Source organism: Macaca thibetana, chromosome 10 (assembly GCF_024542745.1).
Source record: "Macaca thibetana thibetana isolate TM-01 chromosome 10, ASM2454274v1, whole genome shotgun sequence".
Lineage (NCBI taxonomy): Eukaryota > Metazoa > Chordata > Mammalia > Primates > Cercopithecidae > Macaca > Macaca thibetana.
In genome coordinates, this window is record NC_065587.1 from 29,956,742 (window position 1) to 30,028,830 (window position 72,089).

General features: G+C 44.6%; 2 gene segments (V, D, J or C); both read right to left on the reverse strand.

Annotated features, from left to right (window-relative positions):
- Positions 1-29,777: 29,777 nt before the first annotated feature.
- LOC126929770 (immunoglobulin lambda variable 6-57-like) lies at positions 29,778-30,419 on the reverse strand. The segment is given in 2 exon segments: positions 29,778-30,156; positions 30,281-30,419. Coding segments are annotated over 2 exon segments (324 nt in total).
- Positions 30,420-49,497: 19,078 nt separating this feature from the next.
- LOC126964073 (immunoglobulin lambda variable 10-54-like) lies at positions 49,498-50,675 on the reverse strand. The segment is given in 3 exon segments: positions 49,498-49,647; positions 50,124-50,455; positions 50,577-50,675. Coding segments are annotated over 3 exon segments (528 nt in total).
- Between the last annotated feature and the right edge of the window lie 21,414 nt (positions 50,676-72,089).

Below are 72,089 nucleotides of genomic sequence, written 5' to 3' on the forward strand. Positions count from 1 at the left end.
TTGCATCATGGCAAGAAACAGAAATTGACACACTTTTGATGTAACCGCCTTTGTCTGTTTGACGTTTTAGAACTGAGTAACTTTATCCCGCCATGATGTTTTCCATAAGTTTTATGAGTTCTGATTAATTTAGAGATTGAGTATATTTCTTTTTGTCAAATTTGGGAAAGTTTTGGTTACCATTTTTCAATTACATTATTCTGTTTCTTTTCCTCACTCTTGCCCTTCTGGGTCTTTCATTATGTGTTTATTGGTACACTTGATGGTGTCAAGGGGGTCTTTAGGTTCTGTGTATTTTTTCCACCCTTATTTCATTCTATTCCTAGAATAGGATAATATCAATCTATGTTTATTTCAATGACTCTTTTATATCTTTTTATTAATATTCTTTATTTGGAGATACATTCTTTTCATGCTTTTTTGAACATTTTTACATTTTTTAAATTTCTTTGAGCAAACAGAGAACTAATGGAGTTGAAGTATTGGTCTAATAAGACCCGTGTTTCTACCTCTTTGAAAATAGTTTTTGTCAACTTTTAATTTTTTTTCTTTTTTAAATTTTTTTCTTTGTTATTTTCCCTTATATATGGCAATGTGTTCCTGTGTCTTGGACCTATCTCATTCTTTTACTTTAACAAATGGAAATTTTAAATAATATAATGTGACAGTTCTGGAAATCAGAACTTTTTGTAAAGAATTTTGGTTGCTGTTGTTGCTGTTTTTGCTATAGTTGTTATTGTTGATGATGTGTTGTTTCATGGTTTTCGGGAGGGTTCTGCAAGTCTGCATTCTTCGCATGTGAAGTTAATGAAGTCTCTGCTCAATTACATTAGTTGTTACCTAATTACTGGACAGATATTTCCTGAAGCAATACATCCTTCAGCTTTTGCCAAGGTCTCCACGGGATGTACTTATTTTGAAATAATAAATAAATAATAAATAAAATCCTCTCATTCCAGATCAAGGATACCAGGATGATATTCGTGGCTATTTCTATTCCTCCTTCTTTGGTAGCTTTCTGCTTATCTGTTATCATCTTCAGTGCACTGGAAATAAGTTCTCCTCCTTATCCCTTATTCCCAAAACCCAGGCACTGAACACCTGAGAATACCTTCAGAAACTCCCACAGGGTTTAAAACTTTTCATCTCAATCTCTATAAATCTTCATTCTCTCTATTTTTATTTATCTGGAGTATGCTTTCTAGCATGTTGATGGAAATCTTAAATTTATTTAAGTCAGAAGTTATCTTCTAAGAGTGATCATTTAAATGATCTCAATAAGGCAGGACTGAGGTATGCAGCTGAGTCCCAGCGTCTGAATATGAAAAGGAGAAATTCCTTGCATCCCCCTATAGAGCCACAATACACCGGACCAGTAGGGGGAGACAGGCTCTATTGTAATATTTGCACAATAATTACAGATCAGTGTGCACTCCCTAGAGGCCTGGCCTGGAAAGCTGTCTCCAAGGGAACGTGAAGTAGGAATCAGAAAATATCTGACTCTCTACTTGTAAAATTAAAGCACACACACACACTCTCACACACACACACACACACACACACCATATTTGAGTATGCAGGTCAGCAGACACTATTTCTGAGAGCCATTTTTCAACCTTGGTAGCAGAGTAGTAAAACAGTTTTTGCCTCACTTCCCCATTCATCTGTGCTTTACCCAAATGGCACACCGATGCTACAATCTGTACCACAGATATAGCCAGCTCCATCCTCAGACGGGATTGTAGAAATGACACTATAGTGGTCAGCTCCAGTCCTGGAGACTGAGAAGTGACTGGGAATCCCAGCCCCCTTGGTGTGGCTTCCATCACTCTTAAGCTGCATCAGGAACTGAGGGCCCTTTCCTGGCTGCTGCCGAAAGCATTCAACGGCATAGCTGCTATGCTGACTGCTGAGTGTGGGTGAGCTTGGCCAGGGCTCCCAGGGAGCAGATGCAGAGGTCGACTGAGTCGGCACAGGCTGCCAGAGGGATCCTGAAAACCCAGACAGCCATTATACACTGAAAACAGGAGAACAGGAAAGGACAGCTCTGGCAGGAGTTGGGACGTGGCGTCAGTGAGCTAGGGGATCAAGATGCTTTGTGCTGTCCTGGCCTGCGCAGGAGGAGAATGAGGAGGAGGAGTGGGGTCAAGGCCATGGTACAGACTCCCCGGATCTCTGCAGAGGAAGCCACGCTGCAGGTCTGTCGTGTTCACCCTCTAGCCTCAGAGGAGAGAGACGGGCCATTCATGCAAATGTGTTCCTCTTCCCCTGCCCAACCGTGCCCCTCCCTGGGCCCGTGTGCAGTCCCAGTGGCTGGGTCATTTCTGGGAAGAGTAGGCCTGGGATGTACCTGGACTGAGGCTCCCAAAGGACTCAGAGAGGACCCAGCTGCTGGCTCCAGTGAGCCCTAGGCAGAGGCCAGGGCCAGGTATCTGATTTCCCAGCTGAGAGCCCCACAGACTCTAAGTGCCAGACCCACAGCGCCCCCTGCTGCCCAGGCCCAGGTCCATCATGCCGGTGACCAGCGGCCAGGTGGACCAGACAGAGGTGCCATCCTCCATTGGGGCCTTGACCAGTGCTGGCTCCCTAAGGGCAGAGTGAGGTTCCTTCTCAGGGCAGTTTTCTACATCATCTCAGTCTTTAGCTTTCCATATTGGCCTCCTCAGCGGGAAAAAAGATACACAATTCACCGCACTTTATAAGAAGTCCCCAGGGGAAGCGTGTCTCATGTACACATTCTACGTGGCAACTGTAATGGGATAATTTCATTGACTAGAACAAAATGTTTTAATTCTGCAGTAATAAACATGTTGTGAGTATGCATTGGACACATGAGCATATGTGTTCATAAAAAGCACACTGAACTTTACAACTAAGATCTGCAAATTTCACTTTACATATTATGCTTCAAGATAAGTTTTAAAAATAAAAAAAGAGAAGAATGCCATTTTTCCAGACAAAAAAACAATAGAATTTGCCACAAGAAGACCTAATCTAAATGAACTTCTGAAGCTCTTTTTTAGTAAAATCTCAGTAAGCAGGCACCAAAAATTGCAAGAAATAAGTGTTAAAGAAAGGGGGGAAATGTGGATAAACACAAAGGAAAATTGAGTATGTAAAACTACGATTACAATAACTTCAGATGATGTATAAATGCGTATATGTATAACATAATGCATATATGTGAACTTACAAACATGTTTCAATAGATTTGTGTGCACATGTGTAAATACATGACATAGCTATGTTTGGATATTATATAAATTTATAGAGAGTAAATGGAATTGAAGGGTTTACACTCAGACTCTACTCTCTGAAGTTTTATTTTAAACACAGAGCACCCATAATCTCTTCATATTTCCCAAACAATCAAGGGGACAGCCTCCAGGAGATGTTCCAGTTTGCATTTAGTCTCCAGAGAATCCCCTTCTTGTGATGATATGTAAGAGTAACACCCCACACAAATCCCGTGAGCAGGACAGTGTATGATAACAGCTTCAGATCAAAGGGGAAGGCTGCCGCAGTCAGAGGTTTAGCATCCTGCAGGGGGCTCAACAGGGCATCCAGCATAGTGAATATGAAAAAAGGGATCAATTCTATTCTTTAACCAGAGTTCCCCAGCACACTTGAGGGTCCAGGGCATCTGTGATATGCAACATAATCCCATTGTCACATGGTCGGTGACAATCCCAATCAAGCAAGCTGGCCACTATCACAAGGGGTTGCCTGCCCTCCCCAGATTGGCTCAGCTGTTTCATGCTCCAAAATACGCATATTCATGAGGAAGAACTTTCCTCACTGGCACCATCTACAAAGGAAACAGAACAATGTCCTGTGGCGTTGGCACTAATCAGGCTTTATTGGGGGGCATTTTCAAGAATGGACTCAGCAAGGGTCACAGCCCTTGTACCTCTCATCAGCCTCATGAGAAGCAGATCTGGGATGAGCTAGGGAAGCTGGGAGGATTTGGGGTTAAAGTCCAGCATAAGTACCTTGCAAAATGCTCTGTCTTTTAATACATTGAGTGGGTGACAGGTCATAAATGGAGATGTAATGAGAGAAGAGTCAGAAGCTGCTCAGGGAAAGTGCAAGGCCAAGACTGAAATCAGTGCTTGTGGCACCTGGAGAATTCAAGAGAAGCTGAGATCTCTGGGGAGGAGCGAAGAGTAGTCCAAGCTAGCGAACATGAGGAAACCCTGAGTTGGACTTTGGAGTCAACCACAGACTGTCTTGTTTGACTCTCACTATTAATGGAGGTCAGTAGAAAGGCTCCACCCTGTGCTGAAGAACGAAAAACACAAACAACAAAGTTGCTACTGATGAGCCACACTTGGTACCAGACAGTGTATTGTTGCCTGCACAAGGCAGAGAGAATGCAGGGGAGGTTCTAATCTCATTTCCTCATAAGTCTGGAGCACTGTGAAAGTGCCACTGTTGCTGTGATATGTAAAATAGTAATAGTCGGACTTGTTCTCAGGCTGGAGCTCAGAAATGTGCAGAATCCCTGCACATTGCCCAAGGGATCTTTCACAAAAGTGACTGGGGACCCCAGATTCCTGCCGTTTACTTGAGTCTGAGTAGTATCTCAGGAGATACTGGGGAAGGCTCTGTGACTTCTGCTGGTACAAGAATATGTGACAGCCACCAACAATGCAGCCACTGCTCGGGGTACAGGGAAGTCTTATAACATTTCTCAGATGTGCATAGAGGGAGGGCAGCTGAGTAAGCAAAGGCTGAGAGAGGGAACCTGCAAGCAAAGACGATCGTGGGTGAGGAATCAGGACAAAGGGTGAGAGTGAAACACAGGGCAAGAACTCAGGCTAGGGGGCTTCCCCAGGACACGAGACCTGTCCCTACCTGAGAAACGATAGAATATCAGCAGGAGAACAGGTGCCCAGGCCATGGTAGAAGCAACCCTCCTGATGTCCAGAGCTGGAGTGGCTTCTCCAGGCCTCTCTTATCCCCTTCAGTGACCTCACACAGGAGGGGTTATGGATGCAAATATGTTGCTCCCACTGCCTGCCCCCAACTCTCCCCATGGATTTATCAGTATCTGGCAGCTGTTGGTACCTGGGAGCTGTTGGAGGGGGAGGCTGGCAGGCAGGACATGGAAGAAGGCAGGGGTGCTGGGACCATATCCAGTTGCTAAATCTGTGTCAGTGAGTGCAGACTCCATCTTCCCAGCCCTGGGGAGTTTGGAGGGTTGCAAGTTTTGGGTTTCCACCATGCGGACACTGAGTCTGACCCACAGTGCCCTTGCTGCTCACTGGCCAAACAGCAGTCTTTCTTTGAAAATCACATGAGTGGAGTCACCTGAGAACCTGGTCGTGGCCAATCCACAGCATCCATGGACCACATCTTTGCCCTGTCTGGAGATAACTCATATTAATAAACAGCCTTTCCACTGAGGATTTCTGAATTTCTAGAAAAGCAAAAATATGAAGTCCATCCAATATGAGGAGGCTGCATTGATGGGAGAATTCAGAAGGCTTGGAATACATAGGGAAGGTCTCTTCCAGGATGGCCAAATAGGAAAAGCTCTGGTCTGCAGCTCCCAGCAAGATCGATGCAGAAGACGGGTGATTTCTGCATTTCCAACTGAGGTACCTGGTTCATCTCATTGGGACTTATTGGACAGTGGGTGCAGCCCAAAGAGCTAGCAGGGAGGGGCATTGCCTCACCGGGTAATGCAAGGAGTCGGGGGATTTCCCCTTCCTAGCCAAGGGAAGCCTGACAGACTGTACCTGGAGAAATGGTACACTACTGACCAAATACTGTGCTTTTCTCACAGTCTTAGCAACTGGCAGACCAGGAGATACCCTCCTGTTGCCTGGCTCAGCAGGTCCCACACCCTTAGAGCCTTGCTCACTGCCAGCGCAGCAGTCTGAGATCCACATGTGACACTGCAGCTTGATGGGGGGAGGGGCATCTGCCATTGCTGAGGCTTGAGTGGCTCACAGTGTAAACAAAGAGGCTGAGAAGGCATGAACTGGGCACAGCCCACCACAGCTCAGCAAGGCCTATTGCCTCTATAGATTCCACCTCTTGGGGCAGGGCATAGTAGAACAAAAGGCAGCAGACAGCTTCTGCAGACTTAAACGTCCCTGTCTGACAGCTATGAAAAGAGCAGTGGTTCTCTCAGCACAGTGTTCGAGCTCCGAGAATGGACAGATTGCCTCCTCAAGTGGGTCCCTGACCCCCATGTAGCCTGACTGGGAAACATCTCACAGTAGGGGCCAACAGACCCCTCAAACAGACGAGTGCCCCTCTGGGATGAAGCTTCCAGAGGAAGGATCAGGCAGCAATATTTGCTGTTCTGCAGCCTCCTCTAGTGATACCCAGGCAAATAGCATCTGGAGTGGACCTCCAGCAAACTCCAACAGACCTGCAGCTGAGGGGTCTGACTGTCAGAAGGAAAACTAACAAACAGAAAGGAATGGCATCTTTGCAATCTACCCATCTGACAAAGGGCTAATATCCAGAGTCTACAAAGAACTGAAACAAATGTACAAGAAGAAAACGAACAACCCCATCAAAAAGTGGTCAAAGGATATGAACAAACACTTCTCAAAATAAGACATTTATGCAGACATGAAAAAATGCTCATCATCACTGGTCATCCGAGAAATACAAATCAAAACCACAATGAGACACCGTCTCATGCCAGTTAGAATGGTGATCATTAAAAAGTCAGGAAGCAACAGATACTGGAGAGGATGTGGAGAAATAGGAACGCTTTTACACTGTTAGTGGGAGGGTAAATTAGTTCAACCATTGTGGAAGACAGTGTGGCGACTCCTCAAGGATCTAGAACTAGAAATACCATTTGACCCAGTGATCTCATTACTGGGTGTATACCCAAAGGATTATAAATCATGCTACTATAAAGACACATGCATATGTATGTTTATTGAGGCACTATTCACAATAGCAAAGACTTGGAACCAACCCAAAAGTCTATCAATGATAGACTGAATTAAGAAAATGTGGCACATATGCACCATGGAATACTATGCAGACATAAAAAAGGATGAATTCATGTCCTTTGCAGGGACATGGGTGAAGCTGGAAACCATCATTCTAAGCAAACTATCACAAGGACAGAAAACCAAACACTGCATGTTCTCACTCATAGGTGGGAGTTGAACAATGAGGACACATGTACACAGGGCAGGGAACATCACACATCAGGGCCTGTCGGTGGGTGGGGAGCTGGGGGAGGGATAGCATTAGGAGAAATACCTAATATAAATGATGAGTTGATGGGTACACCAAACCAACATGGCACATGTATACCTATGTAACAAACCTGCACGTTGTGCACATGTACCCTAGAACTTAAAATATAATAATAAAAAGAAAAGGTTAAAGAAAAGAATTATTGTCTCAGTGAAGTAAAAAATTACATATTTTTAAGAGGTATGACAATAAAAATCTGTAAATCATGCGTAAAAACATTAACAAAATTTGAACTTTTGAAGTGTAATTTTGAGAAGTTTTAAAGTGAAATAGATGTTAACATTAAAAATCAATGTTTAAACATTTTATTTAGAGTAAATTAATATTAAGAAAACTGTGGACATAGAAAATCAACATATTCAGCTTTGTATTAGTGTATTTTCAATATTAAAGTTTAATACTTAGGAAGATTGTTATAATTTTTAAAATTATAGCATTAATTATACTTAATTTTATTAACTAATTCCCAAATGAATTTTACTATAATTTACATAGACTAAGATATGTTGGGACATTTTGATTTGTCTTTTTAAAATAGTAAATCATCTTATTTTAGGACAAAAATTATTTAAGATGGTTCAATATAAAATTATGTTCTAATGTTTTTTACAAAAATATACCTATATTTATAATATTTGATATCTCTCTAATTTATTTTATATTGCTTTATAAGTAACCACTGTATTACATCTTAACTTAGCAAAATTATTTTTATAAAGCATATATTTTATGACTTTGCTTTTTTAACTTAAAAACATATATTTAGTATTTTTTTGTTTTATTTTATGTATTGAATTATACATTAATTAGAATTTTTAATTCTTTTTAACAATAATTTTTACTCAAAACCTAGGATGTAAGAAACTTTGCATTGTCTCTTATAAATTCATATTTTATAGATGAGAGCTATTTTAATATTTCTATAACTGTATTCAAAATATATACTTTTAATTTTAAAAATAACCTATACTTTTAATGAGTGCCTACTATTTATTTTTTAAGAATCAAAATTATACAAAAAGTTTAGATAGGAGTATTTACTTCATTTATATTGATCTAATTTACTTACTTAAAAGTTTATTTAGATATTTATGAAAACTGAGACACAAGAAAAATAGTTTTATTTCTTTAAATCATTTTTTCTTAGTAATAGTAGTAGTTGGTATATGCAGATGTTTACCTAAGTAAGATCCTTAAAGTGAAAATTATAGGAAATTTGTCTATAACTTAGAAGACACAGCTATTTTATTAAACTAGCAATATTAAATTAATTTTATTTATTGAAAGACTATACAAATAATTTTTTGGTTTTGGCTGGGTTTGTAGTTTACAAATTTTGTGCCAAATCCTTACACATTAGTCTATTTAGCAGAGACAAATATAAAAGCGTCTGTCCAGTAAACTTAGGGGGAAATATATGTTAATAATTTTGAATTTTTTATTTCATTAATAATTAATATTTAGATAAGTGTTGCACAGCACATCTTTATAACATATTCTTGCATAACTAAAACTTTACACTTGTTGACCAGCAACCCCCCGTGTCCTCTTCCCCTCAGCTCCTGGCAGCCACCATTCTGCTCTGTGTCTCTGGAATTTGTATATTTGAGCACATTATGACTTCGGACTGAAAATTCAGCAAGACTCAATACCACGTTAAATATAAAAATTGCCATAAAGCAGAAAGAGTGGCCTTAGACACTCTCATTACTTGCAGCTTCTTGGGAAAGTTTTTGAGACGATGCTCTTCTCTAGGGCTCTGCAGCCTTTAAAGAGTGGAAGAGGAGCTCACCAAGACACATAGGAGAGGCATTTTAGTACAAGAAGCAGGTAACAAGGCTCCCAGCAGGAAAGAGCACAGCAGTTCCCAGGAGGGCAGGAACTGTGAGGGAACATTACAGATGAGGAGAGGGGTGGGGTGGGGGAACCCCGGCAGGACATGGGACATAATGAGGGCTCAAGGGAAGAAACTGCCTGGGAAATCACAAGACTGCGAATGAATTTGAAATATATTTAGGAAACACAATATATAGAATGAGTAAGAAAAGTAATAAGAAAAATACATACCAATATGAACAATGTGTTAAGAAAGTGGACACCAGGGGGATTGATAAATGTACTTTCCTGCCCTGGAGTACTTGGAAAAAAAACGGCATATCTTTTTTTTGGACAGTGAAATGCTTAATTCAAATATTGTACATTTATCTTCAAGAGTTTGTGTTTGAGAATAATTAACTCTTGCCATTCTACTACTCTGTATGTATGTGGGTTATCATTCTTATGTCTTTCTTCTGCTTGAATAAATAAAAGGCAAGAACAAAAACCAATTATTCCTGAAATCATCACTTAAAGTAAATAACTTGTAAAAATGCCACAAATGGCACAGGAGTTAACCTGTGCTTCTAATCAGTTGTCTAACTTGTATGTCTACACCTCAGTAGAATTATTTTGTCAATTCTGTTTTTCTTTAATGTTTATTATGGTGACAGCTTAATTAAATATTTGCCAGTGAATAAAATGAAACCTCATGCAATCTCCATAGTCTACTAAATGTTCACAGTATTGTGTCAATCAAATTATGGATGTATATTTATATTAATATGTTATATATGTAATATATATCATATAATTATTACATATTGTATATGATATACTTATATATGTACTATATATTATATATTTATCATGTATTTATATAATATAATTAGTATATAATTACTGCATATTATATATGTTTATAGATAGATATTATTTTTGTTATTGCAGCTCCCCACATTCACTTAAAATTTCCAGAGCCCTCAGTACTGGCTAGGCTTGGCTGCAGTGAGAAATTGACAGAAATCTTGGCGGCTCACAACAACAAATGTGTATTTCTCACTCTTCTGCCATTCCCATCTCTGACTGAAATGCTTATGGCTTCAGTGCACTTCAACTTCATCCCAGGATGCAGGCTGGCTGAAAGGATTCTATGAGAACACTGTGGGTGTTATGTCAGAGATGGGAGAACTTGACAAAGCACAGGCCAATCTTACATCTACTGCTCAGAAATTACACCTCTCATTTCTGTTCATCTTATTGGCCAATACTAGTTTCAGTATCACTCCTCAGTTCTGTAGGAAGAAGGGACCAAGGTAATACTCTCAGAGAGAAGAGTGTTCCAGGCTGTGAGGAGAACCTGAGTGTTACTATATCCCCATTTTACAGGTAATGAAGAAACTGGCCTAAGGAAACCTTAAATAGATTGTCAAAGGCCGTGCTCTGCAGTAGAACTTTCTGCCATGGTGGAGATGCCGATGTGTGAACTCTCCACCATGAGAGCCATGGCTGGAGAGCATGAGTCCAGGAGGCAGGTGAAATGAAGCTGGTGTGGCTGAGGAATATTTTTTTAAAGTTTATTTAGTTTTAATTAATTAACTTTGAAATATACATATCAACATGCAGTTCATGGGGACTGTACTGGGTGGAGCAAGTGCAAGAATACAAATGGCAGCTGGTAAAATTTGCATCCCATGCTATGGCTGAAAAAAGGACATCACTGACTGCTCAGTTCTGAGGCTGCTCTTGTCTACTGTCTTCTACCCATTCTAAAATGTAAACTCCACACACGCGAAACCGTTGTCATAATTTTGTATGCCATGCTTGAAAAGTAACCCCTAAGAGGATAAGTAGAGAAGAATGTGTTATGTTTTTAGGTGTTTTGTGTAAAACTTTGAATTAGCAATTGTGCAAGCAGTTTGGTCAAATGTTTTACTCCACACGCTGGTCAACAAGAGATGCTGTCTATTGGGTGGCAGGTTTTCTGAACTCATGGTGTTTAGAGTATTATTCATCTATCAGTATAACCTTTGGAGTTGTATGCAACACATTTGTTTAACAGGAAATTTGGAAGTATTGAGATATAATGCATGTGGCCTTATGTTCAGTGGAATGGAATAAGGAAGATTCAACACAAAAGGCTGCCCAATATGTGAGGCCATTTCCTTTCAATACAGTGGTTCTCAGACAAGGGTGATTCTGCGGTGCTATCTCCCTAGGATATTTGGCAATGTCTGTTTTGTTTGTTTGTTTGTTTGTTAGAATTTGGGAATTAGGGTGCTATAGGCATCTGATGTGTGGGTCCTAATAATGCTTATAAATGTCCAACCATGAACAGAGCAGCCCCCATCACACAATGAATGACCCAGCGCACAATGTTAAAATGATAATGTTCAAAAGTCATGTTTTAAACTAAATATTCTTCATAAAGTAATTTCACAGTGATCAGAAATATCATCCATGAAGACAAGAAAGAAAAAGTTGTGTGTTTTGGAAAGAAAATAGAGAGACGCATAAACAGAAAAATTTGAATTCAAACATTCAAACGGGACAGGAAAGAAAAACCTAGGCTGGTGGGGAGAGGCTGAAGGCAGACTCAGAGTGACGATGCTCTGGGGAATTTTCCTCTCACTGCCCCACGGGCCTGCAGCACTGTGAGATTCCAGCTTTTATCATGAGACTGACAGGAGAAGTCAGCCTCATCTCCAATCTGCAGCCCAGAGATGCTCAGGGAGGCAGAGTTGGAGGAGCTGTCCATGGAGCCAGAGAACTGATCAGAACTAAATAAATGACATGAATATTTGACATAAGACGTGAGAATGGAAAGTCAACAGGAGTGTTGAATTTTAAAGCGTTTTGGAGAGAGAATCCACATGGCTAGTGACCAGTTGGATCTCTGGGTAGGGTAGAGAAAAGAGTCCATATAAATTGGAGGTTTCTCATTTTGTGGACCAGTGTGTGTGGGCTGCTCTTAACTTTGGTAAGAGATTTTAAATAGAACCTAATTATGACACATTGGTAAGAGTTTATTTGCCTATTTTAGAAAGGCAGGCACCAGGCAATGAAGCAGGTGGGCCTAGGACAGTGAAGCTTTGCCACCTATTATCACAGACACACAGTCACACACAGTGGACTCTGTCCGTGTGATGAGTTGTCAGACTGAAATGCAGTGAGGGATCCCCGGCTACCTATGGGGGCTACAGAAGAGACATAAAAACCTTTTTAAGTGAGAAAATCCTCATTAAATTATGGAAGATTTTATGCAATTATTTGTGCAACATATATTTATACAGAACATACTAACATCAGCTTGGTGCCAAATAACAATGTAATCTGCAGAGCCAGGAGGGAACCCCACACTCCGGTGTGCTCACCTCAGCGGTTCTGTCAAGGATGAGAATGGTGAACCTGCCTTTAGCTTTCCTGTTTCCCAGGGTGTTTCCCCTGGGAGATGGCGTCTACACCATCTGCTACTACTAACACCAGTCGTCAGCCAGCAGGCTCCTCTCTGCTGGCTACTTCACACTTTCCCTTCTAGCCTCTTAACAACTCCTTCCACAGATTCCTTCTATTGCCCCTGATTTATCTTGTCAATGACATCAGAAGATAACTCAACAAGCTTTTCTACCCACTCTGAGCTTTTCGAGTGTTGAAGGTGAGGGACCACAATTTAATCAACTCCAAGTATTCATATTTCCTTTATTTTATTATTATTATTATTATTACTATCATTATTATTATTTTTGGCTGAGCCTCACTCCGTCACCCAGGCTGAAGTGCAGTGGTGTGATCTTGGCTCACTGCAACCTCTGCCTCCTGGGTTCAAGTGATTCTCCTGCCTTAGCCTCCTGCTTAGCTGGGATTACAGGCATGTGCCACCATGCCTGGCTATTTTTTTTTTATATTTGTTAGAGATGGGGTTTCACCACGTTGGCCAGGCTGGTCTCGAGCTCTTGACCTCAGGTGATTCACCCACCTCGGCCTCCCAAAGTGCTGGGATTACAGGGTTGAACCACCATGCCCGGCCACATTTCCTTTATATCCTATAATCCTGGCATTCACAATGATATCCTATAATCTTTTACTATTAGACTTCTCCCAAATACTTGTCATTTTATTTCATTGATTAATCTTCTCCTTACAGAATAATTTCCCATTTATTATGTTTATAAGATGCATTAGGTATTAACTTCACCATAAGAATCAGAGTTTCTTAGGAAGAGTAAGTTTTCTAATAAAGTATATTTTAATTGTTGGTAAAAGTCTAAAATGTCACATGCCAAGTAAACAAAGAGGGGTCTCCGCAAAGAGAAAAAGTTGGGCTCTTTGATCAATGTGTTTCTATGTTGAGGTTGTATGGGGATCATCTAAATGATGGGTGAAGGTGAGGTTGGGGTTGGCACTCACTCCATTGGAGGAGCGGACAGAAACCTGCCTCTGCATTGCAGTCGCGTAGGACACAGTGCTCTCTCCTGGGTTGTATATTACAAGAGAATATCCCTGGAGCCATGTGGGGGACAAAGATGTGGGGGGCTTTGGTCCACCATTAGAAATGTGGTGCTCTCACACATGCATTTTTATCTCGATGGAAAGCTATCTTTAAACTAGATTTTTTTTCCCCACAATATCAAAAATCATTGTCAACTACAACCTAACGCTCCCACTTCATTTGTTCTTTCCAGATACTGCCTGTGATATGTCAGAGGATAAGGAAAGGGCACAAGAGCACACACATGGGATCATTGTCTTGTGTGGGTGTTGGGGGCAAACAGGGACGTGGGGCCCAGGAAGCCTCAACTAAGTGTGAGGAACAAGTCTGGCTCTGTAGAAGGAATAAAGGGATCTCGTGACAGAGGGAAAGGGGATTCCAGTGAGAGGACAGGCCTGGGCCCAGGCCACAAGAAGGTGGGATAAGGTTGTGGTGACCCTGCTGAACACACACTCAAAGGCAGAGAGCTGGACCCTCTGAGCATGGAGTCCAGCGTCTCCAAATAAAATAGAGAAGGAAAATCTGGGAAAATAACTATTTCCTTAGTTAAACCTTGCATTCGTTTTTAATAATGACTAATGCGTGTTTATGTTCATATAAGTATCTAGCCACAAATGTATTCACAACAATGTTGCCTATAAATATTCATTAATACTGCAGATTTAGTTATTTTAACTCATGATACGATTTTTGATAGTTTTGAATAGTGCACACTTTGTCACATTGAAACCAGCCCTTGTCATTTTTGGTTTAGTTTAAACAGGGCTCTATGAGGTCCCCACATGCTAAGTGAGGCTAGGGGAGCTCATGAGTTTTCATCTCCCTTCCCCTGAGGCACTGTGTGAGCACTGAGGCTGCTTTCCCAGGCTGAGCAGTCACAGGCAGGCCTGTCCTCAATCTGGAAGCCAGAGATGGTCAGAGATGCCATGTTCCTAACCCGGAACCAGGGAATCTCCCTGAGATCCCTGAGAGTTGGCTGTTTTTCCTGTGATCAGGTGTTTGGGGGCATGGCCCTGGTGCTGCAGGAGCCAGACTGCTCCATCTTTGCCAACACGGTTGCTGTCCCCAGTGCAGCTGAGTGTGGTTGTCTGTCGCAAGCCCTTGGATACAGAGAGCTGCTGAGTCTACCTTGTCTGGGCCACAGACACTGCAGGAGGACAGAGAGGGCCATGAGAGCGGGTTTACAGCCCACTGAGCCAGAGAGTGAGGGGTAGGGAGCAGAGGCGGGTGTGGATCCCCCCACACAAGGTTCTTTCTCACCTGAATAGTGAGGGCGGAGGCGGAGGAGAGGAGCCCAGAGTATGGTGCAGATTTCCAGCTTCCTAGAGCTCTGCTTTGGAAACTGAGCTCCACTGAGTACCTTTGTATCCCCCAAAAACGTCATAGGGTAGAGTCACTGTGTTCACATAAGACCTTGCTGTGTCTCTTCCTTGTCCACCCTGCTCTGGGTACTCAGAGGTCAGAAGGAGGAGATGAACTGACCCAGTGAGTGGAGGTGACCTGGATCATGATGACTCCGGGTCCCGGCAGGTCAGCGTTGCAGTCCAAACTAGTCCAGTGAGCTGATGGCTGAACTCCCTTGGGGGACCTGAGTGGTTTTCATTTGGGCAGGATCAACTCAGTGATGATCCTCAGTGTCCTCAGACCCAAAATCTTCCTGCCTCTCTGTCACATCCGGGCATTTCAGTGAGAAGAACACTGGTTGTCCTGATCCTCGTTTCCGAAGCTGCTCATGAGGTTGGAGAGGACCCCAGGGTAGCTGGGAATTGTAAACAAAGCAGGCATCGGGCTTAGCGATGCCCATCTCACTAACAAGACGTTTGTCTTTCAGTTGCATCAGCACCACATACATTGTGATTTCACTTACATCATCTATTAATATTCATTTTCTGTTTCAATTTTTTATGAAAGCAACGCTCACAGAGTTGAATCACATTCATTTAATTGGCACTCACATCTTCAGCTACTGCAATAACTCTCTATTGTTTTAAATTATCTTTTAACCTTCATATGTGTTTCCATCTTTTTCAGAGGCTCTTACATAAGTGTATGTAATGTGCTTCCAGTCTAACTTTCAAATAGCTCATATAAACCTAAAAAAAATCATAATGCATGTTCATATTTCAAAATAATTTATTTCTTTAACTCTTGGCTTTTTAATTTTATTTATTTATTTGTTGCCTTTGGAACTCAAAATAATACTTTTATTTTATTACATCCAACTACTTAGCATTCCATCAACTAAGTGCAGGTTATAAATTCCCCTTGTGTTTGACACCTAGCTTGTTTTTCATACTTTTCTCCTAGTAAGGACCTTGTCGTAAACATTTCCTTGTGTCTCTGTACAGAGTGAACTTCGTGCAAGACAGATGCTCGCCCTCTTCCGGTATCTTCGTGCTGAGAGTCTTTGCTCAAAATAGCTGAATTTGTTTATACAACCTGCTGTGAGTGAGAGTCTGGGATTCCCCACATCCTCGCTGGCATCTTATTTTTTTTATTTTAAATTTGCAATATCATTTAACAGCTTTCCACCCTCAGTGGCTTCATGCCTTACTCACAAGTATGCCCACAGGAATCAAAGGTCACTCAAATCCCACATTATCTACCTCTGCTCTCTCTTTCATCTTTCTGGCTCAGGCTCTGACACTCTAAACTTTCTCTTTTTGGTTTCTTTACAAAAGGGCTTCTCACTCCCTTCTTGCTCCTTTCTTAAGCTGTTTGCTTTTTGCAAGGCCTGGAAGGCTTCCCATGCACCGACATGCTTGGCTCATTCCACAATTTCTACTTGAAGATCTTATTCCCTTCTCTTTGTCGCTGGTGGAATTTAACATATTTTGATGTCACATTTATCTACCCTCATTTTGAGACCTGTGAATGGCTTATTTGTGTTCTTTGAACATTTGTATTGGGTTTCCTTTTTTTCTGTCTTCGCTCCTTGCAAAGTTGTCCTCTGGATGACAAATAGCAATACTTTGTCCTTGCCAATGTCTTTCCACTCCTACATATCGTTCTCTCTTCTTACCAGCTGTGGTCCTCTTTGGCAAAAAAAAAAAGCTTCAAATAATTGCAATCAAATACTTCAAATTTTCTTTTATGAATTGACTTGGAAGGTTTATTTAAGAAGTAGTTTCTCATATGAAGTAAAAATAATATTTTTATTTTTCTAAACTGAAGTTTTTATACTTTTTCTTTCCTAAATTATATTTTAAATCTGTTTGGATTTTTTAATAAAAGTATGAATTAGGTACTCCACTTAATTTTAAGAACAGAGTTAGCCATATTTCCAATATCACATAAAAAAATCATCAGTCCTATCTACTCTAATTTTTAAGAGAATTATGTAAATGTCAAGATCTCAGTCATGCATGATTTTGGCTAATATTGCTTGGTAAAATAACTCAATATCTGGTATCACTTCCTTTACAAAGTTTTGGTAAATTATCTTAGGTAATTTTTATTTCAATTTTCAATTTGAGTTTTGAAATAAGTTAAGCAGTTCCCTAAATTATTGCTGAAATTTTAATTATCTTATATTAATTTGATGGATTCATCCTAGCACACTGCCATCTTTACAATATTGATTTATACAATCCATGATATAGTATAACTTTTTTTTTTTTTTTTTGAAATGGAGTCTCGGGCTGTCACCCAGGCTGGAGTGCAGTGGCGTGATCTAGGTTCACTGCAGCCTCTGCCTCCTGGGTTCATGCCATTCTCCTGCCTCAGCCTCCTGAGTAGCTGAGACTACAGGCGCCCACCACCATGCCCAGCTAATCTTTTATATTTTTTAGTATAGACAGGGTTTCAACGTGTTAGCCAGGATGGTCTTGATCTCCTGACCTCATGATCCGCCTGTCTCAGCCTCCCAAAGTGCTGGGATTACAGGTATGAGCCACTGAGCCCAGCCAACATAGTATAACTCTTACAGTGTATTGGTATTTTGTATTTTTTTAACATTGTTTATTATTTTCTCCTATTAACCCCTTATACATTCATTGTCACATCATTTAAATATATTTTTTTAATTTTTAGTTAATATGCATTATTTGTGTTGTACTTTTTGGAATTAAAAAAAAAAAAAAAGTTTAGCAGCAAGGCCTCCATTCCATGACCATAATCCCACGGTGCTGCTTTTGTTGGGGCTTCAGGAATCAGTAGTAAAGGGAGAGTGACTAATGAGATAACAGAACTGGTTAAATCTGAGTTCCTTTTCCAGTTGCTGGAGATACATGTGAGACCCAGGGATGCTGTGCCAGCTCAAGTGTAGTCTCCATGTCTTTCTTGCTTTCCGATGTGACTAGAATTAGCCTCCCTCCGTCCACACCATTATCTTTCTGAACAGGTTCTGCAACTCCAGGGACAGAACGTGTATTACCCAAACCAATCTGACAGTTCACCCCAGTCACCATGATGGTGTCAGGGGACATGGTGTGAGTGTTCTGGTCAAGTTGTCCTGAAGGTCAGAATTTCTGATCAGTGGGTCAGGGATGGCAGGTCTCGATCATTCTCGGGGGGTTTGTGTCCAAATTGAAATCCTGGGACTGAGGAGGTAATTTGTTCCCATGTGAGTATTCATCCAGGGGCAAGAAACGGTCATGAAGAAAGAATATCTCAAAGAAGTCTAAGAGGGAGATTCCTCTCTTGCCATCTTGAATGAAAAAGTCCCTTTGATACTTTTGACAAAGGCTAACAGGCAGTTTGATCTTTCCATTGGAGTAATGAGCTCAGGGCCTCCCTCAGTCCTCTTGCCCATGAAGGCTCCTTCAGCAGGGTGACTCAATACCATCCTGTCCATGTCCTAAGGCCAGCTTGAGCCCTCTTGCCTCACCCAGGCTTCAGTCCCTCCTCCCCACAATCATATGCTAGGTCTAAACAGTCTCTCCAGTGACCCTAGCTGGACCCACAGCCATCACGCTTCCCACCTCCTTGTTCATCTTCTCTGAGGCATCTGAACTTTTCTTCACAAACTTAGCTCAGATCCTCTGTCTTCCTTGTCCAACCCTCTGATGGCTCCTCTACCACCCTTACTGAGCTCTCCTCTCCGCTCCTCACTAAGTGATGACATCTTATGGTGTTGATATTATTACTCAATTGTCTCATCTCTTCCACCAGATGGTGTCTGGTCCATGAGGACAGGGACATTTTCTGTCTTGTCCACCCTATTTCTTGAGCCCCTAGACCTAAGCCTGGCACATAGTAGGTGCCAATTGAATGTTGTGGATGGACAGACATCTGGCGGTTGAGGCTCTTTGGTCAGATACAGTGGGCGCTGTGTTCCTGGTGCTGTCCTGATCCATGATGGACTTGGTTCCCAGGGAAGCCTGACCCTGGTATTGAGGAATTGATATGGTTTGGCTCTATGTCCCCACCCAAATCTCATGCTGAATTATGATATTAAGTGTTGGAGGAGGGGCCTGTGGGGAGATGTTTAGATCATGGGGGTAGATTTCTCCCTTGCTGTTCTCAAGATTCACTATCATGAGTGAGTTCTCGTGAGTTCCGGTTGTTTAAAAGTGTGTAGTGTTTCCCCTTCTCTCTCTCTTCCGCTCTGCCATATCAAGATGTACTTGCTCCCCTTGTCCTTCCTCCATGATTGTAAGTTTCCTGAGGCCTCCAAGTCATGCTTCCCATACAGCCTGCAGAACTGTGAGTCAATAAAGACAGTGAGCCTTTCTTCATAAATTACCCAGTCTCAGGTAGTTCTTTATAGCAATGTGAGAATGGACTAATACAGATATTTATTTCAATATGTGACAGTATGACAATTTGTTACTGCCAAGGGCTGGATATGAAGGTAGAACTGAGAAAGGACTGGGAAATGTAATTTAGACCATGTTTGCTTCAGTGCATCTGATACTCCACATTTTGTCCACCAAACAAAATCACGGTTAAGCAGCTTATTTGGTGAATGGGTTGGGGGCTACACAGGGAAATACCTTCACTGGAAAAACAGCCTGTTTTTGTCTTCCTTCCCCAGTGGCCTACAGTTCCGTGTGAGCATTAATGCTTGTGTGCCAAGATAAGCAGAAATTGTCAGCCTTATCCCCAGACTAGAGGCCAGAAGTGCTCAGCGAAGCCTGTGAACCAGGACAAGACCCTAAAGGCCAATGACTGTTTTCATAGATGAGGAGTTTTAGAGCCATTCCAGGGAACTGCTGATACTCATTGACATGAAAACCACCCCCAGTGCTGGTGGCACTTCCGGTGCAGGAGATGGTGACCCTGTACCCTGGGGACCCTGCCACTGAAGGAGGCTGAGTCAGCACAGACCTGGCCCAGGACCCTGGAAGTGGAAGAGACACAAAAATGGTGATACTGTTCTAGAGACAAGAGGAGAAAGCGGAGTCCTTTGGGCTTCCCAGGGCTTTTCCCTTGGCCCTGTGTCTAGTCACCTGTACAATGAGTGAGGAGTATGAGGAGGAAAGGGGACCAGCCCATGGTGGAGACTGGCCTGAGTCCTGCCTTCTGTACCTACAGCTACAGCAGAGCTTCTCCCGATCTTTCTCCCTCTCTTTATACTCCTGGAGGAAGAGTCCATCTGTGCAAGTGAGAGCCTCTAAGCTTCTTGATCCCACTCTGTGTTTGGGTCAGGGTCAGGGCCCTCTGCCTTAGGGGATCAGGGGAATGAGCAGGAGTGGAGCCGTGATGTCCCAGGGTTTTGGAAGTTCACAGCTGTGAGGCCTTAGCAGAGGGCAGGAGACAGAATAGGTGGATGATGCCAGCTCTGAGCACACCCAGACCCTTCAGGAACGGACCCCAAGCACTCTCTGTTGTCCAGCCCCAGACACACTACTGGCTGATATGCTGACCATTCAAGTTTCATATCATCTTGGAAGTCAAATAAATTGTAAGATTTATTTTTTGGAAACAAAGTAGTCTAGGTAATTTTGGTAAAGATAATATATATTGCAACAAAATAATTGAAGCTCTCTGAGTCCAATTTCAAATATGATAGAGATCTCAAGTATGACACTGAAGGAGAAAATATAATTGACTAATATCCTATGGCTCTTGGTGTTTGTTTATGTGAAACAGAATGCAGTGGAGAAACCCTGTGAGCAGTCTCTGCAGTGACTCAGTCTGATAAGAGAGCAGAATCCACTGAGTACATGTTGTCCCTCCATTCTGTGCCTCCCATAATGCATTGTGCCATACCAGCCTATTGTGGCTCTCAGCAGACACTCATGAATTCAATACAATGTCTTCTGTCTGCATTGGGTGAAAAACCTGTGCGTTTGTCTGTAGAGTGGGACATTGGATCATTGGATTTCACAGCCAGGCAGGGGAGCTGGACTAAATTCTTCTTACTGTCTCTCAATGAACACACTTCAGTCTCCTCAGATTCTGGTTTCTTGTGTTTGTTGTTTGTTTTGGTATTGAGATGGCATTACTTTTATCTCACACTCATAAGATTGAAAACAATCATAAACATGATTTATTTAAAATGTAAATTATTTTCCCTGTGTCCAGCTAGGGTACTGTCAGGCTGGATAATACACCATTTTTTTGTTGAAAGAAAGTAAGGAAGACCTTCTGTCCTGCATTGTTCCATCACCACTAATATCATTGTGAAGAGGTCACCAGGGGACAATGTGAAACTTCTGAGGTCAGCAAGGCCTGAAGCAAACTCAGATGGTTCCTGTTTCAGCAAAGCTGGGCTCTTGCTTACAGGCCAGTGCACGTGGTAGAGCAGGTGCTTCCTCCCAAGGGGCAAGCTCAGAACTCACAGCCACCCTACACGTCCCCTTTACAGAGGAGCTGTTCTCTGGGATGAAGACTCAGAAATGTGTGCCTATGATGGTGGTAAAAGGAATCAGGTTTAAATAATGGACCAGACAAACACTGACCCTTTACCAAAAAGTTTGAGGGAGATAAAAAGAACATTGCCGTATCCAGCCTCAGCTTGAAGACCCAGGGGTTCCTGCAACATCCACACCATGGCCTGGACGCCTCCTTTCCTCCTACTCTACCCTCCTCTCTCTCACAGCTCAGGTTCATGGAGAGCTGGGTGGGGCTGGGCTGATGAGGGACCAGGAGGCCACTCGGGAGCGGGTGTTCTAGGCTGACCAGTCTCTAAGGGAAGAAGGTGCATCACCAAGTATGTGTGCCCCTTGAGCCTCAGTGGGATCATCTAGAAAAGGGGGTTTTCTCTCAGCGGAGCCCATCTAGATGGGTGGGGGCTCAGTGGAGTGAAACCTCACCCCTGGATGGCACAAAAGGGCAACATGGAGAGAGGCGCCTGAGAGATGGTAGAACCAACTCTGACCATCTGGTCCTCAACTCATCACCTTGCAGATGCTGCCTGTTGGCCAGGCTTGGATTCTCCCTGGTTAATTGTTTTCCTTCTTATCTGCCTTGAATAAACAGGGGTGCCGCAGGCTGAGCAGAGCCTCACAAACAGGATGAGGCTACTAATGTGCCTTCCCTGCCCATGGGTGCTCTCCCTGATGGGTTCCCCTTCAGCTCTCAGGCTGAGGGCAGAGAGAGGAGCAGGTTCACAGATGACTCTTTCAGTTCAGCCCAATCCTGAGTCCAGTACAATGTGGCCAGTGTGGTGAGAGGCAGGTCTTCAATTGTCAAACAGTTATCAAGCACCTACCTTCTGCTGGGCACAGAGTTTAGTGTTGGGAAGGCCATGATGATCTAGACAGCCTCATCTCTGCTTCATGCTGACCCTAATGGGAGCACAAGGATGGAAAGGCACAGGGGGTCTCCCTTCCTCCCTTCTACCATTGGGGGTAAGGAGGCCAGAGAAGCCTCTGCTGCACTCAGGGTTCTGATGCAGGATGACGTGGTGGGATCACAGAGGAAGAGGGAACAGGGTGTGACATGAGAACTGAGGAAGTATCAGCATGTCCTCAAGCTTCCTGGGATTCAGGTGAAGATGTAGAGAAATTCACAAAGTAGATATGGAGGGAGAAACACAGAGCTGAATAACAGAATCCAGGAGAACAGAATTCCCAGGAATAGAGGGATCGTGATTCAGAGAGTCCCTGGCAGGGCAAGCACCTCAGAAATCCAGTAACATGCAATGTGGTTCCTGGGGCCAGGAGCTTACTCACTGGCAGGGCCTGATCTGTTAGGGCTGCTGGAAAGGAAGGCAGGGAGAAGCCATGTGTCAGCAGAGAGAAGCATGCAGAAGGCTGCGACATGGGCAGAAGGAGAGTAGATTCCACCTGAGGACAGCCAGGATGGGAGGTGTGAGACAGGAGTGTCCCAAATCTATAGATACTTTGCTAGATAATGTATATAAAAGGGATCCTGTCACTTTGTAGATTTTGTCTTACAGGAGAAGATAAATTCAGAGCTTAGAGTTCTATTATTATTTTTTAGGACAGTGTTTCTCTAACACAGGAAATTATCCTCACAGGTCCTGCCCTGGTGGAATAGTGTGTTTTAAAGTGTTCTTTAAAATTATTTACCATTTTACTGGTCTTTTCAGAAATATGAATTGATTAAAATTTTTGACATGTTCATCTTACATTTTTGAAAGTAATATATCGTCTCTTTTATAATCATACTCTAATCCTTTTGAGGTTATTCATTGAGAAAACCAAGAAAATGTACTACCTACTGTATTTACACTCTTGTTTCTATGGAGTGAACTCTTGAATCTCTGGAATTTATTTTCTTGGATCATGGAGTAGTTCCTACGAGGAATTAAAACTTTTTCCTTGTTCACCCTGTATTTTTCTAGAAGATATCTGTCGTCTGTTCCTTTCTTTGTGACAATGGGCTGTAGATAAATGCTTTTCTTTTTTATTCGTGAAGGAGGTAAAATAGAAAATGTTTGGCATCATCTGGTTAGTGGAAAATAAGCCATAAGAGGGAAGGAGAACTGAAAAGAAGGTGCAGAATTTGGGGAAAGAAGTGGTCGTAGTCCTGAACATAACTTGACATTACTGGGTAGAGACAAAATATTCTAGAGAGACACTGAGAAGGAGAATCTAAGGTTTGAGGGCAAAAAAAGGAAAATTCAATTAGAGCTTTCATAGCTAGATTGGTGTCCTGAAAGGACAGAGACAAAGCTGAATTAAACAGGCTGACACTGATCCCAGACCACTGGGACAAGGGTGCCGTGAAAAGTAGACTCTCAGCAATGACACAGGTGTCCTGGAAAGCAGTAGCTAAGGGAGGGGAGCAGAAGGAGGCCCCACTTGGAGTGTGCGGACATTGGGAAAGGTGCAGGTGCTGGGCCCTCAGGCTGCTTCTCGCCTGAGGGAGGGACAGGTGGAGGACAGGTGCACAGGTGGTGGTGGGCAGTAGCCACTCCTGGGGCTTCCTGAACTCCTTGCCTTTCTTACTGCCACTGGGACAAGGAGGCCATCATGGGGATGTGTATCTGCTCCCTCCCTCTCCTGAGACTACCTGTATCTCAGGTCAGAGCCTGCATGGTAATAGTGTGTCTGTCTAAAATTGGTCTGGGGGAAGAATATCAGCAACATTAGGGAGCTTGAGCTGCAACTTTATGAGCCAAAAATTGCCTGGCTTGTGATCCTGTTCAGGTCCCAGCATCTATAGGACAAATCCAACATCAACTAAGGATGGGAGTGGATGACAGAGTGATGCACATTGTGGGATCACGTGGGCAAACCTCCTTTTTTTCCTGTTCTCTGGACCCAAAGTCTCCCAGCCATGAGGTGAGCATGTGACTGACCCCAGCTGCAACTACAGGGATCTGCATTGTGCTGTCCAAACCGATCAGACAACCCGCTGGTCAACATGATGCTGTCAGGGAGCATGGTGTGAGTGATCTGGTCTAGTTTTCTCAAAGGCAGAATTCCTGGTGGGTTGGTCAGAGTGCATTCCCTCACTCTGGAGCATCGTGTGTGAATGTGATACCTGAGACTCAACAGTATCTTGTTTTCGCGTGGGAATTTAGCCTCGGGACAGGACAGGGCATGGAGAAGAGACACCTCAAATAAAACTCACAGTGGGGACTCCCCCCCTGCCATTTGGAGAGAAAAGGGTCCTGTGACAACTTTGAAAGAGGCTGGGAGGCTGTTGTCAAAGTTTCCATCATGGTGATGAGCTCAGGACCTCCCCCAGCCTCCTTGCTCATGGAGGCCCCCTCAGCAGGGGGTTCGCATCCACCCCATCCAGTTTTCAAGGCTATTCCTGAGCCGTCTCTCCTCACCCAGGCTTCAGTCCCTCCTCTCACAAACACAGGCTAGGCCTGACCTTTCTCTCCAATGACCCCAGCTGGCCCCATGGCCCTCACGCTTCCTGCTTCCCTGTTCATCTTCTCTGAGGCATCTGGACTTTTCTTCATAAACTTGAGTCAGATCCTGTGTCTTCCTTGCCCAACCTTCCGATGGCTCCTCAACCTCCAACTGAGCTCTCCTCTCCTCACTACGTGGTGACATCATATTGTTGCATTGACATTTTTACTTGATTGCCTTATCTCTTCTACCACCCGGTGTCAGCTCCATGAGGACAGGGTCCCTTCCTCTCTTCTTCATCATGTGCCTTGAACCCCTGGATGTGAGCCTGGCACATAGTAAGTTCTCAGTGAATGGGGTGGATAAACAGACCTTTGGGAGTCGACTGTCCTGAGTCAGACACGATGACCCTGGTCCTGTTTTGACCCATTACGGACTTGGTTTCCAGGACAGCCTGATCTTGGTATGGAGGAATTTCTCTTAATATGAGACAATACAATGATATGTTACTGCCAAGGGTTGGATGTGAGGGTAGAATTGAGAGGACAGGAACACACTCTCCACACTGTGATCACTGGAGTGAGTTGTAAAATCTAAATTTTTACTCAACAAATGAAAACCAAAGTTAATCAGCTGACTTGCCCAAGAATCGGGGGATGCACAGAGAAGCCCCATTGCTGGATGGGCAGCAGGTCTTTCTCCCACCTCCCCGCTGGCCTGCAGCACGGCCTCAGCCTTGGTGCTTGTGTCCCAAGGTGAGGAGGAGGAGTGGGGTCCAGGCCACGGTGCAGACTCCCCAGAGCTCTGCTAAGGCTGACAGATGCAGGTGTTTCTTACCCACCCTGTAGTCCCAGAGGAGGAAGGGGGGCCCTTCATGCAAATGTGCTCCTCTTCCTCTGCCCAACCAAATCACTCCCTGTGCCTGAGTGTCAGTCCCAGTGGTGGGGTGACATTTCTGGGAGGGGTTCCTGGGCTGGGCCTGGCCTGCGGCTCTCCAACAGCCCAGAGAGGGCCCAGCTGCTGGCCCAGTGAACCCTGCGTGGAGACCAAGTTCAAGTGTCCGGTTTCCCAGTTGACAACCCCACAGAGTCGTCCGCAGCAGACCAGCAGCACCCCCTTCTGCCTAGGCCCAGGTCCATCGTGTCTGTGACCAGATGCCAGGGGGTCCTGACAGAGGCTTCTGCCCCGACCAGGGCCTTGACCACTGCCTGCTCTCTGTCCAAGGGCAAAGCGAGACCCCTCGTCAGGGTAGCCTCCTATTTTATTTCAGACTTTAGGTTTCTATTTAGCCCTCTTCAGTGGGAACAGGACACACAGGACACCCCACTTTGTGAGAAGTCCTCAGGAGAAAGGCGTCTCTCATACACGTTGTATTTGGGAGCTATGATGGGATAATTTACGTTGACAGGGACAGAATGTCTCCATCCTGCAGTAAAGGAGATGTTGTGAGAATGGATTGGACTGTTGGCTACGTGAGCATCTGCATTTGTAAAAACACATCAAACTGTATAATTAAGACCTGTCCATTTTACTTTACATACGTTATCTTTCTATATAATAAACAGAAAAAAATAGAGGAAAATGGCTACTTGTCAGACAAAACCCAATGGAATTTGCCACCAGCAAAACTCCTTTAAAGGAAATTCTAAAGCTGTTTTTTCAGTGAGATGGAAAATAATCTCAGTTAGTAGTCCCCCAAATTAGAAATAAATATTTTAAAAAGTGGAGAAAAGAGGGTAAACGCAAAGGAAAATTGAGTACATGAAACAGTGATTTTTACATCAGTTGGTGTGTACACGCATACATGTTTAAACGTAATGGTGCATGTGCATGTTCTTATGAACACATATTCATAGATGTGCACGCATATTTGTAAACATAGCATAACCATAGGTTTTGATATTAGGTAAGTTGCTAGAGAGTAAATGGAATAGAAGTTTCTGCGCTCTGACTCTATACTCCCTGAAGCTCTATTTTAGACTCTGAGCTGCCCTGGTCTTTTTAGAGTTTCCCAAACAAGGGGACAGATTTTCTACCTTGAAATAAAAACTTAATGTAGGGCTGTCCCCGCCTCACCCCTTGGCCTGGATGCTCCCAGGCCAGCAGGAGAATGTGAAGAGAAGAGCTGAGCCTGGGGAGGTTTCCAATGGGGAGAGGACACCTGGCCTTTGATAGGCCCTGGGTCCTAGCAGGTCAAAGCTTTGGGCCAATCAGGGAATAGGGAACTTGCCATGTGATCAAACCCTAGGGAGACCCTGAGTATTTTCCCAGCTGCTGGGACCGTGTCAGGAGAGCTGCAATGTCCCAGACTGACTGCAGGGCCCCAGTTCCTATCAGGCCTCTGTGACAGGCCTGAGCCCTTCCCCGGAGGGTCCTAGATGGCCTGGATCAACTTTTCTGGTACTGCTGCTCCTCACCTCAGAATGGATTTATCGAAATTCCAAGTTCTAGATGAGCATTGTTGGCCCAGAGGAGACAATCTCGTTGGGACTAAATTAGAGAAGACTTGTCTTCCATCAGCATTAAAATAGGCTTTTTAATTAGATCAAATAGAGTAACCCCAAAAAAGTAAAACAGGAAAAAAAAGAAATCTACCTTTCTGCTTTTTAATATCCTGGGTGCAAAAACTTAAATTCTTTCTACTGCTCATGCATTGGGTAAACCCCTCACCAGTCGGTTTTAGGCACTTATTTTTTTTTTAATTTTATCTTTTTAAAAACCTTCATTTTGTATTCACAAGTACGTCCCAATGTCCTATAGTTAGTACTGTGCTATGTGGAAATAGTAAGAACACATCTAATCTGTTTTTCAACTATTACATTTTTTACTCATGAATTATCTATACTGGGCCAGGTGTGGTGGCTTATGCCTGTAATTCCTGCCATCTGGGAGGCCAAAGCAGGAGGATCAGTTGAGCCCAGTAGTTCCAGACCAGCCTGGGCAACAGAGTGAGACCTTGTCTCTACAAAAAATAAATAAAATGAGCCAGGCACGGTGGTGCTTGCCCACAGGCTTAGCTACTTGTGAAGCTGAGGTGGGAGGATGGCTTGAGCCTGGGAGTTTGAGGCTTCAGTGAGCCGTGATTGCACCACTGCACTCCAGCCTGGGCAACAGAGTGAGACACTGTGTCAAAAACAAAACAAAACAATAAAGGCCAGGAGTTGTGGCTTATGCCTATAATTCCAGCACTTTGGGAGGCCGAGGTGAACACATCACCTGAGGTCAGAAGTTCGAGACCAGCCTCACCCACATGGCAAAACCCCATCTCTACTGAAAATAAAAAAATTAGCTCGGTGTGGTGGCGGGCACCTGTAATCCCAGCTACTTGGGAGGCTGAGGCAGGAGAATCGCTTGAATCTGGGAGGCAGAGGTTGCAGTGAGCCAAAACTGTGCCACTGCACTCCCGCCTGGGTGACGGAGTGAGACTCTGTCTCAAAAAACAACAACAACAAAAAAAAAGAAATGGAAAGAAATATCCATATTGTATGTTTATGTTATTAATTCAGGATTACACGATAAAACTTTTCCATCCTTTTACTTTCATTTAATGTTTTCTGTAACCATAATTATAGATACACATTAAGGTGAAAAAATATGTAATAAAGGTTTAGTTACACTTCACCCAGTTTTCCCCAAGAGTGACATCTTAAAACACAGTACACAATATACAAAATCAGAATGATGCAATTAACGTTGAAGGAATGCTTTATGCCATTTTAACTAGGTGTTTATTTGTGTTATCATTTTACTTTTGTGTATATACATCTATTTAGAGTTTATTGTAGAATCGCATGGTTGTTTCTTGTTTTTTATTTTTCTCAATGTGACAAACTGTGTTTAATATATGTGATTAGTTCATTTACATTTAATGAAATTATTCACATGGTTGGATTTAAGGTTACAATTTTAGTATAAGTTTCCTTTTTCTCTATAATTTTTGTTACTCTCCACTCTGTTTCTGCTACTTTTGGATTCTTTGGGTACTATTTAGTGGGGTCTTTTGATTTTTATATTGATTTTATATTAGTATCTCTGTACAGTTTTACATTGGTTGCTGTAAAGATTACAACATGTACACATAACTATTCATGATCTATTTAGATATAATAACAGGACTAATATTTTCCCAGTCACGTAGACCCCTTACAGTCCCCTCTTTGGGTTGAAGTTGTCATATATCTGTATATATTATATTTTTCATAAGTAGAAATTATACCAGAGATGCTACAACTTAGCTTTTGATATGCATATTTTCCAGAACTGAAGAGCTAAAAACTTGGTCTTTTACTACTATATTTATGGTTATTCTTCCTGCATTTTTCAGGTTCAATGTGTCTCTCCATTATCATTTGTCTTCCACCTGAAAATTTTGCTTTAGAGTTGATTTGTTTTGATTTTTTTTTTTTTTTGATGAATTCTTTCAGGTTTTCTTCATCTGACAAAGTCTTATTTTTTTACCTTTTTTAAGAAAAAGAAAATCTTTACCTGGATATAGCATTAGGACTCAACAGTTCTTTCATTCTCTCTTTTGACATTGTAAGAAGACAGCACTGCCTTCTGGTCTCGATGTATACTCATAAAATACCTCTCATTGTTTGAAGGGTTGATTTTCTGTACATCTTCTAAAGCTTTCTGTCTGCTTTCATAATTGTGTCTTTATCTTTGGTTTCAGGAATTTATTCTTACATGTTTGGGCACGTAAAAAAAAAACCTACCTGCCTGGCATCACTGAGTTTCTTAGGTCTTTAACTGCGTGCTATTCACAGAAAGTCTTTAGCAGTGACCAGTGCTGGGGAGAAAAGGTGAAGAGCGGCTGCTAATTGTGAGGGGTTTTTTTTTGTGGGGTGATGAAAATGTTTTAAAATTAGATTATGGTGATAGATGCATAATTCTGTAAACACAATAAGACCATTTAATTGTACATTTTATGCGAAGTGAAATGTATCTCACTTTTTCAAATAGAGACAATGTAGGAACAAGGTCCACTGACCCTTTGCAGGGGCCTGTGGCTGACTCTCCCTTCCTCGCAGGCTTAAACTGTAGGATCAGCCACAGGCACACTCTTTGTGCTGAGGCTGACTCAGGGTGGGGATGCTCTGGGGAGTTCTTGTCTCACTTCCCCATGGGTCTGGAGTACTGTGGGATTGTAGCTGTCATCAGCAGACAGACAGTACTAGTCAGCCTCGTCCTCAGACTTCAGCCCAGAGATGGCGAGGGAGGCAGAGTTGGAGGAGCTGTCGATGGAGCCAGAGAACTGATCAGGGACCCCAGAGGGTCTTTGGTTATCCTCATCGATCACAGTGGTGGGGGCACTGCCCGGGCGCTGCTGGTACCAGTACACATAGCTGCTGTCAATGCTGCCACTGCTGCGGGTGCAGGAGATGGTGACCGTCTGCCCCGGAGACCCCGACACAGAATGGGGCTGAGTGAACACAACCTCAGCCCAAGACCCTGCAAGGAGAAGCAACACAGAGATCAGTGAGGACAGGTCAGGGCTGGTTCCCAGGGAGAAGGCAGAGGTCATCATCCCAGGTGACATCCAGGAGCCCTCCCTGAATTCCCTGCAGGCAGCCACCTGTGCAGTGAGCGAGGAGGGTGAGGAGGAGTGGAGCCCAGGCCATGGTGGAGACGCCCCAGGCTCTGCTTTCTGAGCCACAGCCAGGAAGGAGCCACCAGCCCTTCTTATCTTTCACTGTAATGCTCAGGGTGGGAGGTCTCCATGCAAATGTCTCCTTTTCTAGAACCTGCACAAGCCCCTCCTTTGACTTCAGAGTGGCTCTGGCTGAGAAATGAAGAGGCTATTCAAGGAGAAGGGGCTACACCCCGTGGAGGGCACAGAACACCTACAGGTCCCGGGAAAACAGCTGAGGAGCTGGGGTGCCTGAGCAGGGCTTGAACCACAGCGCCCTCTGGTGGATGCATAAGTCACATTGACCCTGGGCAGGTGCTGGTGCCCAGGCTCCCTGTCCATCCATCCTGAAAGCCTCACAATTCCAGCCACTGTCCAGGGGGTCTCTGCTCAGCATCCAGTGCTGACTGTACTTTTAAACTTTCAAATCTGTTCAGATGAGCGAAAACCCAGTAGAGCCAGCACTCTGGTTAAGACACTGAGATTCACTTTGTGTTGTTGGAGGTGATGAGTATCAGGGAAAATGGGCTCTGTTTGAAGGAAACAGAGGCAAGGTCTCTGCCTTTCCCAGGAAGGACCACATAGGGTGAGGTCATGGGCCCTTCACTGAGAGGAGACCCAGCCCTTCAGGCAGGAAGAGGGAGGAACCCTGGGACCAGGGGTCAGATTTCACCATCAGAGACACCAGGGGAGCAGAAAGACTCTGAGGACACAGAGAGGGGTGGGCCCAGGTGTCAGTCAGGGGAAAATTTCATTAGAGCCCTTAATCAGTAAGTTTCAGGAAGATAGAATAGAAAGTCAATAGACCAGGTAGTTTTGAAGGAGGCTTGGAGAGAATCTCTACAGCTGGTGATGGATTGGCTTTCTGGGTAAGGTTTAAAAAAGTGAATATAGGCCAGGTGCGGTGGCTCACGCCTGTAATCCCAGCACTTTGGGAGGCTGAGGCAGGCGGATCACGGGGTCAGGAGATCGAGACCATCATAGCTAATACGGTGAAACCTCGTCTCTACTAAAAATACAAAAATTAGCTGGGAGTATTGGTGGGCGCCTGTAGTCCCAGCTACTAGGGAGGCTGAGGCAGGAGAATGGCGTGAACCCAGGAGGCGGAGTTTGCAGTGAGCAGAGATCCTGCCATTGCACTCCAGCCTGGGTGACAGAGCGAGACTCCCTCTCAAAAAAAGAAAAAAAAAAAAAAAAAAAAGAAAGAATATAACTTTGAAGTTTTTATTTGTGGAGCAGTTGGATGTTATGCTGCTCTCATAGGAGGTATTTTCTAGGACCAGCTTAGGATCCTGTGATGAGCGTTAGTTTCTCTGCTTTGGAAAGCCAGGTGCCAGGTAGTGATGCAGATGTCAACATGCAAGGAAACTCTGCAATGCTTGAGCAGCAGGCTGTGCCATCATGGGGAACTGTGTGGGAATGATGCATTAAATAATTAACGTGGAGCTATAAGAACAGCTGCTACTTTAAGGGGATACAAAGGCACTAACACTCATTTTACAATTGAGGAAACGGTAATTTATGTATTCAACACATAATGCAAGTATGAGTGAAAAGTGTATTTTAAAAGCTACTACCTCTGCTTGATGGCAGGTGACAAAGTCATATGAAGATCACTGAGGGGACTCCGCCCTCAGACCATTGTTGTGGTCATACCATGGATGCATTAGTAATGAGGATGGTGCTGTGTCATGGGTAGTGTCACCTGGGCGTGGGCATTATGTCCTCACCCACTCAGGGCCGCTTTGATTGTTAACAACTTCACACTTTCTCCTCTAACCTACAATACCTCCTTCCTCATTCTCCCTCCAATTGACTTTTATTCCCCTTTCCATGGCCACGACATGATGTCCATGATCAAGGACATCAAAGAGAACTTTTCCAACATTTCCCCCCAAACTTGTACATTTGGGGAATTTGTGGAGGAGGACCAAGATTACCAACTTTACTTTTCTTCAAGTTTTCTTTTATTACACCTGACATCTGCAATTGTGTTCTCATATTATCTCCACATATTTTTAATTCTGTTTTATGGGATTATCTGCTCCTTTACTGAAATATTTTCAATGACATATTTACATGTTCCCGGAAAATATCAGACCTTGAGCTTCTGCAGGAAGACTCAGAGATTCATAAAGTGTGCGCTTTTCAGATATAGGAAGGGTACCTTAAAAGGTGATTAATGCCTAAAATGGCACATGACAAAGAAATGAAGACATATTTTAAGAAGAAAGTCTATGTTCATCAGAGTATGGTTTATGCTGTGAAGAAAGAAGCACTGCCAAGGAGGCTTCTCAGATGTGAAGGCCATCGTAGACCATGAGTCCCCTCCTCGTTTTGTGTCTACCTCAAATCTGACCTCTTTGTATAAGTGAGGAATGGAATGAGGACATTTGGGAGGAGGAACACGAAATGTCACACACTGATTACCTTGGGAGGGGCCCCTTCTCCGTAGGTGACTGTTACCCATTCCCTGTGTTCATTGCACAGAAGTGAGCCAGGCTTTGCATCCTGGTTCTGGACAAGGACAGTGTGACACTTAGGTAGGGGTGAGAGGAGAAGCAAAGACAAAAAAGAAGAAAAATGCATTCAGAGGGGCATGGAGGAGTGTGGTCCAGGGCAAGGCTGGGGGGAAAGTCATATGACTGGGAAACTGACCAAAGGAGAGTGGGCTCTTAGGTGGTGACAGCCTCAGTCACGTATGCCCTACTGGGAGAGTCTGCAGCGCTTCCATGCAACTATCACTTGCAGAATGTCTGCATCATTGATAATAGCACATTCTGAGCCTCCTCACTTTCCTTCCCAAGATGTGCACATGATACAGGAGATTTATTTACCAAATAAGTTTCTTAGGAACCCAATTATAATTAGAAGATATTCATCAGTGATCAGGTCAGGGTATGGAAATATCTGGTATAATTAAAATAGAATTTGATGAAAATATAAGAACTAAATTATGAAGATGTGGGCAGAGTCTGAAAACCCCAGGGGAGATGGAAAACCATGACCAGCAACAGTGGGGTTGGTGATGTCAGGATGCTCTTCATGTGCCTGAAAATGACAGGGTATTAGGTCTGGGGGGAGCTTGTAAATGCCCTGAGGGACAGGAGCTCTGAGGTTTGGGGTCCCCTGGAGAGGTTGAAAAGGCAACATGAGGAGGATCAGGGGAAGGAGGAGCATCCGTGGCAGAAGGAAGGACACCTTGGTCTGGATCACCTGGGATCTGCATGGAAAGACCTGCCCTCCAGGGAGGCCCCAAGCATCTGCAGAAGTGGGTGGAGTGAATGCCTGAGACTGTGAGGCACTGGATGGGCACAGAGAACCCATGGGGAGAATGACCTGGTCACAGCACAGTCCAGTCCCAGTTCCGTGAAGCCTCTGCGCTCACACACCTGCCATCTGTCATCCTCATGTGACTTCCAATGTGAAACCGTCCAACACCCCTCATCTTCACAGCACACTTCACAGCACCCCTCTTAGTCACAGATCTCTGTCCCCACTTTCCCTTCCCAATGTTGTGGTCGCTACTGGCAGAGACCTGAACTGTGCTGACTTTGTTGCTGCTGTTGCTGCTGCTTGTCAGTTCAGAATAGAAGCAGGTGGCAGGTCGGGAATTCTCCATGGGGTGAGGGGGCATCAACAATCTCATTGCATATGAGGGCCAGAACCTAGCAGGCAGCGTTCTCATGTGGATTGTACATTGCCAGTGAATACCCATGGATCCATGCGGGGATGTCCAGCGCCGCTTCCTGGGGTCCACAGTGTGGCCTGGGGATGCCTGGGTCTTTTCTAGCCTTTCTCTTCATCTTTGTGCAGTTGAATCCCCTCCTGCAAATGTGTTGCTGTCATGCTCTCTTTCCAGTTCTGACCTGTGCTGTGATTGAGGGTTGGACTCTTCTTTGGAGAGGACTTCCATTTGGGGTGGAAAAGGAAGAAATAACTTTTATCATTCCTATAGGACTAGAGCAGTTCCAGCTACAGGACAGTCACACACTCATGGAGTAATTGCAGCCAGTCCCAAGACAGCAGGCTCAGCCGGTTGCCTCCTGGGAAACTTCTCTCTTGTCAGACCCACAGAGGCCCCTAATGGCCATAGAATCACAACCCTCTACCTTATTGACTGACACAGCTGAGCACGCCGGGAAGGTCAGGCTTCTTCTGATGCCTTTTCCCACCCTGAGGAAGGGAGGCGGGTGTGGTTGGACTGCTTACGCCCCAGCTGCCCTCACGTGGAGTCGTTACAGCCTGGAAGAATCCACAGCTGGCTTCTGCCTCCCCTACTCTATGCCTGCCACCCTGCAGGGACATCACCAACCCCACTGTTGCTGGTCATGGTTTTCCATCTCCCTTGGGGTTTCCAGACTCTCTGCCCACATCTTCATTATTTACTTCTTTATATTTTCACCACATTCTACTTTAATTATACCAGATATTTCCCCCGATCACTGATGAATATTTTCTAATTATAATTGGATTCCTAACAAATTTATTTGGTAAATAATTCTCCTGTATCCTGTGCATGTCTTGGAAATGAAATTGTTGCCCACATAAACGTGAGGAGGCTCAGAATGTGCTATTAGCAATGATGCAGACATTCTGCAAGTGACAGTTGTGTGGAAGGGCTGCAGACTCTCACCGTGGGGCATACGTGGCTGAAGCTGTCACCACCAGTGCTGGCTGTTGTCAAAAACAGCAGGGGCCTAGTGGGAGCCCAGGCAGCACAAGCAGAGGGGATTTTCCCACTGGCCTAGAGCACGGTGTAAGCCATGCCCTGTCAGCCCATCTGAGAGAGGTGATCAGCCCCATCCTCAAGGTGAAGACCAGAGAGGACCAAAGAACTTGAGCCTCTGGAGGAGCCTCTCAACCCAGAGAATTGTCTGGGGACCCCAGAGGCCTGGTAGTCATTTCAGAGTAAGCAGAATCTCAGAACATAGGTGGAGGGCTCCCTGGATTCTGTGGGGAATAGATTTTTGCCACCGATATGAAAGCCGATGCTCTGAGGGCAGGTGAGTGTGTTTGAGCTGCATGAAGATGCTGGGAGTGAGGACACCTGGGTCAGCCCAGCCTCGGAGAGGGAACCTGGAAATGCAAACATTTGCACTGTGGGAGCAGGTGTCAGGGTTAAGCTGTTGGCGGGTCTGAGCCAGAGGGGCTGATACAAGCTGGGAACTGCCCCAGGACTCTAGGCCTTGGCCCTACATGTGCAGGGAGTGAGGAGGACAAGCATGAGAGTGATCCAGGCCATGGTGGGCACAGTCCCCTGTGGTCCAGTGGGATGGATTGAGCTTATTCCCTGCTGGGGGCCTCAGTCAGGAGGAGCTGGTCATACCGATGTGGCCCCAGCTGCTGTCTGACCCACCTCTCCCTGAGCACTGAATAAGGATGGTTTGCTGAGGGTCTTGTGGGTAGGAAGGGCTAACAGGCAGCGAGACTCTGTCTGCCCCATGGAAGGTCCTGTGAGGGAAAGCTGCCGGGACAGCTGGTAGGACTGTGAGCAGGGGCTCTGGTAGGCTAGAGAGGACCCTTCTCTGAGTGCCCATCACAGCCCAGGCTCACTGAAACTAGAGGACGCCCCTACTGAGCCCTCCATGAGAGCACCCAGTGCAGTCCTCGGTGATCCTCCCATCCTCAGTCCATCTTCTGTGTTCTTGGGGGTCTAAGACTTCCTGTCATCTGACTGTTCACTGTCATTTAACAAACAGTAATTGAAAAACCTGAATGGCCAGTGCTCTGATCAGCTCCAAAGTACTTTATATTAATATATTCCACATATTTATGGACAACACACTATCAGAGCATGAACAGACATGGAAGAAACTTAAATGCTTATTAACAAGTAAAAGAAGCTGGCCGGGCGCGGTGGCTCAAGCCTGTAATCCCAGCACTTTGGGAGGCCGAGACGAGTAGATCACGAGGTCAGGAGATCGAGACCATCCTGGCGAACACGGTGAAACCCCGTCTCTACTAAAAAAATACAAAAAACTAGCCGGGCGAGGTGGCGGGCGCCTGTAGTCCCAGCTACACAGGAGGCTGAGGCAGGAGAATGGCGTAAACCTGGGAGGCGGAGCTTGCAGTGAGCTGAGATCCGGCCACTGCGCTCCAGCCCCGGCGACAGAGCGAGACTCCGTCTCAAAAAAAATAAAAAATAAAAAAATAAAAAAAAAATAAAAAAAATAAAATAAACATATTAATGCGAACATTTAAAATAAAATGTTAGCTAACTCATTTGAGGGGCTGAGGCAGGAGGATCGCTTGTGCCCAGGAGTTCAAGACCAGACTGGGCAATATGTTGAGACAAATAAAATTTATTTTTAATTAGCCAGGCATGATGCCACTCACTTGTAATCCCAGCTAGTCAAGGAACTGAGGTGGGAGGCTCACTTGAGCCAGGAAATTTGAGGAACTGACTGATTTCAACAGCAGATTTACACATTTCTACACCATTGTGAAGTGGGATTTATACTTAAAATAATGGTTGACTTCATCATTAATAAAGGTTTGGTATAATACCGTATTATTAAATCACAACCAAAGATCATATTGTATTAATAGATTCTTAATGTGTTTGACAAATTTTAACATCTATCCCTAATAAAAATCAGTTAAGAATACAGAAATAGATAAATCTGTTTATGATACGGCAACACACATGCGTGTGCACGTGTGCATGTGTGTGCGTGCACAGACACACAAACACACAAACACACACACACGTCTTGGTCCAGAGTCAGCGACTTACTGCATGGAGGACATTTCCCCTGAGATCAAAAAAATGCAAATGTACCCCTTACCTCACTCACTACTCATCACTGCTCGCAAAATATTAGACAAGAAAATTAAATAAAATGTATTAATGGAGAGATGTCTGCCCTGATGGGAATAGACAGCGTGAAAGACCAAATGCATTTTATGGTCTTAGATCTTTGGGTTCTTGTGCCGGAAATGACAGTATAAGTATCCCCAATGAGCACATGGTTGGTCACAGGTGATGAAAGGGAAGGAAACCACTGGGTAACACAAGCAGAAGAGAGAACTTTAGCCCAGTTTTCTCAGGGCCAGGAGAAATATTTCAGCTCTGAGGCTATTATCCTAGGTCTGCGATGATGATCAGCCTCCTGCTCAGGGGTGCAGCAGAGTAAACAGCCATCAGCACCTTCCCAGTGCTTCCGGATGGGAGCGGTTGGTGCCAGACTGTGTCAAAGCTACCCACATTTCTTCAGCTTCCCTTAGACAAGACAGTGAGCTCTGACCAAGTGACCACAGCACTGACACAGAGTCTGGAGTCACAGCTCACTTGTGCCTTGTGAGCCAGAGTAAGAAGGCAGGTCTTGTGTGACCTCAGCGGCCTCTTCCCCTAACGCCCTGACAAATGCCCGTTTATAAAGAACTGGGGGAGAAAGGCCCCAGAGTGTGGTGGGGACACCTCAGAGCTCGGTCTCCAGAAGCTCCACTGTGGGGAGGATGCCCACAAGCTGCATGGTATCCCCTGGCCAGGCTCTCCTAGGAGCAGAATCACTCCATCCATATACGCCCTGGGTTCTCACCGCGTATCAGCACTTCCTGAACCAGACTTCGACAAAGACTTTAAAGGATAAGTAGAGAAGGAGTTTCTCCGTGTTGGCCAGGCTGGTCTCGAACTCCCAAACTCAGGTGATCCACCAACCTTGGTTTCCCAAAATGCTGGGATTACAAGCATGAAGCACCATGCCCAGAAGAAGTGCTACTAATTCTTAGTCTCTACATGTCCCAATGGTGGAGAATTTTTTACATTGAAATGTGTCCCCTGTCAAAGGAAAAAATCTTTATCAGGACCCCAAATTCACTATGCCAAAGGGAAAGTTACACCTGGGAACAGAGTTGTGCAAAAGTTGCCTTCCTTGTGTTCACAGAAGTAGCTGCAACTTCACATATTGACTTCATCTTATGTAAAACGTAGATTCACCCTTCAGCAGAGGCATGCATAGTTGACTTTCCCCCACTCATTTCTTTTCATATTTAACTGTAGATGCACTGAGCTCATCCAGACTCATCTATCAATGCTTCCTCTGATCCTGTCCCTACTGAGTGGTCACAAGAATGTCACACAAAAATGTTTGCCTCATTGCCTACTCCCCACTCTGATTTTTCTCCTGCTTTTTCCTTTCCTCCTTCCTTTCTTACTTACCCTTTCCCCTTTAAATATTGAAGTCCTCAAAACCCTCTTTGGAGATAGCACAAAATACAGATTCTATTATGACTTGTGTTTCTTTTTCCCTCTCAATTGATTAAGATCGGCATCTGTTCCTTTTTGGTTTACATTCTGGACTCTGACCAATGCCAGCACCCCTCAGTCCAGGGTAATGCCTCTGTTTCCTTGAGGAGGAAGAGAAGGAAAATGATTTCAACTGATCCAGGCCCCAAGGAGTGAGAGAGCCTGGACCTCGATGGCCCATTGGTTCTGAGAGGTCCTGACAGCTGCAGTCACTTCCCGTCTCAGGATGAGGAGTTGACCTGAACCAGGCCCTACAGGGTGAGAGAGCCTGATCCTTGACTGCCTGAGTGTCCCTGAAGGTCCTGACAGCTGCAGTCACTTCCCGTCTCAGCTCAGAGAGCTCACTGTGTGCTCAGCTCCCCTCCAACCTCCTGAGGGGCTTCCCAGCTGGCAGGGACAGAGACACTCACCCTCTGATATAGCCTCACAGGTCCCCAGCTGGCCCCGTGTCCCTTTACATCACCAGGACACAGCCCTGCTAACTCACGCAGGGTCCCACAGGTGTGGCCTTGATTGTGCTGTTCACTCCCTAGATGACGATGCTCAGGGAGGAGATGGGGAAGCCAGAAGGACTGTTCTAGAGACCACAGGAAGTGACCTGATGAGCAGATCAGTGAGCAAGCACAGTGTTCTTATTCATATTAAATTTTACAAAAGAAAACGAAAAGTATTTTTTATGGGCCTCAGTTTCATCTAGTAGACTTTTTTAGACAACTAAGGATAGATAATCCATCACCTGTGTTCAGGAAGATGACTGCAGTTTATTTTTTAAATTGTTTCCTTGTTTCTTATTGTCAAAGTCATCCCTCTCACTTCAGTTATGACAGTCGTTGAAGATGTTCCCTATCCTTTTGGCCTCTGTGAATTTGCTGATTGTGGACATTTCATACAAATCAAGAATGATTGTGCATTTTTGGTTGCTGCATTTATGCAGCATAATTTTTCAAGGTCCATCCATGTGGAGCATGTAGCAGCACTTCATACTTCTTATGCTTGAAGAATATTACCTTGAATAGAATATAGATCACTATATTTCATTGTGCAACATACAAAGCATACAAGGATATAAGGCATTATGTGCACGCTTAGTCTTGACAAAATATTTGCATTATAGACTCTGGTTGGGGCGTCTACAGGCTTAGGTAACAGCGTTTCTGATCTCATGTGGCTTAGAATACCATTTAAGCATTACAAAATCTTAGTTCTATGATATTGTTGTGTTCATCGGATGAGAAAAAAAACAGAGGTGTTTTCATTTTTCTTAAAGCTAGCCTCGTGTTCAATTGAATGTCATAAATGAGATGCAAAGCCAAGGGTGTTCTGATGGCTGAGGACATGCTCTTTATCAGAGTGGTACCAACAAGGGCTGACTTTGCCCTTCAGCAAGGAGACATTTGGCGCTGTCTGGAGACAGCCTGTTTGTCCCAGGAGAGAACAGAAAATTAACAGAATCTAACGGGTAGAGGTGAGAGATGCTGCTAAACATCTTACACTGTCCAGGAGAGCCCCCAACACAGAATAGCAATAGTGTTGTGGCTCAGAAGCCCTGATTTAAACATCTACCCCATGAATTGATCATCATCCATGAAGATTTGGAAGGAGAGATTGATATTTTGAAAAGAACACAGAGAAAGTTGTAAGAAGACAAGTGCAAGTCTCACACTCAGGCAGGAGAGAAGAGCCACACACCCCGGTGGGAAGACGCTGAGGCTGACCCAGGGTGGGGATGCTGGGGGAGTTCTTGTCTCACTTCCCCATGGGTCTGGAGTACTGTGGGATTGTAGCTGTCATCAGCAGACTGACAGTAGTAGTCAGCCTCGTCCTCAGACTTTAGCCCAGAGATGGCGAGGGAGGCAGAGTTGGAGGAGCTGTCGATGGAGCCAGAGAACCGATCAGGGACCCCAGAGGGTCTTTGGTTATCTTTGTAAATCACTGTGGTGGGGGCACTGCCCGGGCGCTGCTGGTACCACTGCACATATTCACTGTCAATGCTGCCACTGCTGCGGGTGCAGGAGATGGTGACCGTCTGCCCCGGAGACCCCGACACAGAATGGGGCTGAGTGAACACAACCTCAGCCCAAGACCCTGCAAGGAGAAGCAACACAGAGATCAGTGAGGACAGGTCAGGGCTGGTTCCCAGGGAGAAGGCAGAGGTCATCATCCCAGGTGACATCCAGGAGCCCTCCCTGAATTCCCTGTGGGCAGCCACCTGTGCAGTGAGCGAGGAGGGTGAGGAGGAGTGGAGCCCAGGCCATGGTGGAGACGCCCCAGGCTCTGCTTTCTGAGCCACAGCCAGGAAGGAGCCACCAGCCCTTCTTATCTTTCACTATAGTGCTCAAGGTGGGAGGTCTCCATGCAAATGTCTCCTTTTCTGAAACCTGCACAAGCCCCTCCTTTGACTTCAGAGTGGCTCTGGCTGAGAAATGAAGAGGCTATTCAAGGAGAAGGGGCTACACCCCGTGGAGGGCACAGAACACCTGCAGGTCGGGGGAAAACAGCTAAGGAGCTGGGGAGCCTGAGCAGGGCTTGAACCACAGCGCCCTCTGGTGGATGCATAAGTCACGCTGACCCTGGGCAGGTGCTGGTGCCCAGGCTCCCTGTTCTTCAGTCCTGAAAGCCTCACAATTCTACCCGCTGTCCAGGGGGTCTCTGCTCAGCATCCAGTGCTGACTGTACTTTTAAACTTTCAAACTTGTTCAGATGAGCAAAAACCCAATAGAGCCAGCACTCTGGTTAAGACATTGAGATTCACTTTGTGTTGTTGGAGGTGATGAGTATCAGGGAAAACGGGCTCTGTTTGAAGGAAACAGAGGCAAGGTCTCTGCCTTTCCCAGGTAGGACCACATAGGGTGAGGTCATGGGCCCTTCACTGAGAGGAGACCCAGCCCTTCAGGCAGGAAGAGGGAGGAACCCTGGGACCAGGGGTCAGATTTCACCATCAGAGACACCAGGGGAACAGAAAGACTCTGAGGACACAGAGAGGGGTGGGCCCAGGTGTCAGTCAGGGGAAAATTTCATTAGAGCCCTTAATCAGTAAGTTTCAGGAAGGTAGAATAGAAAGTCAATAGACCAGGTAGTTTTGAAGGAGGCTTGGAGAGAATCTCTACAGCTGGTGATGGATTGGCTTTCTGGGTAAGGTTTAAAAAAGTGAATATAGGCCAGGTGCGGTGGCTCACGCCTGTAATCCCAGCACTTTGGGAGGCTGAGGCAGGCGGATCACGAGGTCAGGAGATCGAGACCATCATAGCTAATACGGTGAAACCTCGTCTCTACTAAAAATACAAAAATTAGCCGGGAGTACTGGTGGGCGCCTGTAGTCCCAACACTATACTAGGGAGGCTGAGGCAGGAGAATGGCGTGAACCCAGGAGGCGGAGTTTGCAGTGAGCAGAGATCGTGCCATTGCACTCCAGCCTAGGCGACAGAGTGAGACTCCCTCTCAAAAAAACGAAAAAAGAAAGAAAGAAAGAAAGAATATAACTTTGAAGTTCTTATTTGTGGAGCAGTTGGATGTTATGCTGCTCTCATAGGAGGTATTTTCTAGGACTTGCTTAGGATCCTGTGATGAGCGTTAGTTTCTCTGCTTTGGAAAGCCAGGTGCCAGGTAGTGATGCAGATGTCAACATGAAAGGAAACTCTGCAATGCTTGAGCAGCAGGCTGTGCCATCATGGGGGACTGTGTGGGAATGATGCATTAAATAATTAACATGGAGCTATAAGAACGGCTGCTACTTTAAGGGGATACAAAGGCACTAACACTCATTTTACATTTGAGGAAACAGTAATTTATGTATTCAACACATTATGCAAGTATTGGTGAAAAGTATGTTTTAAAAGCTACTACCTCTGCTTGATGGCAGGTGACAAAGTCATATGAAGATCACTGAGGGGACTCCGCCCTCAGGCCATTGTAGTGGTCACACCATGGGTGCATTAGTAATGAGGATGGTGCTGTGTCATGGGTGGTGTCACCTGGGCGTGGGCATTATGTCCTCACCCACTCAGGGCCGCTTTGATTGTTAACAACTTCATACTTTCTCCTCTAACCTACAATACCTCCTTCCTCATTCTCCCTCCAATTGACTTTTATTCCCCTTTCCATGGCCACGACATGATGTCCAAGATCAAGGATATCAAAGAGAACTTTTCCAACATTTTCCCCTCAGTCTTCTATATTTGGGGAATTTGTGGAGGAGGACCAAGATTATCAACTGTATTTTTTTTTCAAGTTTTCTTTTATTACACCTGACATCTGCAATTGTGTTGTCATGTTATCGCCACGTATTTTTAATTCTATTTTATGGCATTATCCGCTCCTTTACTGAAATATTTTCAATGACATATTTACATGTTCCTGGAAAATATCAGACATTTAGCTTCTGCAGGAAGACTCAGAGATTCATAAAGTGTGTGCTTTTCAGATATAGGAAGGGTACCTTAAAAGGTGATTAATGCCTAAAATGGCACATGACAAAGAAATGAACACATATTTTAGGACAAAAGTCTATGTTCATTCATCAGAGTATGGTTTATGCTGTGAAGAAAGAAGCACTGCCAAGGAGGCTTCTCAGATGTGAAGGCCATCGTAGACCATGAGTTCCCTCCTCGTTTTGTGTCTACCTCAAATCTGACTTCTTTGTATAAGTGAGGAATGGAATGAGGACATTTGGGAGGAGGAACATGAAATGCCACACATTGATTACCTTGGGAGGGGCCCCTTCTCCGTAGGTGACTGTTACCCATTCCCTGTGTTCATTGCACAGAAGTAAGCCAGGCTCTGCATCCTGGTTCTGGACAAAGACAGCATGACACTTAGGTAGGGGTGAGAGGAGAAGCAAAGACAAAAAAGAAAAAAAAATGCATTCAGAGGGGCTTGGAGGAGTGTGGTCCAGGGGCAGGGCTGTGACTGGGAAACTGGCCAAACGAGAGTGGGCTGCTCACCGGGTCCCAGGGGAAGTCAGGATGCTCTTCATGTGCCTGAAAATGACAGGGTATTATGGCTGCGGAGAGCTGGTAAATGTCCCGAGAGACAGGAGCTCTGAGGTTTGGGGTCCCCTGGAGAGGCTGAAAAGGTAACATGAGGTGGAGCAGGGGAAGGAGGAGCATCCCTGGCAGAAGGAAGGACACTTTGGTCTGGTTCACCTGGGATCTGCATAGAAAGACCTGCCCACCAGGGGAGGCCCCAGGCACCTGCAGAAGCGGGTGGAGTGAATGCCTGAGACTGTGAGGCACTGGATGGGCACAGAGAACCCATGGAGAGAATGACCTGGTCACAGCACAGTCCAGTCCCAGTTCCGTGAAGCCTCTGCGCTCACACACCTGCCATCTGTCATCTTCATGTGACTTCCAATGTGAAACCGTCCAACGCCCCTCATCTTCACAGCACACTTCACAGCACCCCTCTTAGTCACAGATCTCTATCCCCACTTTCCCTTCCCAATGCTGTGGTCGCTACTGGCAGAGACCTGAACTGTGCTGACTTTGTTGCTGCTGTTGCTGCTGCTTCTCAGTTCAGAATGGAAGCAGGCAGCAGGTTGGGAGTTCTCCATGGGGTGAGGGGGCATCAACAATCTCATTGCATATGAGGGCCAGAACCTAGCAGGCAGCGTTCTCATGTGGATCGTACATTACCAGTGAATACCCATGGATCCATGCAGGGATGCCCAGCACAGCTTCCTGGGGTCCACAGTGTGGCCTGGGGACGCCTAGGTCTTTTCTAGCCTTTCTCTTCATCTTTGTGCAGTTGAATCCCCTCCTGCAAATGTGTTGCTGTCATGCTCTCTTTCCAGTTCTGACCTGTGCTGTGATTGAGGGTTGGACTCTTCTTTGGGAGAGGACTTCCATTTGGGGTGGAAAAGGAAGAAATAACTTTTATCATTCCTATAGGACTAGAGCAGTTCCAGCTACAGGACAGTCACACACTCATGGAGTAATTGCAGCCAGTCCCAAGACAGCAGGCTCAGCCGGTTGCCTCCTGGGAAACTTCTCTCTTGTCAGACCCACAGAGGCCCCTAATGGCCATAGAATCACAACCCTCTACCTTATTGACTGACACAGCTGAGCACGCCGGGAAGGTCAGGCTTCTTCTGATGCCTTTTCCCACCCTGAGGAAGGGAGGCGGGTGTGGTTGGACTGTTTACGCCCCAGCTGCCCTCACGTGGAGTCGTTACAGCCTGGAAGAATCCACAGCTGGCTTCTGCCTCCCCTACTCTATGCCTGCCACCCTGCAGGGACATCACCAACCCCACTGTTGCTGGTCATGGTTTTCCATCTCCCTTGGGGTTTCCAGACTCTCTGCCCACATCTTCATTATTTACTTCTTTATATTTTCACCAAATTCTACTTTAATTATACCAGATATTTCCCCCGATCACTGATGAATATTTTCTAATTATAATTGGATTCCTAACAAATTTATTTGGTAAATAAATCTCCTGTATCCTGTGCATGTCTTGGAAATGAAATTGTTGCCCACATAAACGTGAGGAGGCTCAGAATGTGCTATTAGCAATGATGCAGACATTCTGCAAGTGACAGTGTGTGGAAGGGCTGCAGACTCTCACCGTGGGGCATACGTGGCTGAAGCTGTCACCACCAGTGCTGGCTGTTGTCAAAAATAGCAGGGGCCTAGTGGGAGCCCAGGCAGCACAAGCAGAGGGGATTTTCCCACTGGCCTAGAGCATGGTGTAAGTCATGCCCTGTCAGCCCATCTGAGAGAGGTGATCAGCCCCATCCTCAAGGTGAAGACCAGAGAGGACCAAAGAACTTGAGCCTCTGGAGGAGCCTCTCAACCCAGAGAATTGTCTGGGGACCCCAGAGGCCTGGTAGTCATTTCAGAGTAAGCAGAATCTCAGAACATAGGTGGAGGGCTCCCTGGATTCTGTGGGTAATAGATTTTTGCCACCGATATGAAAGCCGATGCTCTGAGGGCAGGTGAATGTGTTTGAGCTGCATGAAGATGCTGGGAGTGAGGACACCTGGGTCAGCCCAGCCTCGGAGAGGGAACCTGGAAATGCAAACATTTGCATTGTGGGAGCAGGTGTCAGTGTTAAGCTGTTGCCGGGTCTAAGCCTGAGGGGCTGACACAAGCTGGGACTGCCCCAGGACTCTAGGCCTTGGCCCTACATGTGCAGAGAGTGAGAAGGACAAGCATGAGAGCGATCCAGGCTATGGTGGGCACAGTCCCCTGTGGTCCAGTGGGATGGATTGAGCTTATTCCCTGCTGGGGGCCTCAGCCAGGAGGAGCTGGTCATGCACATGTGGCCCCAGCTGCTGTCTGCCCCACCTCTCCCTGAGCACTGAATAAGGATGGTTTGCTGAGGGTCTTGTGGGTAGGAAGGGCTAACAGGCAGCGAGACTCTGTCTGCCCCACGGAAGGTCCTGGGAGGGAAAGCTGCCGGGACAGCTGATAGGACTGTGAGCAGGGGCTCTGGTAGGCTAGAGAGGACCCTTCTCTGAGTGCCCATCACAGCCCAGGCTCACTGGAACTAGAGGACGCCCCTACTGAGCCCTCCATGAGAGCACCCAGTGCAGCCCTCGGTGACCCTACCATCCTCAGTCCATCTTCTGTGTTCTTGGGGGGTCTAAGACTTCCTGTCATATGACTGGTCACTGTCATTCAACAAACAGTAATTGAAAAACCTGAATGGCCAGTGCTCTGATCAGCTCCAAAGTACTTTATATTAATATATTCCACATGTTTATGGACAACACACTATCAGAGCATGAACAGACATGGAAGAAACTTAAATGCTTATTAATAAGTAAAAGAAGCTGACCTGCAAAGTGACATGATACATGATTCCAAGTATATTACAGTCCAAAATGGGAGGAAATCATTCCAGGTATATTACGGTCAAACAAAGGAAAAAAGTAAAAAGGTCATCGACTTCCAAGGGTTAGCGGGGAGACAGATGAATCAGTAGAATTTAGAGAAGTGACAATACACTGCATGATACTGTAATGGTGGATATATGTCATTATATATTTGCCCAAACCCATAGCCATAGAATGTGCATCAACGAAATAAATTCCTTAAGGAAGCTACTGACTTGTGGTGATGATGACCTGGCAATGTGGTTCATCAATTACAGAACGTGTACATTTCTGGTGAGACCCATTGATAAGGGGTAGGGTGGACGTGTGTGGAGTCAGGAAGGATACGGGATATCTTTCTACCTTCCTCTCTATTTTACTATGAACTTAAAACTGCACTAAATTGGTGGCCAACAAAACTGTGGAGAAATGCTCATCATCACTAATCATCAAGATATGCAAATCAAAGCCACGATGAGATGCCATCCTGCCACACCAGTCAGGATGGCTATAATTAGAGTAAAATAAAACAACAGCCGATGACAAGGTCGTAGAGTAAAGAAAACATGTGTACACCGTTGGTGGGATGGAAATTATTTCAGCTATTGTGGAAAGCAGTTTGGAGACTTCTCAAAGAACTTAAAACAGAGCTACCATTTGACCCAGCAATCCCACTACAGGGTATCTATCCAAAGACAAATAGATCATTATACCCAAAGGCCAGATGCACTTGTAAATTCACCACCACACTATTCACAATGCCAAAGACACGAGATCCACCTAGGTCCCCATCAATAGTGGATTGGATAAAGAAAATATAGTTTATATCCCCCGTGGAATACTATGCAGCCATAAAAAGGAGTAAAATAATATCCTTTGAAGCAACATGGATGGAGCAGGGGGACATAATCCTAGGCAAACTAACACAGGGACAGAAAGTCAAATACCACATGTTCTCATTTTTAAGTGGGAGATAAACATTGAGCACGCATGGACATAAACATGAGAACAATAGACACTGGGCACTACTAAAATGGGGAGGGAGAGGAGGGAATGGTGTAAAAACTACCTGTTGGGTACAATGCTCACTACCCGGGTGCAATACACCCATGTAACACACCCGCACATGTACCTGCTATATCTAAAATAAAAGTTGAAATTTAAACTAAAAATATGTATTAAGAACAATTTAGAAAGATAAAATTATATACCTCAACATCACACAATATAGCCTTGGAACAAACTTGCACATGTACCACCTGAATTTAAAATAAAAGTTAAAATTGTAAAAATAAAATAAACATATTAATGCGAACATTTAAAATAAAATGTTAGCTAACTCATTTGAGAGGCTGAGGCAGGAGGATCGCTTGTGCCAAGGAGTTCAAGACCAGACTGGGCAATATGTTAAGACAAATAAAATTTGTTTTTAATTAGCCAGGCATGGTGGCACCCACTAGTAATCCCAACTACTCAAGGAGCTGAGGTGGGAGGTTCACTTGAGCCAGGAAATTTGAGGAACTGACTGATTTCAACAGCAGATTTACACATTTCTACACCATTGTGAAGTGGAATTTATACTTAAAATAATGGTTGACTTCAACATTAATAAAGGTTTGGTATAATACCGTATTATTATATCACAACAAAAGATCATATTGTATTAATAGATTCTTAATGAGTTTGGCAAATTTTAACATCTATCCCTAATAAAAATCAGTTAAGAATACAGAAATAGATAAATCTGTTTATGATATGGCAACACACATGTGTGTGCACGTGTGCATGTGTGTGCACACGCACGCACACACACACATATCTTGGTCCAGAGTCAGCGACTTATTGTATGGAGGACATTTTCCCTGAGACCAAAAAAAATGCAAAGGTACCCCTTACCTCACTCATTACTCATCACTGCTCAGAAAATATTAGACAAGAAAATTAAATAAAATATATTAATGGAGAGATGTCTGCCCCGATGAGAATAGACAGCGTGAAAGACCAAATGCATTTTATGGTCTTAGATCTTTGGGTTCTTGTGCCGGAAATGACAGCATGAGTATCCCCAATGAGCACATGGTTGGTCACAGGTGATGAAAGGGAAGGAAACCACTGGGTAACGCAAGCAGAAGGGAGAACCTTAGCCCACTTTTCTCAGGGCCAGGAGGAATATTTCAGCTCTGAGGCTATTATCCTAGGTCTGCGATGATGATCAGCCTCCTGCTCAGGGTGCAGCAGAGTAAACAGCCATCAGCACCCTCCCAGTGCTTCCGGATGGGAGCGGCTGGTGCCAGACTGTGTCAAAGCTACCCACATTTCTCGAGCTTCCCTTAGACAAGACAGTGAGCTCTGACCAAGTGACCACAGCACTGACACAGAGTCTGGGGTCTCAGCTCACTTGCGCCTTGTGAGCCAGAGTAAGAAGGCAGGTCTTGTGTGACCTCAGCGGCCTCTTCCTCTAAAGCCCTGACAAATGCCCATTTATAAAGAACTGGGGGAGAAAGGCCCCAGGGTGTGGTGGGGACGCCTCAGAGCTCTTTCTCCAGAAGCCCCACTGTGGGGAGGATGCCCACAAGCTGCGTGATATCCCCTGGCCAGGCTCTCCTAGGAGCAGAATCACTCCATCCATATACACCCTGGGTTCTCACCGTGTATCAGCACTTCCTGAACCAGACTTGGGCAAAGACTTTAAAGAGATAAGGGGGAGATGCCTCAAATCTAAAGCAACGCAATGGGAAAGGCAGACTCAGGAGGTGACAGGGCAGTGGGGCCCCACAGGTGGAGAAAAGTCACACATCAGTGAGGACACTGTTTGGTCAACTTCCGTAGAGTCAGCCGACTGCTTTACCAGCTGTCTGCATAGCGGATAAAGCAGGAAGTTTTCCAGGTGTCACTACCCAACAACAGAGTGAGAAGGATCCTCCACGCACCCATCACTGGAAGAGCGATGCTCTCATGCATGGACTTTTATCTTGATGGAAAATTATCCTGTAAACAGCTATATAGCTTTTTTCTGTTTCTCAAACTGTCAACATCTCTGTCAACTGTAGCCCAGAGCTCCAACTTCACCCGCTCTCTCCACACACTGCCCATGGCTGTTAGAGGACAGCGATGAGGCAAAAGAAGAGCACGCCTGGGAACACTGTTTTCAGTGTGCAGGTGTTGAGGTGCACAGTAATGTGGGGCTCAGGAGGCCTCAACCAAATGTGGTGGACACGTTTGGATCTGGAGGAGGAGTCTCGGGATCCCTGTGGCAGAGGGGAAGGGGGTTCTAATGAGAAGACAGCATAAGCAGGCCACAGAAGGGAGGGGCTGCTGGTGGCCCGGCTGAATGGTCTCTTAAGGCCAGAGAGCTGCACCCTCAGGGCATTGATGCCAGAATCTTCAAATGGAATGGATAAGAAAACTCGGGAATAAGAAATATTTCCTTAGTTAAACCTAGTGTTTCTTTTTTACTAACTGCTAGTGCATGTGTATGTTCATGCACTAGTTTTATATACATGTAACTACTAATATATATAAACAATGATGCTCCCTACACACATTTGTTAATAAGGCAGGCTTGCTAATTTCACTTCATGTTCCTATTTTTAACAGTCCTAAATAGTGTACACTATTGTGAATGCATCCCTTGTCTTTTGGGGGGGAGTCCAGTTTAAACAGTGCTCTGTGAGGTCCCCACGTGTTCAGTGAGGCCAAGGGAGCTCCTGAGTTTTTATCTCACTTCCCCACTGGCCTGAGGCACTGTGTGAGCACTGAGGCTGCTGTCCCATGCTGAGCAGTAATAGTCAGCCTCATCCTCAGGTTGGAGTCCGGTGATGGTCAGGGAGGCTGTGTTTCCTGACCTGGATGCAGAGAATCTCTCTGAGATCCCCGAGGGCCGGTTGTTATTCCTGTAGGACAGCAGTTTGGGAGGGTGGCCCTGGTGCTGCTGCAGCCAAGCTGCTCCCTGGTTGCCAACATTGTTGCTGTTTCCAGTGCAGGTGAGCGTGGCCGTCTGTCTCAAGCCCTTGGACACTGAGGGTGGCTGAGTCAGCCCTGCCTGGACCACTGGCACTGTAAGGGGGACAGAAAGGAATGTGAGAGCGGGATCAGAGTCCACTGAGCCAGGGAGCGGAGGAGCTGGAACAGAGGTGGGTGTGGATCCCCCGTGTCCCTGGGTAAGGTCCACTCTCACCTGCAGAGTGAGTGAGGAGGGTCAGGAGGAGCAGAGCCCAGGGCATGGTGCGGATTCCCACTGTGCTTGCCGAAGCTCTGCTTTGGAGACTGAGCTCCCCTAAGTCTCTTTATAGCTCCCAAAGCCTTTGGGGGTGGAGTCACAGCATTTAAATAAGATCTTGCTGTCTGACTTTTCCTGGGCCTCCATGCCCTGGTTACTCACAGATCTGAAGGAGAGAGGCAGGAGACAGATCTGAAGGAGAGAGGCAGGAGACAGATCTGAAGGAGATAGGCAGGAGACAGATCTGAAGGAGATAGGCAGGAGACAGATCTGAAGGAGAGAGGCAGGAGATGAGTGACCCAGGGGTGGAGGTGGCCTGGCTCATGGTGACCCCTGGGTCCCAGCAGGTCCGAGTTGCAGCCCAAACCGTGTCTCATGAGCACCCTGATGGCTAAACTTCCCTGCAGGCCTTGAGTGGTTTCCAAGCTGGGTGGAGCCATCTCAGGAATTTCTCCCACTGTCCCAGTCTGTCCAAGATCCCAGACCCTTCTTACCTCTCTGACACACCTGGGCCGTGGTAGCCAGAGAGTCACTGGCCATCCTGATCCTCTTCCAAAGCTGCTCTTGATGCTGGAGAGGGACCCAGGGACCCTGAGAAATCTAAAGAAAAGGGGTTTCTGGCAAAGCAATGCCCTTCTCACTAACAATGAGCTGCAGAGAGCGTATCGTCCACTGCATCAGCACATGTATCCTCGCTTTACTTAATCATCTGTTACAACCCCCACATCGAGAATATTTTTCTGTTTTAAATTTTTGGAATTTACTCATATAATATTATTAGCACTATCATCACGAGACACTAAAAGGCCTCTGAATGGATTTATTCCATTTTTAGCCATTATGCGTGTCTCCATCTCTTCCTAAGGCACCCATTTATGTGAAGTAACATGCTTCCAGTCTACTTTCCAAAAAGCCCATTATATAAGCTTGAAGAATTCATTATGCATGCTTCTGCTTTTAAATAAGTGGCACATTGGTTTTTTTTCTTGAGAGCTTTTGATTTTGTTTAATTTGGTGAGAGTTTTTTGTTGTTGTTTTTCAACTGATAAGTATATTTTTATCCGCGCTGCATAAGAAGTTTTGTTTGTTTGTTTTTGTTTGTTTGTTTGTTTGAGACGAAGTCTCACCCCATTGCCCAGGCTGGAGTGCAGTGGTGTGATCTTGGCTCACTGCAAGCTCTGCCTTCCGGGTTCATGGCCATTCACCTGCCTCAGCCTCCTGAGTAGCCTGGACTACAGGCACCCGCCACCACACCAGGCTAATTTTTTTGTATTTTTAGTAGAGACAGGGTTTCATCATGTTAGCCAGGGTGGTCCCGATCTCCTGACCTCGTGATCCACCCGCCTCGGTCTCCCAAAGTGCTGGGATTACAGGCATGAGCCACCACACCCGGCCAAGAAGTTATTGTATTACTTCCAACTGGCTAGCATTTTATCTTCTACTTGTGTTTTGAATTCCATTTGTGTTGAACACCTACGTTGCTTCCAATGCTTTGCTCCCAATAAGGATCTCTTTATAAACATTTGCTTGTGTCTCTGTACAGGTGGACTTCGGCTTGACAGTGGCAAACACGTTTCTTCTCCTCGTGTGCTGAGGAACTTTTCTCCAGATGGCAGCACTTGTTTCTCCACCCAGCTGTGAGTGTTTGTGATTCCCCACATGCACACTGGAATCTTCGTTTATTTTATTTTGCAATATCATTTTACTGTTCCACACTCTCAATGACTTCATGCTTCATTCAGAAGCCAATCCACCGTTGGCAAAGCACCACGTGAACCCGCAGTATCTCCCTCCTTCCCTCCCTCTGCCAACTCTCTGACCTTGTCTCCAATGCTCTGAACTAACTCCTTTCCTCTCTCTCTACCCGCCGTCTCTCTCCCCACTCAAGTCAGAAGGTGACAATGGACCATGTGTGAGATCGGATGGGACTAGGGTAATGGGCTGTATCAAGGGGGCCAGGCTAGAATCTTGGATCCGCACCGCCACCTCTGCTCATACCTACCCACACTTCTTCTCAAGGACAACAATTTAAACATAAATATAAACATAAGAGAATGGATAAAACCTCATCTAGTTTTGAGCGTCTTCATGTAAGAGAAAATTTCAGTATTCATCATTGTCTCTTATAGTAGTGAGTTTTGACACTATTTTCTTACGTATACTGTGTACTTCATTGTTTTTTAAACTCAGAGTTTATAGATTTTGATATTTTGTCAACATAATGAACTGCTACATTTTAAAGTGATTTCTGAAAATATGTGAGAGAAAAATAAATGTTGATATGCTACTCGCACAAATAACATTTGTATTTAACAAGCTTTAATTCAACAATGTATAAGAATATCAGAATAATATAAGGTCTTCTTGGTAAACATAGCAACTAAAAATACAAATTATTTTGTATTTTTTGAATTACATTATTGAATTTAAAAGTTTTACACTTTTGCTCATATTGCTAGAAAAATGAGTTATCCAATATCTTTATGGGCAATAAGTGTTCTATTGTTCCATATTAAAAACAAAATGATTCTAGTGGTTCAACCTTAGGGGTATCTTTTCTTTAGATATAAACAGACATTATTAAGAAATTAAGGAAGTATCCTATTTTCCCACATTTCTTAATTTCTCCGTGTGTGTGTGCATACACATGCATGTATATATATACACACACACGCATACACACAAATATATATCATATAATATACGTCTTTATATATGCACATATATATGCATATGTGTAGATGTCCATATCTAGATATTTAATAAAGGAATGGTGGTTAGAATTTCCTGAAAATTCATTGAGAAGGCAATTTTTGCTGTCAAATTATTTAATAATGGGAATGAGAGACACTAAATAAATAGCCCTTGACACAAAGGCGTCGTTCTCACCCTGAACATGTTGCCCAGTTTTTCTCTCCCTCCTCCTTTGTGAATCTTTCCATCAGAGATTCTCCTCTTTGATTCCTGTCCCCTGATAGGGAGTGCCACCTCGAGCCATGGATCTTTCAGGAAACACAGGACTCAGGCTGAAACAATGAGGATAACAAAGTGACACTGTGCATAGTGTCCTTCTCTCACCTTCACCTTTTATTGATTATTCCCAGCTAGGACCACAGCTCACACATTTCTCCTGCTCCTGTGGCTGGAATAGCAGGAGACACAAAGTACCAAGGGTGTGTGCCCACTGGAGTCAGAATCGGACCACTTCCTTCCCGTGATGCTCAGATAGACCTTAATACTGGTTCTCCTTCTTCTCCAGGAAGAGCAGCCCTTGGGAGGACCCCGGCGTCCTATGTGCAGGGAGCTTGTGGCGAGCAGGTTTCCCTGCAACAGAGGCAGGGATAGAACACGTTGCACGGGGCCTGAGGAGGGCAGTGGAGCCCACAGCCAGGGTATGGAAGGAGTCCGCAAAGGAAGCACAGTCAACTCTTGAGCCTCCAGACAGACAAGGACATCTGCCTGGATGACAGGAACCCAGTTGATCAGTCTGGAAAGCTCTTTTCTCCTGCTGGGCGGGGCTGAAGACAGTTTCTCTCTGACCAGCTACTGTGGACCTAGAGCGACGACCAGCCTGAGCCGTAGAGTTTGTGCCTGTGTAGGGATGCTTGGGCTGAGAATGTGGTAGCCGCAGGTAGGACCACAGTGCAGGGAGCTGGAGGGGAATGCAAGCCACGTGCTCACATCTGGAGTGGAGGGAAAGCCTCCTGGATAGAGCAACATTGAAGGCACGCATGGCATTTATTCTCATATAATTGTGCTGTGAAACACCTTACATGTTTACATTTAGTTGTCAGAAAAACCTCATGGTGACTGAGACAGATGTCAAACTCACCTTTACCCTCCCTTGGCCCATGCCATAGGCGACACGTCCTGTACCATAGCTTCTGGAGTGGGAACCCTGCCATGGAGTATGCGTTAAAGTGGTATCGGCCCATGTGGATGTGAAGACAGCTTTTCCATTTTTTCCCCCTCACCTTCCATTGAGGGGTGAGATGAGGCCCCTCCCTGTTAACCAGACCTGACATTAGTGATCTCTTGGCACTCACAGTTTCTGTGGAAGTGACACTGTGTAAACCAAGTCAGAGCTCTGAATTCTCTGGGACTGCCCAGCTTCCTGGAAACCCAGGCCACATGGGAGGCCTCCGGTAGGTCATTCAGTCAAGGCTAGCTTCACTGCAGACTTTCAATGAAGTCACCTTCAATCGATTCCGACCCCTTCATACCAAATCAGCCCCAACCTGTGACACTTTTTTTGCTGAGGCTCCATCATCCGCGGAGACGAGTCACCCGCAGCAGCCCTGTCTGAATTACTCACCTGTGCCTGCGAGCAAAAACAGTGCATGTTTTTATCCACCGTGAGGCTGATAACTCTTGTTTCCTTATCTGTTTGTTTTTGCATAATAACAGATACAGCTCTTGTAGGAAACTCAAAATATAAAAGAGAATGAACACTGCGATCTGAGTTTTCTTCTTTCATGTTCTGCAGCCTTTCAGGTTGTGATTCCAAATATACAAGCCAGTAAGTTTCTATAGATTCTTACAGAATTATTAGCTGAACTATTAATAGCACTGACATCGTGACAATATTTTCCCTAAGGGTTTTTTATGTTTAGTTATTTATTCTTCATCTACTGTAGAGAGTCAGGTGTCAGCAGTAGGGAGGTTTCTCTGCTCCACTAAGACCACCCCAAGCTGGGACGGCTGAACTGCTCCTTATCACCTTCCAAACACTGCTCCACCCGTTATCATGTGATATTCTTACTCTTTGTTCATTTTCTCCTCCAGTTGGAAAGTCAAAAAAGTAAATCTGTTTTCTAGTTTTGCTGTTTCCCTTTGTGTGTGCTCGTGTTTAAGATGCAAACATGCAGAAGAAATTTGGGGTGAATCGGCAGTGACAGGCACTTGTACCAACAGCTTTCAATATCATGAACGGTAGTGACTTTGTCTTGAACATGACAACCCTCTTATCTTTGAACCAAAACCTTCACTTTTTAGATGAATTTTGGAGTCGTGACTTCCTTTCCTATACCTGGTTTATCATGAGATCATAAGAATGTGTGTGATTGTTTCTTGCTTTCTTATCCAAAACAAAAATTTAATTCTACAATTTTGTGAGATAAAAATTTCATTTAGAAAAGTGTGTATTATATATTTTTTCACCCAACATGTTCACTCAAACAGAAATGCACTGGTGAAAATATTGTGATATTTCTTCATTAATTTCTGGGGAAATGGTTGGTCTTTTTTGAGGGATGCCCTTTTTCATCCCTGTAAGACCACACTGATGCCTGCTGCCCATGGGAGGCTAAAGTATCAATGAATCCGCAGGCATTGTGTTCAGTCACTCCACTTCCTTCTCACATAGCTTTTCAGGGGAGCAGCACTGAGAACTCAGAAGATCTTTCTCTAACTGAAGCATCTGACCTCCGGTTGGTATCTCTAAACCTGCTGTGTTTTCAAAAATCATGTTCACCATCTTCCAGTGACTGTGCAAATGTCTCAACCCACATCCTCCCAGATGCTCAAGGTAATCCTTCATTGATATAAAATGGACTCTAATTGCTAATATTCTGAGAAAGTTTTGCTTCTGTGTTCATTAATGAGATTGTCTTGTATTATTGAAATCTGTTTCTGTTCCTGTTGAGTTTTACTCTTTTGCTGGAACATCAAAATAGTGTGTGTGTGTGTGTGTGTGTGTGTGTGTGTGTGTTTATAATTTTGTACAAAGGTCCAGACTGTATAAATGGCAGTTAGCACTCTCTAACCCAGCACTCTGCAAGGAGGTTTAGAAGTGGTGGATAGAATGAGATGACAAGCTCCTCATGCCCAGACGTTAGGACTGAAAGGCAGTGGTAATGTGCACCCAGAAACCTTGACCTGATCCCTAAAGGAACTCCTGGTCTAAGGACTAAGGATTTTGAAGTGGAGTGAGATTCTGGCCACGCTGGAGAAGCCCCAGGGTTCTTGCTGAGTCTAAGTTTTTACGATGGGAGCTTCCCCAACTCCAAGTGTTTCTAATTCTATGCCCAGGAAACACTGTATTTCAAGTTCCTTTGAGCAAATTTGTTCCTGCTGTGTGATTTCTCTCTGCTTGAAGAGCAGGCTTGGACAAGGACTGCATGAGGGTGGAGGATAAAATAGGAAGCACTGGTGTGTGTTAGAGTCTGGTGCTCAGTGGCTTCTGCGGTGCAGGAAGCGGCTCCTGCTCGGTGGTGCAGGTGCGGGAAGTCACACTTCAGTGAGGATACTGCTTGCTCAAGCCTGTGAGAGCCAGTAGTTTGCTATGCGGCCCGGCCCAGGGCCCTGCCCTCTCAGGAACAGTGCAACAGCACCCCCTGCTGGGCTCAGATCCCAAGTCGGTTGGCCCCTCAGACACGGACCCAGCTCTTCTGGAAGGGCATCCTGACCCTTGCAAACGGATCTTTCACTCATGACCGAAGGGAGTAGAATGAGTAGATCCTCTCTGCAGTGTTTACAGCTGAGACATTATTTCTTTCACGTTAGTTGTGGTCTGCAAAGAGCTGATCACTGGATGTGTTTCAGGATGCACAGTGATGATTTACCAGATATCAGCATCACCAGGCGTGTGAGTGTGTTGCTCCCAGGGGCCTGTGGTCATCACCAGTCTGTGATCATCTTGAACCAAATCTAAGGCTTAATGTTCTGCTGAGCCTCCAGGTGGTTCATACCTGGGGATGATTCTACAAGGGCTTCTTTTAGAGGTTGACTTATTTTGTTATTGTTGTTCTCATTGTCGTGAGGGTCACCTGTGAGATTCCTTCAGCTCCTACTGTACAAGCCTTGGCATTATAGCCCATAAGAATGATGCTGTCAGAAAAGAGTGTCTCTTGCTGCTCTGTTTTGCCTCTGAGTTCTTTTGCTATTTAATATTATCCTGGTAATGCCTCTTTTCTTTTGACCATGTTATATATTGAAGGTATTTTAGTCTAATTTTATAACTTTCCTCAATATGGGGATGGATATAAAAAGACAATTCTCAAAAGTAGAACCCCTCCTTTCTTTTCAGATGTTCTCCCCATACTACTGTCCTGAGGAACCCTCACGTCCCATTTCCCCACTCTCACTGGGTCCTGATTCATTTTATTCGTTAAAAAGATCCCTGGATTTAATGGGGGTTGGATTCATAAAGCCTAGGTCTCAGACAACTTCTATTCATCCAACATCTTTCCAATCAAAGAACCAGACAGACAAGCACTAGACATGTGGGGTCAACCTGAGCAGTCAACTCACTGCTCAGGATGCAGGCGAGTTTGGCTGACGTTTTCAGGGATGCAAGGAGAGAGGGTGGCTGAGTCAGCACAGGGTGGGAGAGGGAACCTGCAAACACTCAGGCGTGGGAAATGGGGCCCCAGCCAGATTCAACTCTGGGGGCTCTGAGCCTAGAGGCTGACATACACTGGGGAGCTGCTGTGAGTCTTGGAAGCCTGTCCCCAGCTGTGCAGTGACAGAGGAGCACACGGAGGAGAGGAGACCAGGCCATGGTGGACACAGCCCTGTCCTGTGGCTGCACAGTGAGCCTGGGCTGCTCCAGGCTTGTACTATTCTCGCAACTGCCCCAGGGGGAGAAAAGTTACTTATGTAAAATCGCCCCCGACTTTGACCTTCCTGGATCCATTAGATCCAACCTGGGCACTGATTCAGGAGGCTGAGGGGACCTGAGATGGAGGAAGCTGAGGCTGCTATGAGCGTGAGCCCAGGAGAGTTGTGGAGGGAGCAGCTGTTGAGAATACACACTGGCCCCTGTCCAGTAGCCTCTGCCAGGCCCTGAAAGCACCAGGCCACTGAGTCTCACCATGAACACGGGGGCAGCTCTGCCTCTGCCAGCCTGAGGCCAGTGGGGCTCACCCCACTGTGAGGAGCCCCCAGGCAGGGCCTGGGACTGTGCACAGCACCCACTGCGGGTCACAGATCCATCTTCAGTGTCCTCAGGGTGCTGGTTTTTAGTGTCCTTGGATGTGTCACCAGCGACTGAGTTGAGACAGTGATGACTGAAACGTCTGTGCAAGCACCACGCTTGGGTCTAACTTAACAAGTATCAAAAAACTGTCAGTCATTTTAGAGGCTTCAACTCAGGCAGAACATCTAAATACACAGACAATCCTATAAATATTAGGTGCTCAACAAAACAGATAGAACAGTGTGTCTCTCTCATCACTCAGACATTTTGGGAACATCTCAGAGGGGGCATCCTTGTAATGATGTTGTAAAAGACAGGTGGGGGATGCCGTTCTCCTGGTGAAATAGCAGAACATAGAAAGGAATGTGTTTTCTTTCTATGCCTCAGCTGCTGGCTCGTGAGGCCCCATGTGAGGGAGTTCAGGAGGTGTGTCTAAGCTGTGAGGTGCTCCGGCCGACAGAGCTCCCAGGCATTGCTCACCATTATGAAGTGTCCTCAGTGTCCATTAAAACCTGGCTGCTGCAGGTTCGTTTTTACTATTTCACCATAGTCCTTAGTGTAAAAGTCACAAACACACCTTGATGTTTCTGGTCAGGTTACAGATTACAGGAGCTGCAAGAGACCATGTAGGAAATAGTGGCCCACACCTGTGGTTCTGAGGTCATACCTATAGCAGCTGGCCCAGGACATATGCAATTGAAATTGTACAGTGTACTTGTTAATATTACCACCACGAACCCAGAAATGCTCAAATCCTGTGAGCTAAAAGCCCTAGACAGAGTAACAAGTAAGTGCTCAACAAAGGACTTGGGTATAACCTGGTTTCCATCATCTGTTGCAACTCACTTGTGCAGCCTCTGCACTCACCTGGCCTGTCCTCCATAATGGACAAGCTCACTGCTGACTATCACAGCCACCAACCCAATGGACCCACACACAGCATAGAAACGGGATGTGAAGGAAACATAGCCTGGGTTCATGGCTGTTTTCAGAGGTAAAATAACAGTATCATTTCCAGTAACCTAGAAATGATTATCTGTTGATGTAGGGATACTGAGAAACTACAACAGAACGCTTTTCTAAGAATTGATTCCAGCCCCTCATCAAAAGTTGGCTTTAGATCAAGTGTGAGTCCTCTATAACAGGTAAATACAGCAGCAGCATATGTGGACCCCATGGGCTTAGAAGATTTAAAGCAATTCAGCTTTAAACAGGACATCACACAGGGTGGGCAGGTTGCGGGAGCTCTGTCACCGAATCACAGCAAAGAGTTAGGGCCATACGCAGGCTGACCATTTTGTGTTACATTAGGTGGCCTTTATCTAAAGAGACGAGGATTCTGTTTCTAATTTCTTTCTTGCTCATCTTTTCTTTCTTTCACCCTTCTTCCACAAGAAAGGATAGCATATTTCAAGAACAAAAAAAATTTCCGTATTCACCCCACCAAGGCTCTGTGAAGTGTGTTTTCATTCAAGTAGTCATATGCAAGCTTATCTGCCTACCTAGCCACCATCTCTCTCCTTGTTAAAAAATTTAATAAGTATTTTGGTCCATTTACTATGCACTAGATTTTGTAAAGACCACAAATTAAATTAGATTGAGTCTTTCTTTTCATTTATTTATTTATTTATTTATTTATTTATTTTGAGACAGTTCTCCCTCTGTCGTCAGGCTGGAGTGCAGTGGCACTATCTCAGCTCACTGCAACCTCTGCCTCTTGGGTTCCAGTGATTCTCCTGCCTCAGCCTCCCAAATAGCTGGGATTACAGGTGCCCACCACCACACCCAGCTAATTTTTGTATTTTTAGTAGAGACAGGGTTTCGTCACATTGGCCAGGATGGTCTCAATCTCTTGACCTCATGATCCACCCACCTCGGCCTCCCAAAGTGCTGGGATTACAGGAGTCAGCCATAAGTCAAACAGATTTAACATGCCTGTTTTAGGCTGTTCTTGCATGGCTATGAAGAAATACCCGAGACTGAGTAATTTATGAAGAAAAGAGGTTTAGTTGGCTCACAGTTCTGCAGGCTACACAGGGAGCATAACACTGGCATCTGCTTGACTTCTGGGGAGGCCTCGGGAGGCTTTCATCATAGTGGAAGGTGAAGGGGCGGCAGGCACATCAAATGGTGAAAGCAGCAGTGAGCAAGAGAGAGAGAAAGAGGAGGGGCATGCCACATGCTTTTAAACAACCAGATCTCCTGTGAACTCACAGAGAGAGCTCATCACCAAGGGGATGGCCCAAGCCATTCCTGAGGATCCACCCCCATGATCCAAACACCTCCCACCAGGCCAAACCTCCAGCATTGGGGATTACAATTCAACATGAGATTTGAGTGAGGACATATATTCAACTATATAATCTCATGGAACCTTAGAAACATACGTCAAATTAAACATAAAATCACACCTCTACCCACAGACTTCACCAGTTTTTCGATTTATCTTTTTGTGTTTCCTCATTTCTGAAGATAATGTTTATTGTAAACTTCACTGGACACAGTTTCTCCATTCAGAAACTGGCCTGCCTCATGCATCTTAGCTTCACTGGAGGAAGCACAGAAGGCTCCGTGAACTTGACTTCTCTGAGGAAAGCCAGATCTCTATGGCGATGTCTTCAGGGACAGTGACACAGGAGCTCTTGGGTCTCTTGATCTCAGGGAACCAAAAGGGTGCGCACACACACCATGGCTGAAGAAGACTTTAAATGGGGAAACAATGACTATTTTTAAATTGTAGTACTTACGTTTTTTAAATTTTTGATTATCTTAATGAAAAGGATCAGGCCCCTCTTCCTGAGGCTATCGGGAGGTAGGCAGGGGTGAGGTTATGTGGTTCCAGGGAGTGGGCAGGTCACAGCTGTGAGCTGGAGCAGAGGGCACCAGGCAGGGCAGGTGACTGACACCAGCTCTGATCACCCCCAGATCCCTCAGAAATGGGCCCTGAGCACCCCCAGTGTTGACACAGACACACTTTCCTGCAACGTGGTGATCTGAGCCCCTTGGAGTCAGTCCTGCCTCCCAACTGCTCTATCCCCTGCCCAGGACCCACAGGAATCTGGTGTGTGACAGGTGTTAGAATCAACCACTGCAAATAGAGCGCTAAAGAAAATATTTATATGGGATTATACTCAGGTGCGAGTGCTGTCAGTCTGTTTAAAAATGACAAGCACATTTAAGAATATTTGTCCTGAAAGAATATGCAGTATTTTTGTTATTAAAATCAAACTTTGAAAAAATATTGCATTGAACAAAACCACAAAAAGAAACAAAAGTTTGTGTATGACTTAAAAAGTTCTAGAAATACCTGTAATCCCAGCACTTTAGGAGGCCAAGATGGGCAGATCACGAGGTCAGGAGGTCGAGACCATCCTGGCTAATGCGGTGAAACCCCGTCTCTACTGAAAATACAAAAAAATTAGCCGGGCATGGTGGCGGGCGCCTGTAGTACCGGCTACTCAGGAGGCTGAGGGAGAAGAATGGCGTAAACCTGGGAGGCGGAGCTTGCAATGAGCCGAGATGGTGCCACTGCACTCCAGCCTGGGCAATAGAGTGAGTCTCCATTTCAAAAACAAGTTCTAGAAATATATGCACCAGATGGTGTGTATGTACATATATGTGCAAACACACGCACACACACATACATGTAAGGCATTTATTGAGAGTTAGAGAGAGACAGAGAGAGAGAGAGATCCCGTGTGGTTAGAGAACAGAAACATCATCAGTTTAATATCCCTATGGATGAGTAGTTCATGCGGTGTCCATTACTGTGATATTTTAAATGCATCAAGTTTTAAAAATAGATTAGTGAGCATTATGTACAAATTAGTCACCTAAATAAAATGTTTTACTCTCTGAAAGAACATATTTCACACATTTGACTTGAATGCATGAACTAACTTTATTTTAAGATTGTCTCGTCATGTTTGTTTTTTAACAGAGAGTTTTTTAATTGACTATGTTTCTAGCACTCAACAGACATGAAATTTAACTCAGTATCAAGTAGATGCTATTTTTTTAATGTGCCTGTATTGCTTCCTTTTTGACATTGGAGACATTTTCAGAGTGAATTTTTGTTTTCTTTACCTCCCATCTAAATGAACAGGGATTGGCCCTGGCCGAGCCATCTTTCACACACAGGATGAGGCTGCCCATTGTCCCCTCCTTGGTTATAGATGCACGTCCCGGTGGGTGCCCCACTCAGCTCTCAGGCCGAGGGCAGGTCCACAGCAGACTCTCCCAGTTCAGCCTCACCCTGGGCCCAGTACTCTGTGGCCAGTACAGGGAAAGCAATGTCTGCATTTGTAGATATTTACTGAACACCTTGTGTTGGGTGTGAGGTAGTAAGAGGAAACAGCAAGCTGAGCTGGACAGCCTGGTTCCTGCATATAGCAAGAAGTAGGGGGAAAGTTGGTAGCCGAGGGAATAAGCGATGTGTACTGAAGGATCCTCGGGTTCAGGTGAAGATGAAGGAAACCCCACAATGTAGATAGAAAATGTGAAACACTGAGGTGCACAAGAAGTTTCAGGATAACTGGGCTGCCAGGAACCAAGGGATTCACATCCAGAAAGGGTGGAATATTGCCAGGCCAAAGGCAAAACAAGAATTCCTTCGGTCTTGTGAGGTCAAGGGGCTGGCTGCCTGAATGGGTGTGATCTGAGAGGTTACTGGGGCTTCAGGGAGGCAGTTATGTGCGATGAATCAGAAGGTGAGGTGTGAGGAGCTTGAGAGAAAGTTGAAAGAGAATCTATTGAATTTTAGGAAACACCGGATGGGATGTTATAGGTGAAGAATGTGCGGAGTCCATGGACTTGACTGTCAAGAGAAGATGTGATGGAGAAGACGCTCCCTTGCCTTTCAGAAATGGCTTCCTTGAGGGGATTTTAATTTTTGACTTGCTTTTTAACTTCCATATTACAACCTGTAAAATAGAATTACTATAAGAGTATATATTATAGGGTATATCCCTTTTCTGGAGTTTGAATGTTTTTGTCCCATCCAATACTCTTGTGCTGAAAACTTAATCCCCACTTCAAAGGTGTTGAAAGGTGGTGCCTAATCAGAGGAGTTGTAGGTCATGAGGACTCTACCCTCATGAATGGATTAATGTAGTTATAAAAAGGGCTCCTGTTAGTGGAAACAGTCAAAATTACCGTTTCATCTTTTGCCATGTGAAGACACAGCAAGAAAGCCCTCACCAGATGCCTGCACGTTGATAGTGGACTTCCCTGCCTCCAGAACTGTGAGTCCACACATTTCTGTTCCATATAAATTACTCTGTGTTATAGCAGCACAAAATGAACAAAGACACTCTCCTATTAACTGAATTTATAGAAGGAGCTGTTGTCCACCAGTGTGCATACATACACACACATACACACGTTTGTGTTTTAGTTATGAATAAATTTATAATTTGCATAACTTGCTCAGTTAATGCAAATTATAAGCCTTGTCTGAGGCTTATATTTTTTACAAACACCCAGTAAAAGTAAGTGACTTTGCCAAAAACTAGCCAGCTAAACAGTATGGTCCCAGAGCCTTTTCCTTACTGGGAGGTTCAACTTGCACCTGGGACAGACAGAAAAAGGAGAGGGTTAGAGCAGAACCTGGGAAAAGGTCCAGACCTCTTCCTGGGCAACATCTAATGGAGGAGACATGGGACCCGGGTCACCTAATCTTTGTGATAGGCTTGATTTAGAGAGGAACAAAGCCTGTCTCTCTAAGTTTTTCTCCTGCGGACCCTTGCGCTGTGCCATCCATTTCCCCTGCAGCTTTGGAGCCTACACTTTCCAGCCCTCAGGAAACCCTGCAAAGTCCTACAGTCTCTGGAGGCAACAAACACTGAGGGCAGTGGGGCCAGTGCTTTTCTGCTTCTATGACTCTGAGGTTTTCCTGCAGCACCAGGGAGAGTCAGGTTTGGTAAACTGGAGTAAGATACAGAGAAGACAGCAAAATTTTCTGCAGTATAAATGGTCTCACTAAATATTCAGCATTACATTTTGGAAATTAGCTTCATTATTTTTTGGATTTTGATTTTATTTTAGGTTGTTTGAGACTTTTCTAAAGATATAGTGAAACAAACAAGTGGTTTCTTCCCTATTTTCATTATGTTTCTTCTAAATTTCACACTATATAATCCACTGCTATGTTTATCATTATGCAAGGAATCAGAGCTCTGTATTGTAACACTATAATATCAAATTTTTCTCTCGGTAATTCAGTGCTGGTTGGTCTGACTCAGTGTGTGTGTGTGTGTGTGTGTGTGTGTATTTTTGCCACTCCTATTCATAAATATGCAGTTCGTAATTGATCTTTATATTGTCTCTTACAAAGACATTATTACTGTAAAATGCTGTGTTAAAAGTAAAATACTTTGGAGCTTAGAACAATAGATTTAACCATATCCTCTGGGGCCATAGAGAAGAAGCGTCCTGAGCCCGCACTAGCCAGATGCAGCCTCTGTATAAAAAACATGGAGATGCTGGAAGCAAAGTGTGAGGCTGAGCCAGGGTGTGTGTGCCTCAGGTCCCCATCTGCATCTGTCACTGTGGAGATGATCGCTGTATCACAGAGCACAGTAATACTCAACCTGGTCCTTAGGCTGGGCCCCATGATGGTGAGGGCAGCCTAGAGTCCAAGCACGGAGTCTGAGAATCAGGCAGGGACCCCTGGGACCCAGTTGCTTGTGTCACTTATTAGGTCCTGGGGTAGGTGGTTGGGCTTCTGTTGAGCCCAGTGGGCATTGCTGGTGGTGGTGATGGCCCCAGCACTTGGAGCCACAGGGGAGAGTGGCTGTCCCTCCAGGAGCTGTGGACAGTGAAGGCTCTTGAGTCACCACAGCCTGGAAAGTGGCTTCTGGAAACAAGTGAGAGAACAAAAGGTAAGGAGATGAGATGGGGCAAGAGGTTGAGTGTTGTCTTCCCTCCCTCATCCTCTGCCCAGAAAGTCCCCCTGACCTGTGCACAGAGCCAGAGGTGTGAGCAGGAGAGGAGCCCAGGCCATGCTGCAGAAAGCCCAGAGCTGTGATCCTCAGGAGGGCACCCACAGGGTCAGCCCCCACACTGTCATTATAACTCCTAGCACCCAGTGGGGGCTGGTCTTTTTTACAAATGAGCTCCTCTCCCAGGGGCACTCACCTGGCCAGGTCTCAGCTGCTGAGTTGTTACACATCAGTGACCACGTGTCCATGGGACCAAGACCAGGAGGCACATGTCGCTGCCATCCTTGTTTTTCCAGCGTATGGCCTACAGCGCCCTCTAGTGTTCCTGAGAGACATTGTCAATGCCAGCTGCGCTTCCGCAGGCCTTTCCCTGATGGCAATGAGGAGCCCTGGGCATGGCCACAATGTAGGTTAGCGGAAAAGACTCAGTAAAAAGAAGTGATCATGAGCATTTTTTCATGGGCCTGTTGGCTGTATAAATGTCTTCTTTTGAGAAGTATATCCTTTACCCACTTTTTGATGGGGTTGTTTTTTTCTTGTAAATTTGTTTGAGTTCTTTGTAGGTTCTGGATATTAGCCCTTTGTCAGATGAGTAGATTGCAAAAATTTTCTCCCATTCTGTAGGTTACCTGTTCACTCTGATGGTAGTTTCTTTTGCTGTGCAGAAGCTCTTTAGTTCAATTAGATCCCATTTGTCAATTTTGGCTTTTGCTGCCGTTGCTTTTGGTGTTTTAGACATGAAGTGCTTGCCCATGCCTATGTCCTGAATGGTATTACCTAGGTTTTCTTCTAGGGTTTTTATGGTTTTAGGTCTAACATTTAAGTCTCTAATCCATCTTGAATTAATTTTCGTATAAGGAGTAAGGAAAGGATCCAGTTTCAGCTTTCTACTTGTGGCTAGCCAATTTTCCTAGCACCATTTATTAAATAGGGAATCCTTTCCCCATTTCTTGTTCTCGTCAGGTTTGTCAAAGATCAGATGGCTGTAGACATGTGGTATTATTTCTGAGGGCTCTGTTCTGTTCCATTGGTCTATATGTCTCTTTTGGTACCAGTACCATGCTGTTTTGGTTACTGTAGCCTTGTAGTATAGTTTGAAGTCAGGTAGCGTGATGCCTCCAGCTTTGTTCTTTTGGCTTAGGATTGTCTTGGCAATGCGGGCTCTTTTTTGGTTCCAGATGAACTTTAAAGCAGTTTTTTTTCCAATTCTGTGAAGAAAGTCGTTGGTAGCTTAATGGGGATGGCATTGAATCTATAAATTACCTTGGGCAGTATGGCCATTTTCACAATATTGATTCTTCCTATCCATGAGCATGGTATGTTCTTCCATTTGTTTGTGTCCTCTTTTATTTCACTGAGCAGTGGTTTGTAGTTCTCCTTGAAGAGGTCTTTCACACCCCTTGTAAGTTGGATTCCTAGGTATTTTATTCTCTTTGAAGCAATTGTGAATGGGAGTTCATTCATGATTTGGCTCTCTGTTTGTCTGTTATTGGTGTATAAGAATGCTTGTGATTTTTGCACATTGATTTTGTATCCTGAGACTTTGCTGAAGTTGCTTATCAGCTTAAGGAGAATTTGGGCTGAGACGATGGGGTTTTCTAAATATACAATCATGTCATCTGCAAACAGGGACAATTTGACTTCTTCTTTTCCTAATTGAATACCCTTTCTTTCTTTCTCTTGCCTGATTTCCCTAGCCAGAACTTCCAACACTATGTTGAATAGGAGTGGTGGGAGAGGGTGTCCCTGTGTTGTGCCAGTTTTCAAAGGGAATGCTTCCAGTTTTTGCCCATTCAGTATGATATTGGCTGTAGGTTTGTCATAAAATGCTCATCATCACTCGCCATCAGAGAAATGCAAATCAAAACCACAATGAGATACCATCTCACACCAGTTAGAATGGCAATCATTAAAAAGTCAGGAAACAACAGGTGCTAGAGAGGATGTAGAGAAACAGGAACACTTTTACACTGTTGATGGGACTGTAAACTAATTCAACCATTGTGGAAAACAGTGTGGTGATTCCTCAAGGATCTAGAACTAGAAATACCATTTGACCCAGCCATCCCATTACTGGGTATATACCCAAAGGATTATAAATCATGCTACTATAAAGACATATGCACACGTATGTTTATTGCAGCACTATTCACAATAGCAAAGACTTGGAATCAACCCAAACGTCCATCAGTGACAGACTGGATTAAGAAAACGTGGCACGGCCAGGCGCTGTGGCTCATACCTGTAATCCCAGCACTTTGGGAGGCCGAGGCAGGCAGATCACGAGGTCAGGAGATCGAGACCATCCTGGCTAACACGGTGAAACCCCGTCTCTACTAAAAATACAAAAAAATTAGCCGGGCATGGTGGCGGGCACCTTCAGTCCCAGCTACTCGGTAGGCTGAGGCAGGAGAATGGCGTAAACCCAGGAGGCGGAGCCTGCAGTGAGCCGAGATCGCTCCACTGCACTCCAGCCTGGGCGACAGAGCAAGACTCTGTCTCAAAGAAAAAAAAAAGAAAAGAAAATGTGGCACATATACACCAAGTAATACCATGCAGCCATAAAAAAGGATGAGTTTGTGTCCTTTGTAGGGACATGGATTCAGCTGGAAACCATCATTCTCAGCAAACTATGGCAAGAACAACAGAAAACCAAACACCGTATGTTCTCATTCATAGGTGGGAATTGAACAATGAGATCACTTGGACACAGGAAGGGGAACATCACACACCGGGGCCTATTGTGGGGAGGGGGGGGGGGATGGGGGAGGGATAGCATTAGGAGATGTACCTAATGTAAATGACAAGTTAATGGGTGCAGCACACCAACATGGCACATGTATACATATGTAACAAACTTGCACGTTGTGCACATGTACCCTAGAACTTAAAGTATAATAATAATTTTAAAAATTAAAAAATTAAAAAAAGAAGTGATCAGCACAGCTGAAATGCAAAGGATTAAATTGATAATGAGAGAAGGATTTGTACTGGCACTTCATCTAAGAAGACAAGTAAATGACCTGTAAGCACATAACATACATTTAATATCATGAGTCTAAAAAATACAAAATTGATAGGTCATATTGATATTCCATTAAGCAAATTCAATAATGAATCAGAGTCAACAGATTGATATTGTCAATTATTGAAGAGGATGTAAGGCAAGCGGGACTCTGACACATTGCTGGAAGGAACACACACACTTTGAAAAACAGTTTGGTCATTAACTACAAACATAACTTATGCTTTTTCCTGTGCCCTAGCATTCTACCTTTCGTTAATTACCCACTAGAAATAACAATGTGTATCCACAAAGTTATTTACACATGAAATTACATAGCAGGATTATTCATAACATCACACCGGAAACAACCAAAATGTATGCCCCAAGCGAACAAAGTAAAAACAGTAGAATATGTATACACAATGGAGTCCTCCACCACCACAACACCAAAGAGAACAAATTGCTCATACAGAACAACATGAATACATTATAAAGCTACTATGTTCAGTATCACAAGGTTGATATGACAGAATACGTATTTTATGTCTCTCAGAAGATAAAATGCTATACAACAGAAATCCAAGCTATAATGATAGAAAGCAGATCACTGCGGCCTTGGGGCTGGGTGTGTGGAACATTTGTTGAAAATTGGCACAAGAGGTGTTGGTTGAAAATTGGCACAAGAGGTGTTTATGAATGATAGAAGTGTTTCGTATCTTCATTGTGGTTGGTTAAAAGAATTGCATCTTTAGATAGGTAGGTAGGTAGGTAGGTAGATAGATAGATCGATCGATCGATCGATAGATGACAGATAGATATTTGTATATATGAATGTGTATAAACACACAGGTATATAAACAAAAATCATGCTTTTATATATATATTATATATATATGTTAGTCACTACCTACTAATCTGTGAACTTAACATCGATGTATATTATTTATATAACTTCCACCTCAATAAGTTTGATCTGAAATACAATAACTTTATCCTGAAGATAAAATTGGAATTAACCACTTAATTTTCAAATAGTTATTACCCTTGAAAAGAGAATATTGGTGGAAAATATATTTTTTAAGATGGGAAAGTATTGGGAAGCTATTTTTTTCTTCTTTGGTTGCATATTATCTGTGGTATATTTCTAATATGATTTCTATGTTTTAGAGTCATGATCACCCTGTCATAGATCTGGTCCTGCAGAGAGGAAAGCTCTAATTTGCTGCCCTGTGGAACCCCAGGAGAAACTCCTTCTATGAACTTCAGAGTCATCTTACTGGGGGAACCGTAAAATCCATATGGAGATGCCATTGTAGGGTGGAACCAGGGTGACTAGAAGAAAGATGATGTTTTATGGACTGTTGAGCAGAAAATGTACACATCAGCCTGAGAGGATGACAGAGATTCCAGGACTGAGTCATTAGGGTGATACCTGTGTGGTCTGGGCACAGTTGCAGCCTTTGCTCCTGGGTTCAGCCAGTGCAGGACAGAGATACTGTTCCTTCACCCACCCCATGACTAGAAGAATGATCTTCTTTTACCTGGAGGCCAACTGCACCTAGAAATTTTTGTCAATGGACCCCATGTCTGATATGTGCAAGGTGGAGGGAAGAGGGGACCAGGTACCTGATGTGACAGGCCATGTGCCCTGAGTTGGGGCAGGAGATTTCTCAGCAGAATTTCAGCCTGGCTAGAGGGACCACACGAGGTGACTAGGTAAGGGACAGTCCCAGCCCTGACAGCACATGTAAGGTCAGGTCTTCCATCCGCATGGCCTTGAGCACTGCGTGAGCAGCACTGAGGCTGCTGTACTGTCCCTGAATAAATGTCACCATCATCTTCATGCACTGACTGGAACCCAGAGAAAGTCAGGGAGGCTGAACTGCGGACTGGAAGCAGGGACCTGACTTGTGATTCCCCAGCATTCCAACTTTTCCAAAAACAGAGGTTTAGAGGATTTCCTGGCTGGACCTGATAGCGGGACCCCTAACCCTCCATGCCACTGGTGGTTCCTGTGACCTCGTGGAGATTCAACCCTGAGGATGGCTGGATCACCACAGGCTAAGCCTTGACTTCTAGCTGGAGATGCAGAGAATCCTGGAAACTGAAGATGTCCAGAATAATGTGTACCCAGAGAGAAGAGAGGGGTGTGTGTGTGTGTGTGTGTGTGTGTGTGTGTGTGTGTGTGTACGTGAGAGAGAGAGAGAGAGAGAGAGAGAGAGAGAAACAAAACAAAGATGCTCATGTGTCTACCAGGACCCATTCCTGCCTAGGCAGAGCATAAAGTGAGTGGCAACCTGTCTCACGGCCAAAATGTGATTTTGAAATAGCAATTATTAAAAAGGAATGCTCAGTCAGCATCCTTTCAGTAAGTACCTAAGCCTCAATTGTGGAGTACTGCATCGACACATTCATAGGCTGATTAGGGAAGGGAGAAACCACCCAACTGAGGATATTAGCATGGCATTTCAATGTCTTTCCTCATTGAATGAAACGCAAGTACGGGTTCTATGATCACTGAGCTGAGAATCTTTTCAAAGGAGAATATCCTTCCAGTAGATTTAATGTTATCACAAAATTAAACCAATGTTACTATTCTCACATTCTAAGACTCTGATATATTTAAATGTTAAATTAAGAGCATGTTTTGAAAACGTCTCAACAGGGGCATGAAAACCTCAATAGGGGCATGAAAACTCCTCTACCTTGACTTTAAAGAAACACATCACTTTCCATTTGGAGGGGAGTGTCCAAATTCCATCAGCCACACAGATCTTTTTGTAAAGTATGATTTTACATTTTATTTACTCATTCAATAAGCTGGGAACTGCTCTGTTATACAAATACAATGTCGTACAAAACTCACAAAATGTTACAAAAGTACAAACTGCATTACTTAATAAATATGACTACAATTAGGCAAAGTGGCAGTATGATAGATTTTAGGTGGGAAACATTAACTCAAAAAAACCACACAATCTTTGCAGACATTTATACATTAATAAAGGATGATCCTATGTTGCCTTTTAAAAGAATTTAAAAGGAGCATTAAGACAGTATCTTCTGCTATGAAGTAACTGCTGAGGTTGGCTCCAGGCATTTATGCCATCAGCTTTTTATCTCTTAGGGGAATCTAACATGCTATATTGCAGTAGGTTGATCTTGTCACAGAGTCTTATACCATGTGATTACCTTATAACAAAATCACAAACGTAAATAAAAACAACTGAGAGCACCCGACATTATACTCTAAACATCAGTCGAGTACAGAATAGTCACTCTGCATCAGCAAGCCTCAGACTTTCATTCAAGTAAGACCTGGTACTATCCCTTAAAGAAGAAGAAATACTTAACAGAGGATTGTGGGATAGTACCCACAATCTAAAGTATTTCTCTCTAAAAGATTGACCATTTCTAGACAAATAATGATTCCAAAACAACAAATCTATTTTTATCAAAATGTAATGGGCCAATCATTTGGTAACAAGAACACATCAATATAAGTTTCTAAGAATTGTAAAATGCAAATTTCAACAACATAACCACCACATCACAAACTGTTCAAAATAATACATTTTATATAAAACGCTTCTCAATTTATGCCT